Below are 72,089 nucleotides of genomic sequence, written 5' to 3'. Positions count from 1 at the left end.
GGGTGTGGTTATATGAAGAGATGAAGAATTGGGGCTGCTAAAGCAATCTTCCACACTCTGTTGGAATGAATAGGTCTTACTTCTGAGGTCTTAGCATCTTACTTTTATCTCTGTCATAGGGGTCAAATAGATCTGCATTTTATTGTTTCTTTGCTTACATACTGTCCTCCTTTATTTAGACTGTTAACTTCTGGAAGGCAGGGATGTGTTTTACTTATTCTAGTTTTTCCAACAATACTTAGCACTCTCCTTCACACATGGTCAGTGTTTGGTTAATGTTTTTTGAAATGGCATTTTAAAATTTGGAGTAAAGTAGCTAACTTAGACAAGTATGTTATGATTTTGTAAAAAGAAACTTGTGAAATGTTTTTGTTTAAAGAAGAATTTCAGAAATGGCTCCTAAATAGAGGCTAAAGCATTTTTCTCTACAGAGTCATTAAATTATACATGAACCAGTGCTCACAGATATCTACCAATGGATAAAAGAAAAAATTTGCAAAGAAGGAAACTTGGAAGGGTTTATGAATGTATTGGGTCGGCCAAAAAGTTTGTTCGGATTTTTCTGTAAGCTGTTATGGAGAAACCTGAGTGAATTTTTTGGCCAACCCAATATTAGTAAACATGGATGAAGGGGAAGAGATATTTGTAAGATGTGGGAGAATATACATTTTAAAGTTTTAAAAAAGGACTTTAGTTTTACAGGTTAAGAATAAGTACACCATGTAGTTGTGGCTTGCTAAATATCGTCATCAAAAAAGCATTTATTAGTATTCACTGATGATCAGCTGTTACACTGGAAACTGTAAAAATGATGATTCTCTAACTCCATCATTCCTTCAGCGTTTATTAGCTAGACTATTTGTGAAGAAGACCTTTTCTTCCCTCCACCCACCACCATTCTCTTTGGACTAAATGGAGTCTCTTTTTATTCAATGTGTCATAATCAATAATGATCATTTTCTTTTTTTATGCTAAAATAGTCCCAAATTTGGTCAGTTGGACACCCTTTAAGTTGGATTCTGTCCTTTGGACGTGTCCCCATTAGTTTTAGAGCATATCCTGCTTTCAAACCAAACAAGATGCCCTGGGCTCCCCTTTCATTTTCCCTGACTCAGCCTGAAATCAGCCATTTTGCCAAGGATCCCTGGTTACTCTGAGTGGAGAATGGTATTTAGAAGCCAGGATCTGGGTGCCAGGCGTGCTTATTGTTACTGGGGTGTCACTGCTTGCTTTTAGTTCTTTGTAGTGGCTAGAGCCTATATACATATATATAATTTTTTATTTCTAAAAATTACTGCACTAATACCACTACCAACAATAAACACTAGATGTGAAGTTTAAGATTTCTTTTTATTACCCTTTGTCCTTAAGTTATTAGGTTAAGGTTATTAAGTTATTAGGAAACAGGAACATGGGATCATAGTCTCAAATTATCACCCAACATATTACTTAGCAATTACAAAGAGGAAAATATACCTTTATAATTGAGAGATCTGTTAGATACCCCCTAAATCAGTGATTAAATTTGGCATCATCAACAATGGGACACACTGGCATCATGTGTCTCCTAATACCTGCATTGGAGAAGTTCACAATATCACCTTGCCAGAAATGTTTATCCTTAATCTATTCATGGGCACAAAAGTCAGACAATTCCAGATTGTGAAATATTTTGCAAGATAACTGGCCCAGATTCTTCAAAAATGTCCATGTCATGAAAGACAAAATAAGGTGGAGGGACTAGTCCAAATTAAGGGAGACTAAAGGTATAAGATAACCAAACCTGATAAAGGACACTTACAGGACAACTGCAAGTGAATATTGATTTAAGTATAATTATGATATGCATAGATTGGAGAATATGAGGGTAGATAGGAAGTGTGCTTATATGTGGTACATTAGTTTTTGTTTTTGAAAAAGAGGCAAACCTTTATCTTCCATAGCAGGATGCCAATAGATAATGAATAAATTTAAAAAATTAAGAAGTAGCAGTTGTAAGTGTGTCATTTTGAGCTGGGAGGGCTAGTGCCAACAGCTTCAATTAAATGAGCTAAAAGTGGTGGCCTTTAGCGAGTGGGAAATGGTGGTGATGGGAGGTCAGGGGACTGCGGTTGAGCTATTTCAAGCATTTTAAACGCTTTTCTTATATAACTTTGAGAAAACTGAAATCTAAATTTAAAAAGAAAATAAACCTCAATTTTAAAACAAAATGAAAAAAATGACTGGATGTTATGAAGAAATACAGAGGAGAGAGAAGTTGGAGCCATACTGTGAAGGAGCCCACCTGCCAGGGGAGAGTTTGAACTAAATCCCATTAGTGGGGAGCCTGTTGAGAAGTTCAAGCAGGGTCATCATAACGCAGCTCTTACAGCGGCAGAGAAAATCCTTCTTTAAATACTTACTCATCTTTTAGGTCCTCTTAGAAGTCATTCATTTATTTACTTATTCAGGCACTGCCCTGGGTGTTAGGAATGTTGCTGTGAACAAAATGGACCGGGCCCTGCCCTCGTGAAGCTTATGCTCCGTCCCTCTCAGGCTAATCATGCGGATTTGGGACATGTGAGGAATAACCACCCTTTGCCTCAGGTTGCGCCTCAGAATTCTCTCAAGGCGCTGGTGTGTGTGTGTGTGCGTGTGCGCGCGCACACACACACACACCCTAATGAAATCATCTTAATTCACACGATTTCACATTAATTTCACATTTATTTTGTGGGACCATTGACTCCACACGTGATCGTCTCACACCCCTGTGACTTCGTGTTCTCTCAACAGCCTGCCCAGGTCTCCCTGTGGCCTCTTCCTTCCCTCAACTCTGGCAGGAGATTCCTAAGCTGCTTTGTCATTATTTCCTTTAACTGGGCTCCACATAAGGTCTCTTGGTGGCGAATGGGAAGGGTGCAGGGCGATGGGAGCAGAGGGGCCAGGAGAAGTGGGCAGAAGTCACTCTCAGTCAAAGCTCCGCTGCGTGATAGAAGGACTCTCTGAAGGGGCGTGAAAAGGAGGTGGTATCTGCCCGGAGGTTGATGACAGTGATGGTTCCAGGAGTAAAGATCCACGTGGAAGGAGGCAGATGCTAAAGTGGAAAAAGAATACTGGGGGCACTGACACATGGCTCACAAAGAAAAACATTAAGAAGTTTCAGAGAAGAGCGTGAAGTGACAAGAGAGAAGGGAACTAGCGAGAGGAGAATTACAAAATTGATCTCCATTTTGTTTTATCATTCACATCATTATCTGACTGCCTCTGGTAATACGATGTTTCAAAATGCCTTCAGATAGAGACAGTCTCTCATCCACGTTGTCTGTAGTAAAAGAAACTGGGGCACATTTCTCAAGAAGCTTGAACAATCGGGCACTGAAACATCAGAAGAGTGCATCTTCTTTTCACCATAATGGTGAGTCTAGAGATGTTTTTTTCCCCCCACCCCGTGCTTAGATGGAAAAAAGAAAAGAAAAAGAAAAAGAAGACCTTTCCAGGTGGAAGAAAAAGCAAGATTCTAAAGAATTTGTTAAAAAAAAACAAAAACAAAAACAGCTGGGTCAGATACAGTGTTGTCATATCTTTGCTATGTTGGAGGAGGGGAAAAAAACAATAAGGCAGTGCCAACTCTAACTGTGCTTAATAGGGGGTTATTTCCACTCGGGGTGTGTTCTCGCAGGAGTTGAGTGCTGATAGAAATAACACCATGTGGAGTCTTCCCTTTCTCTGTTACAGAGAACTCCTACTATCTCATCACATCTCCTGCTTTCTAGATTCAGTCCTCTTTCTGAAAGTCTTATTTATTCCTCCCTTTTTTCTCTCCTCCCTTCTGCCCCCATTGTATAATTTGGAAGAGAAAAGGGCCCATTTGGGGAAGTATTAAAGAAATGTTCCCTTGAGTACACAATGCAAATGTCTAGAAGTGTATTGTTCACAATGTACACAACAGGCTCAAAAAACTGCAGTGGATAATAAAGACATTTTTCATTGTTGGAGGGCTTCACACAAGGGGATGAAGGTTGTTTATCCCTTTGAAAAAAGATTGTCCGAGTTGAATAATTAATATCATTATGATAAGAACAAAATAGAGATTCTTTTAAAAGAGTAATGATGGTAGGATCTTAGTACACTTGTGAGATGATTCAAATTGAGTGTTCTGCCCGTGTTTCCTGGACACTCCAGGAATAGTAAGCAGAAGAAGATGGACTGGATTCAGCAGAAGGCATTAACATGCATGTTGTCAGCTAAGCCTTTATGAATTGTTTTTTCAGAGGTGATAAACATTCCAGTATTTTATCTGGAAACCAGGAAGCCTGTTTTACTTGAGGTAACGAGCGGGGACAGACCCACTTTGAAGGTAATGCAGCTTCAGACTCCCAGCCATTCACCTGGGGCCCTTTCTAAGACTGTGGGAGAGGCCCTAATTGTCCAAATGTTTTAGTAGAATTTGCAAAAGTAGCATATTTTAATTGCAAATCGCTTAAGATTGCTGTCTCTTTCCACTCCAACTTTCTCTGATTTTCCTTCACGCTGGGTGTCCTTGGACTGGCGGTGAGCATCTTGGAGATGAAGCTAAGAGGAAGTTGAGTAGGGAATAATTTAATTTGGGTTTAGTGAGATATATTTACGCAGCTTGCCGTCAGTTTCCTGTAAAGTTATTGCCAGCTGTCCCAAGGATAACTTCCAGGAAAACTCCACCTGCGCCTTGCACCTACTCACCCAGTATCCTGACATAAAAGTGTCACAGAACATGTGCTCCATGGGTCGTCCCCTTGTTGGAAAAAAAGCTGCCCCCCACCTCACCTGAAGTCGTTGACCACTTTTGTATTTTGTCGCAGCTTTTTTTCCTTTTAGATTTTCTCCCCAATAGAGTATGTGACAACTTAGAATTTTCTTTAAAGAATCAAAGTGTAATGTTTCCCGTTAGAAAGCTGCTCAAGCTTTGTAACATGTGTACATCAACATTAAGGCTCTAAAATTTTTCTTAGGCTGGGAAGGGAAACGCGAACATAGAGATGTAGAAAAGTTTATTCAAAAGAGTTGATAAAGCTTGATTGTGCCACTTAACCTGCACTTTGGAAAGATAATTTGGGACATTTTAACCAAACAAATGAGAAATTACAGACTGCTGTTTGGGACATATTTGAAGAGTTCCTTCTTTTATTATCTACATTTATTTATTTATTAAAGAACCAAGAGAAAACTTAGATAATAATTAATGTAATATGAAACAAGAAGATAAAGATTAGCCCTGACATCAATAGAAATCAGTCTGACACTGGGAAGCAAATTGCAACATTTTTTTTTCAAATTATACCAAAACTATAATTCTCTAAGAAGAAAAGAGAAATTTTTTTTTTGGAGTATAATTGCTTTACAATGGTGTGTTAGTTTCTGTTTTATAACAAAGTGAATCAGTTATACATATACATATATTCCCATATCTCTTCCCTCTTGTGTCTCCCTCCCTCCCACCCTCCCTATCCCACCCCTCCAGGTGGTCACAAAGCACCGAGCTGATCTCCCTGTGTTATGCGGCTGCTTCCCACTAGCTATCTACCTTACGTTTGGTAGTGTATATATGCCCATGCCTCTCTCTCGCTTTGTCACAGCTTACCCTTCCCCCTCCCCATATCCTCAAGTCCATTCTTTAGTAGGTCTGTGTCTTTATTCCTGTCTTACCCCTAGGTTCTTCATGACATTTTTTTTTCTTAAATTCCATTATATATGTGTTAGCATACGGTATTTGCCTTTCTCTTTCTGACTTACTTCACTCTGTATGACAGACTCTAGGTCTATCCACCTCATTACAAATAGCTCAATTTCGTTTCTTTTTATGGCTGAGGAATATTCCATTGTATATATGTGCCACATCTTCTTTATCCACTCATCCGATGATGGGCACTTAGGTTGTTTCCATCTCCGGGCTATTGTAAATAGAGCTGCAATGAACATTTTGGTACATGACTCTTTTTGAATTATGGTTTTCTCAGGGTATATGCCCAGTAGTGGGATTGCTGGGTCATATGGTAGTTCTATTTGTAGTTCTTTAAGGAACCTCCATACTGTTCTCCACAGTGGCTGTATCAATTAGAAAAGAGAAATTTTGAATAGAAGTAATGAATAGGCTCCTGGATTGTTTGATAATCCAGTTAATGAAGAGGAGTGAGTCATATGTACACATTGGGAAATGATTTAAAGTTTTGGTAAGTTTGAGACAAAATACTGACATTGATGAAGATAATGTAAAACTTTATAATACATTGCAAACTGGTTAATGAGTGTCATCAATTCAAGGTATATTTAAGATTAGTCACTGTACAAGAAAACTTGAAACCCTTGAAGCCTTACAATTTATATATAAAAAGAATTTGATAAAGGTTTTCCCTAATTCAACAATTCTGAAAAATGTACTACTACCAATAAGTAAGAAATTTTCCCAAATGATCAACAATAAAAAACAATTTTTGAACAACCATGGTAAAGATCATCCTGGATTCTTTCTATTATTTCTATAGAAAATGATATAATAATCATAATGTGAAGGGGTACTCAAAGAGTATGAAGTAAAAAAATGTAGAAAAGCAAGTATTACAGAAGAGTCAAACAGCAACTAATAAAAAATGGTATTTAATTTTAAAAAGTGTTGCATTTATAAGTATCAGAATTCTTCAATTGTTGTGATGTATTTTCTCATTTTATGTATTTACTTTCGATCAAATTTTCTACACTTTTCCTTAAAGGAGGACTCCAAATTGTAAGCTTCAGGCCCTACCCTTTCGTTTCCATGTTTGATCTGAAAGATGCTGTGAGATGAATATACTTCTGTCTTTTTTCTCCAGACAAGGCATGGGCTTTGCATCTGCTGATGGGGCCGTGGACTGTTTGCATCTCCTGTGATCCTTTGGGTCAAGTGAGCTGGCAGAATACCTCCAACAGTGTCATTAGCAGCCTCAGGTGAGAGCTTTTACCTCAATAAATAATGCTGTGAAATATAACCCAACATCTTGTCGTGTTAGAATATTTCTTTCTTTGCTGACTAGGAGTTAGGAAGTGCATATTTGCAACATTGAGAAATGGTGTTTCAGATTTCATGAATCTGGGTGATCTCTGAAAACAGTTTTATTGAAAGGTTTGTGGTCCTTGGAGGCAAAGGTTGTTCATTAGAAGTGCAAGTGAGTGATAGGAAGTCTGAGAAATAAGGAGAGAGAGGTCTCCCTCATTAAATGGGCACTGGACACCATGGAGAAGAGATACCACCTTCTGCTCACAGGCTGCATGGTCCCTAGAATTAGCTCTTCCAGAGTTGGCAAGACTGCTTGGGAAAGTGGTTTCTAACAGTCATAAAAAGTCCTTAATATTTACAGAGACCCCACATGTGTGAAATTGTACCACTATTGGAGGAGATCATTAAGAGGATGTGACCAGAATTTGACCCACGAGTTGGACCCAGGCAATATGAAGACTCCTTACACCTTCCCCTTGTCCTTGGAATGTCCATTTCACCCACTGTTCCTGCCCTAGGAGCCACTTCAAGGATGCAACCCTGAGAGGATGTATTATTGACACCATCTGGAATGAATATGTGACTGAACCCTGTTAGGGCTGCTGTCTAGGTCCAGCAGGTGTGGAGAGCTACTCGTCTTGCAGCCGCCCAAGACAGCAAGCCTGGTATGTAAGTTCCTTTGCTTATTACAACTGCCACCTACCAATCTGGAGTGGTCTGCCTCTTTCTTTGGTCTCTCCTTGCCTTCTCTGTACCGGGGCCGTTTTGAATTGCCCCAGGGGAACTTCTGAGGTTGCCAACCAACAGCCTAGTGCTGGGAATATATGGATACCTAGATGCTGGTCTGTCTCCCTAAGTAGTTAAACAACTAACTGGGAAGATAAGAGGTATACTGTACATAAGGATACACCTTTAAGTTTAACCTTATGAAATTGCCTTTTTATTATAAGTCAATAATTAATGGTTATTCCATATGATTAAATACCAGTAGCTTCCTACAGTTCAAGATAAATAGCTTGTGGAAGTATAGTTCTCCTTTTGGGCCAGTTCTTCATAGTGCAGGACCAAATGTCCAATTTGGTATGTGTAGTATCTCGTGCCTGGGTCGTACATGCCAGTGGCATCACCCAGTCATTTCGTGCAGATTCCTCTACACATTTCCAAATGCAGAGGGCGGAGTCAGGGGGATGGTGGTGAGGTGCCAGACCTCATTTAAAAATCCTTGAAATTGTTACAGAAATCAGTTCAGGCTTGGTTGACAGAAAAATATCTTCTGTGGACTTGGAACTTGAGCTAGAAACTGAAAGAGAGGGTGGACTTAGTTAGGGAGAGGGGATCTGAGATCTCATCCTTCTCTATACTTGCAAAAGTGAAGAGGCAGGAACGGAACTGCTGGGTCCAGGAAAGGAATAAAATAAGAGAATTGGTCCAATTTTGGTGAAGGGGATCAAGGATAGGAAGGGGAGGGTGGACTCTGAGGTTTAAAAAAAAAAAAAAGTAGATTAAAGGTCAGCCTTGAGTGAGATTGGATACTATTGTGAAGTTAATGGGCATTCCTGGAAAACTCCAGGAGGAGTGTTTCAGGAAAGCCCCACAGGGCCCTTGCTCTCCTTTATCCTACACCCCTCCTGGAATCCACATGCTAACAACTGGAACTCTACACCTGGAGTGGCTGGGTTGGCCGTTGTATGTCAAGGGGCACAGCAATTCAGGGTGCCTCTGCAGTTCTCCAAAGAGGTGGAAGGTCAGCCTTACCCTGACTTAGAAAAATAGCTCTACCATTACTGAGACAGAATAATTCACACGTGAACACACTGTATTTGTGTTTTCTTGTAATGCTTATGTGTTTGTGTGTGTGTTAAAAATCTTACATTCAAAGATTCGGCCTATCAAAATCAGGAAACATGAAAGAATTAGTTCAGATGTATTATGGGTGCTGTCTGGTCTATAGGACCCCATTCTATGTAGATCAGAGCACCTAGCTACTAGGTGTAAACACTTCACACAGGATTGTTACCGGTGTGCTTATATGGCTGCTTCTCAGGAATGTGGGTAAGAAGCTCATGACATAACCAGAATGAAAATGCTCCACCACTGTAATATTCTGTATCTCTGAAGAGACAACGGATCTGAATAAAAATGATGCCTCCACAATGATATTAATATTAAAAGTAAACAATACTACAGGTGGTGATAAGTACTGTTAAAATAGAAAGCAGCTTAAGAGGGAGAGAAATGAATAGATGTTTGCTTTTTACAAGAGGGTGGGTTTTTAAATGCCCTGAAATCTAGTTTTATTTAGGGATTATTCACCTGTCTCGTCATCTTCTTCTCAAGGTCTTTAAATAAAAGGATCTGTTTTAATAAAAAATTCCAAATTCTTCAAACCTTCACTACCAGTCAGCAAAGCACACATGTAATCTGTACTACACAATTTAGCCCTTAATTACATTTACCTTGCTTTGTTTCCCCGTTTTACGCGTCAGCCTCATGGGCTCAGAATAGATCTTAAGCCCCTTGAAGGCAAGAACCCGGCTTTAAACTGCGTACAGCACACGCCACGTACTTAGGAAGCAAAGGCTGATTTATGGAAAATCAAGCAAGGATCGTAAATCTCAAACCGCAGCTCCGCCCTGGAGACGCTTTCCGCAGCGGAGCGGGGCCGCCCGCCGGGGGCACTGTCTCGCTCCCCCGACCCCTTGGCCGCCCTTCCTCGCTGCCGTTCCCCACTTCGGCCGGCAGGAGGCGCCACGGACTCGGCTAAGCGTTCTCCCCCTTACTACCCCACTTCCCCCAGCACGTGACGTGGGAAGCTGGCTCCGCCAGGGACTTAGCATTAGGAGTGAGGGGGTGAAGGGGTCTGGGGGTGGGGTGGGAGATGTGGAGAAAGAGAACACGCGCGCACACACACTCTGGGAGCAGGAACATCTTCCCTAGCTTCGCGGGTTTCTCCTCCCACCAGAGCAGTGTGTGAGAGGTAGGGGTGTGTGCTTGTGTGTGTGTGTGTGGGGGGGGCACGTTTTTGAGTGTGAGACCCAAATCCAGACCAGGCAGCCTGTGATCTCCCGCCCTGCCCCCGTACCCGGTGATTAATCCCCCGTTTTCTTACTCTCCCCTCCTCCCCCTCCTCCTCCTCCTCTCCCGCCGCCGCGCGGTTGACTTGCCCCCGCCCGCTTCCCCTCCCCCGGCTCCCATCATCACCAGCTGGAATCTGGGCGCCTGCCTCTCCACCCCCCACCTTTTTGGAGAAAGGCAGGTCCCCCACCCCCTTTGAAAAACCACTTCCTTCGGCTTCTTCACCTCTAGGAAATCTCGGGGCTTTGCTCTATCGAAAGTGCTCGGCTGGGTGATTTCTGAGCACCACCCTCCAGAAGTGCTGGCGTCCGGATGCATTTTCCTTTGCTTTGCAAAGAAGAGTCGTGAACTTCAGAACCCTCCGAGACGGATTATTAATCCTGCTTTGCAGGAAAGGAAAACCCTCCATCCTCGGCCACCGGCCTCCCCGCTCCGGAGACCCTCCTATCGCCTAGGCTCTCCGAGCCGGTACGTAAATATTCGCCTTGGAGTCTCTTGTCTCAGTTTGCGGGGGGGGGGGAATGGGGGTGTCAGGAAGATAAAGCGTCGAAGCAGTGGAGCCGTTAACCAACCTGGCATTAAGTAAAGCTCTTAAAGCCTGCAGAGCCCGGCACTTGCTCATTTGGACGTGGCTTTTTAAAAAAGGTTTTTCAGGGTGAAGGGATAGGGCACTCTCTGGTGTTTTTTGGGGGGGGTTAGTCCCCTTACCGAGCAGAGAGGCTGGGCATCGGTGCCCCGGGCCGGAGCCACGCGCCGCGACCATCCGTCCAATCGACACGTTTCAGGTGAAGCCCCGTGAGCTGCACAGCAGCGCGGCGGCGGCGGCGGCGTGAGTGTGCGCGGGGGTGAGTGTGAGTGCGCGCGCGGGGGCGCGTGCGTGTGTGCGCGCGTGTCAGTGTGCCCCTTCCAGGGAATGCCCAGTGTGCACCCGGTGCACAATCACAACCCATTCAGCGCGAACCCGGGGTGGGAGGAGGCGCTGCTGTTGGAGACGATGGGGAGAACGAGACAGACATGTCAGCAGCACTGCAGATGGGGCTGGGGGCCGCACTTGCTAGCGAGTTAAGTCGGGGTTGTGTTTCTGCGTGTGAGTGAGTGTGTGTTGCTACGTGGAGCCGCTTCTCCCTCCCTTCCTCCCTGCTTCCCACTTCCCTCCTTTGCTCCCTCCCTCCCTCCCTCCCTCCCTCCCTCCCTCTCTCCTCCTCCATTCAGGTTGGCTTTCCCACCTCGCATCCATGCCTGTCCCAGGAATGGTATAGCCAGACCTTTTCTGAATTATTTATAGACCAGTGCCAGCTGTTTGCAATTCCTCTCGTGTGCACTCTGTGGGAAATGCAGGGTTTCCTCCCCCTTTTCCTTAAAACGAATTGATCTCTTTTTCAGAATGCATTTTTCTCACCCTCTGGGGGACACTCGAATCAAACCTTGACCGCCTCTTTTTCCCCCTTAGGAAGGGGACGCTTTGGGAATGACCATGCTCCACGGAGGGACAGAGCCGGCCCCCAGCTTCTCTACACAGAGCCTCCTCCACTAAAGCTCCAAAAATCAAAAACCGTAATTGCCAGAAGAATCATTAAAAAAAAAAAAAATAGTCCAGCCACTAACCTCACATGCAAACGGAATAATCACTCGGGATTCTGCATTGTGAGCTGCTCTCCATACCCTGAATTACCTTTGAAGTCCATCTTTTTTTTTTTTCATTGAATTTGCATCTCTTCAAGACACAAGATTAAAACAAAATTCACGCTAAATTGGATTTTAAATGATCTTCCTTTTATTTATCCTTCGTCTTTCTTATGTGGATATGCAAGCGAGAAGACACGACTGGATATACCCAACATGCTCACTCCCTTGATCTGTCTGTCTAGAGGTTTGGCTTCTACAAACCAAGGTAGGGCAAATTCTATTTCATTTTCTTCTCACCTGGGGCAGGGATTCCTTGTTTATCTCTCTCTTCAAGTCCCTCAAGTGGATTTTTTGGGGGAAAGAAAAGGTAGCAAGATATTCAAATAATGCTGTTTGGGGAAAAAGGCTTCTTACAAAGGGGGAAATCTCCCACGTTATTTCTTTTCCTTCCTCATCTAACAGGTTTTGGGTTTTTTGGAGGCAGTGGGGGTGGATGTATGTAGGGACAGATGTTGGATGGCATAAGGGTTGGGAGACCTGTGTGATTTTCGAGTTAAATAGCCATTTATTCACCCCAAGCTAAAGCTCTGGTTTTTTTATGGGAATCGAGAAAGCTTTTTCTTTTTTTCAGGCTGGTTTTTCCCCTTTGCCACTTCCATGTCTCTCTAGCTCCTGTCTCTACCTTCCTAGGTATCCTTCTCATGCCTTTTAAAAGACGAAATAATGAATGAGATTACTGTGGCTATTGCCCCGAAGTCCACTTGCTGTCTAAATGCTGACCCTGGGCCCAGAGATCCCGGGAGGCCTACTGCAGAGGGACAGGTCTAGGTGGGGAATCAGGCTGGCCTCGGAACACCTGGAATTGGAGGATGCTGCAGGTTAAGAGTACTTAAATCTTAAGCTTGGAAAGAAGGAATTCTGTCAGTATTCTGCTTTTTAATTTGTATTTTTTGGTGTGCTATTATATTTGAGCTATAAATTTCTCCTTCTGTCTGCACATCTATTTATACCCACACATCCTCCGAGCAAACTGTTACTTCCCCACTCTTGCAAAATGGCTATCTCGCAGAGTTCTAAAATGCTGTGTGTGTGGCAGGGGTGCAGAATTCGACACGTGAGTCTTTGTGTTAAACAAAGAGATGTGCCGTTTGCATGTGTTAGCCTTGGACCCTCCAAAGAGAATTAATACTTACATTTTTCTCCCTCTCAGCAAATTCTACAGCATGTGCAATGTGGCTAGGTGGTATATTCATGCACTTGAAAAGAGAAATAGCAGGAGAAATGGAAAAGACTTAGCTAATGGCTCTTCAGCTAGTCGCTCATGCAATCCAAGACAACTCCGAGGAAATCAGGTCGCCCATGGGCTGCAGGGCTAGGTGGTGAGCTGGTTACTCGTCACCTTGTCCACTGACCGTATGTCCCCAAACTCCGTAGGCACCCAAGGGCAGGAATCAGGTTGAGATCAAGATCTTCCAAACAGTGTGGCAGAATCACTTGCACCAATAATCTTCCTGAAAGTATTCTCCCCCTAAATCATTTCTCCAGTATTTTTTATAATACTTTGAAACAATCCAAAATACTACAGGGATATTGGGGAAGACGCTGAAGGTCCTTGTCACTCAACATCATGGTAGAAGAGAGTTCTTCATCGTCCAGAAAGGATGGATAGCATCCAGTTCACTACTCCCCTCCCCCAGGTTTCATTCTCTTGAGCGTTTCTTGCTTCAGCACTCATCTGTAACCATGGTGTCATCTGAGTGGCGGGTTGGGATCCCACTTTGAGCCGTGCTCGCCATGTCTACAGATAGCTGAGGTGATCCAGTGTGTGCTCACCCGAGACACCTGAGCTCATTCCCCATCTGCTTCTACTCCTTCAAGTGGGAGGATGAACTCTGAATTTTACTTAAAAATAGAACAGAGGTGTGGGTGAAAAAAGCAGCTCCATGCGCCACGATTCCATAGGTAGGATGAGCAAGGTGAGGTGCGTCTCCAAGGGCATTGCCCTGTTTGCATTGCTGGGGCCACGACAGTGCTCTACACCAGTCATCATGTGGATTGGTGACGAGGTTGCCAGAAGGCCTTTCGACGGAGTCTCAGCCCCGTTTGCCTTGAATGCTAATGGGGTGAAGCCAGGTTCCAGGCCATTGTTAGTTGGCTCTAAGACTGGGCAAAGGACAAGACATTGAAAGGGGAGAAAGAGGACTAGGCGGTGGGAAAGCCACAAAGAGGAAAGAATGGACTCCATCCAGAAAGTGCTTGTTGGGATTCAAGGAGGAATCGCCACAGGTGGTCTGTGTCTTTCCACATCCAAAGCCGTTTTGGAGACCTTGGGAGGTGGCGGCTGCCCCTGTCCTCGTGTGTGGACGCCATGAGGCTGTGACTCAGTGGTGCTCTGGGCAGCCTCAGGGCCATTGTTCTCTCCTTGTTTTTTCCCTCACAGCATAAAGAGCTGACCAGGTTCTATTTTGTCTTCTCCCCTCCTGCCGCCCCCCTGATGGTGTGGGCACATGGCAGAGAAATGTGGCTGCTGGTGGGAGGAAGAGTACATTTACTTTCGGTCGAGGTGCCTCCATGATGTGCAATTAAGAAAAAAGAAATTAATAGGAAATAAAGACTTCCCAGGAAAGCACGGTTGAAGATGTTAGGTTGGTGATTTCAAGAGAAGCTGAACGACATGGTGTCTTCTGTGCCTGTGTTTCAGGTGTAGCGAAGCATGATGGATCTGTGAACACAGGACGATATGGCAGCTTAGAGACAGATGCTGAAAGGAAGGAGAGGAGCAGGGTGTGCCCCGGGGTGTCTAGTGCCTTCTCTCCATGGGTTCCATCCCTGGGAAGCCTGTCTATCTGAAGAGCCTTGTTTTGCCACTGTAAATGTATAATATATCAGGGGGTAGATAGAGGTAAAGAGAGTAAGTAAGAAGGCAAAATGACAGAAAAGGAGGAGGAAGAGAAAAAATTCCTCTAGTCACTACTTTGCACACCCAGTGCCTTTCTTTTAGGCTGAGCAGGAAGAGAGACTTCCTCTGGTGAAGGGATGAACAGCAGGTACCTTGATTTTGTATTCCTGCTTCACTTCCAGAAAGATGGCTTCAGAACCTTGACGGTCTCCCTTGACCTTCGTGTCCACACATCCAGCCTTGTGTGGGGAGGGGCAGCGGGTACCTGGGAGGTGGACATGTGCACTCAAATTGGCTGGTGGGATGAATGGAGAAACAGGACTGAGCTGATGCAGCCCTTGGCCACATCATCGTTACCTTGTAAAACCTTCTCCCATTACCTCCACGAATATGAGGAATCCAGGATGCAGGGCTCTTTCTTTTTTGTTTCTGTTTTCCTATTTTCTTGTTCAAGAATATGAAAATGGAGGCAACACAGCCACTAGTACTGACAGGCTAAAGCAGAAATTTAGTTAATATTTACAGACTATGAACTAGAGAAGGAGGTGGGGGAAAGGACAGGTTATGTGTTAAGAAACCAGAGCAAAAAAGCAGCCTCTAGGAGCCAGGTGGAACTCATCATTCTAAAGGTTGGGAAACTATTGTTCTGAACGATGACCTTGACCTTCTGTCCGTAATGATGGAGAGTACAAAACAGCTCATCTCCAGTAACTTGTTGGGGTCAGGAGTGGATAAGCTCCTTTTCTTCACTGCCATTCTGCACCCTCCTTAAGAATTCTAGAAATTTCTTCCTTTCAGTAAACTACTCTGCTACCGTGCATACATGGTATGCACGGTATCCTGGTATTGTCTCCCTGTAAATAAATATGGATCCAAAGAGTTATTGGTCTAATGAATTGTTCACATTTATTAAAGTGCATCTCTTCTTTGCAACCACAAGAAGAGTCTCCAGGGAGAGTAGATTAGTGGTTGAATTGATACTATCTTTCAGAAGGCTGCAGAAAATAGAACAGAATGTGAAGGAGCAGGCCTAACTCAGAGGAGATGGGTTCCTACCATGCACCTGTGGCTGTTAATGGTATGTCTATGGATGAATGAACGGAGAGAAGGGAAATATTGATTAGTGAAAGATGCTATTTGTTGTTTGTTCTGGTGGGTACAGGAATGGTTTGCAGTTACGTTGTTAGATGAGATCAAGGATTTGAGAGCCCTGTGGCACTTTTGAAAGCATCTCCTCCGGACTTCTCATTTAATAGATGAAGAAACTGAGATCCAGGGAGATTAAGTGATTTGGTTAAGGTTGGGGCAGTTGCTTAGTGCCAAGTCTCTGTGCACCACACCATTGAATAGAATGAGACGTTCTTGGAGGTTATTTGTGGATTTCAGACGTCTACATCAGTGCTTCTCAAAATTTATTGTAAATAGGAATCACCTGGGGACCTAGTTAAAAATGTCCATTCTGGGGCTTCCCTGGTGGCTCAGTGGTTGAGAGTCTGCCTGCCGATGCAGGGGACACGGGTTCGTGCCCCGGTCCGGGAAGATCCCACATGCCGCGGAGTGGCTAGTCCCGTGAGCCATGGACGCTGAGCCTGCGCGTCCGGAGCCTGTGCTCCGCAACGGGAGAGGCCACAGCGGTGAGGGGCCCGCGTACCGCAAAAAAAAAACCAACAACAACAACAAAAAAACAATGTCCATTCTGAATCGCCAGGTCTGGGGTGGTATCCGAGATTCCGCATTTCTGACAATCTCCCAGGTGATGCCAAAGTTACTGGACCATGCATCATGGGTCTACGTCATTCCTGAACCTAATTCTATATCATGGTTAACATTGGCAGCTCCACGTATATTTCTGCTTTGGGGACTTCCAGCATTTCTGCTTTGCTCTTAAAAGTAGAAAAGAAAAATTAGAAAGGGACGTGTGTGTTTAAGTTCACCTGTGTCCTCTCTTCCCTCACTCTCCCACCCACATGTGTCGTTTGCCTCTTCCCCTCCCAACCTCCATGCCTTCTTATGCTGGCCCTTCTCATAACTGATTCTTCTCCCTCTTTTTATGAACTCCTGCTTCTGTGTTTCTTTATTATATCTCTTGGTCTCTTTTCTATCACACTATCTCTTCTTTTAACTTTATTTTTATGACTTCTGCTCTCCTCAGTTATTCAACAAACATTTGTTAAGGACCAATATTTGTCAGGCACTGAGTTATGAAAAAGAATTAGCTCTGGTCCTTGCCTTCCAGTAACTCATGATTTAATGGGGGAGACATGTAAAGAGACCACCATAGCCTTAGGTAAGAGCTGTAAGAGAGAGCAGCCTGGGAGAAGGAGGTGGGCTTCGTGGAGGGGTTGACATTCAAACTACATCTTGAAAAATAATTAGGAGCTTTATAGAAGAAGGAGAGAATGGTCATCTTAGGAGGATGGAGAGGCAAGTGGTGTGAAGGGGCGAGCCTCCCGCGCTTCCTCGCCTCCCTTAACTTGGGGAGAAGATCAACACAGGAATGTGCTGCTTCACTGATGAGGAATTTCAGATTCCAAATGCCGAGGCCAGGGGAGGAAGTCAGGGTCTTGTTGAAAGAAGAGGGAAGAGGCTCTCATTGCTGCTTTGGTGGTTCTACAGTTAATGAATGCTAGCCCTGTTTATTAGGCTTGCCTCTGGAAGGAGCAAATGCTACAATTTTCATTTTAGGCCACTGCCTTGCAACTAACTTTGTTGATGGCCATTATAAAGAAAGGGACAGCTGTTAGTCGGTTCGTAGTCAAGGAGAGAGCTGGATCCTAGCCCGGGCCAAGCTACTGGGAATGAGGACCCAGCCTAGCCCCATGTGTTTCTAGAGTAGGGAGGCAGAGAGATGCCATGCCATCTGGACGCTAGCTGCTTTCTTTCATGGCGAAGGGGAGTGTTGGAAGAAAAGGGGCATAGTTACTCCCAGGGCATGCACAAAATGTTTTGGTAGCCTTATGAGATGGCCTCTTGTTTCAGAAGTATTCTTCATGGGGATGCCCAGGTGTAGAGATGCTAGGAAGACACCTTTAGCTACCACTTCATTAAACTGTAGCAGTGGTGCCTAAGGGGAGATGGATTGGAAATGAATGTTCCTCTAAGTTTTATTTGCACCCGTTTCTGTTCCCCATCCTTCTACCCTTTTCCCCCCACTTTCACCATTTCTCTGTATATGGTGGTCTGTATTCATTTCATTAGCAAAAGGAACCTAAGCTTGGCCTGAAGACTTTTTAAAGACCCACCTGCATGTAAAGAGAGTATCCTGAGTCTGAAGGTATGTGGATGAGCAGATGCCATCACTGGGTGGTGGGACGTTAATTTCAAGGTGACTTAAGGGACAGGACGGTGGAGGCATAGTGACAAGGCTGTGCTCAGAGGGGTGGGGAGGGGGTGAGGAGGAGGCCAGACCCAAGGGAGTGGCAGGCCTGGGAGGAAAGAGAGGCCCAGGCTTTGGCCCTGCTGGGGTCCGGCCTTTTAAGGGGGAGGGGAGGCGGTGTTTGTCATCTGCCGTGGAGAGCTTCTTAGATCAGGAGAGTTTAAGGCTTCGAGGTGAACTCACTCGACTCCTAACAGCCAAACTGTGCTTCACACACGCCATCCTCTGTGGCTTTGCTCATTGCCTCATTCAGACTGTAAATTTCCATCTTTAGAAAGAAATGTCAAGTCTGAATTTCTTATGAATCTTTGTATAGACCCTCTCAGGGCTTCAGCTGGTTAGAATTTCTTAGGAAATCAGGTCTTGTTTCTTTTGGAGAGGCGGGACTCCAAAACAATGGCTGGATGAAAGCTGCATTGTTCAGGGAGGGGAGAAGAGAGGCTTGGGAGAAACCTGAAGCTTAGCTGATGTCTTTACTCCTTTTCCCAAAGCCCACTGTACTCTGTGAGAATGTCCAGATGTTCTGGATCAATCCTCCCACCTTCAGGGGGCCTTAGTCTGGTCACTGGTAGCTGGTGTCTTTGGATTAGAGATCAGGGTTTCTTGTGTGCATCCAAATACACGCACGCACACCACCTAGACTTGTGTACATAGGGGCATGTTTGTGCAGGGACTTCCCTACCAAACACTAGTCAAAAATAATCTTAAATACATAAATGTGTCTGTGCGTTTAGGTAAGTAATGCGTGTGTGTGTGTGTGTGTGTGTGTGTGTGTGTGTGTGTGTATGTGTGTGTGAGGGAGACCTGGGATAATAAGAATATTAATGCTGGACTTCCCTGGTGGCGCAGTGGTTAAAAATCTGCCTGCCAATGCAGGGGACACAGGTTTGAGCCCTGGTCCGGGAAGATCCCACACGCCGCGGAGCAACTAAGGCTGTGCGCCACAACTACTGAGCCCGTGAGCCACAGCTACTGAAGCCCACGCGCCTAGAGCCCAAGCTCCGCAACAAGAGAAGCCACCGCAATGAGAAGCCCGCGCACTGCAACGAAGAGTAGCCCCTGCTCGCTGCAACTAGAGAAAGCCCGCGCGCAGCAATGAAGACCCAACGCAGCCAAAAATAAATAAAATTAAAAAAAAAAAGAATATTAATGCTGACAGCACCTTGGAGATTATCTGTCTTCCACAACCACCATTTTGAAGCTGTGAAAATAGGTCTAAGGTTAGCCACGTGGTCTAAAATCGTGTACACGTGGCAGAGCCATGTCCACTGAATCTCTTTTCAGTACTTTCCCCTCCATTTCCCTGCCCCACTTGTCCCTTTGGGATGCCTGACCCCTAAGTCAGCCAGTGGTGAGCGTTTGCTCATCCCCACATCTTCTGAGCCCAGGGTATCGCATACTCCCTGGATGTGCAATGGGTCTTTAAAATGTTAAGTTTCCCCAGGGTATCCGGTAGCTGCCTGCATGATGATGGGGGAGGTGGTGGTCTTGGGAGTTGGAAGCTCCTTTTTGTTTCTGCTTGTGTTATCTTACTTTGGGACCATGGTTTAAGCCATGGCCACTGGCTGTTGATTTCCTCATTTCTGGAACAGCAAGACAGGCTAAAGCAGTGCTTCTTAACCCCAGGTCAATAACACAATCACCTGCAGAGCTTCGGCAAAAATAAATACAAACAACTAAACAGCAACATCCCGTGGACATGGGATATCCATGCCCAGGCCGTACCCCAAACAGTTAAATTAAAATCTTTCAGGGAGGCAGTGGTCATTTAAAAACGTTTCCCAGGGATTCTCATGTGTGGCCATATTTGAAAACCACTGGGCAAGATGATTGACAAGGCCCCTATTAGCTCACAGCATCGTGCAGTCCTAGCATTTGAATGTGTAGACTGAGACCCTGTCGCCGTTAAACTGTCCCATGAGTAGCATGAGGGTCCCTGAGTTAGAGGTCAAAAGAAGTGGCTGGAATAGGAGGGGATTTAGCGTACAGAGTGCACACCAATGGTGGAACTGCTGTGCAGTTAAGAGCAGAGCTGTATTTACCTCGCTCCTGAGCGCTCTCGCCAGTGACACAGGCTGGGGTGGAGAGTTAGGGAAGTCGGGGCTGCTTTCCCAGACACCCTTGAAACAGGTGTGGCTGGGAAGTAGGGCGAGCGGCCATTGGTTCTGCAAACATCCTCTGTTCCACTTAGTCTTTATTGAGGGTGCCCCATTTCTTGTTTTGGAGAGGAAGCCTCATTTCACTCCTTTGTAACACTGTAAATGTAGGAAAACTATTCATAAACGGGGCTGGCTAAGCAGACCCTGATTGACTGGTGAGGGGTGTGAATGGTACAATTATCTTAGTGCCAGTTGGGATCCACCAGCCCTGGTCTTCTCCCTCTCAGTGCCTGAAATCGAGTGTTAAAGGCATGAATAGGAGGAAGAGGGTGGGAGGCATTAAGCTTCGTTCTTCTGTGACTGTTTCGTTAATCACTGACTATCAGGCTGGCTGGGTTAATCGTCTTCTCCCCTCCTTCCTTTTTGACTCCTTCCCTTCCCCATTTAAAAATAAACATGAACCCAAATGTACAGAGACGAGGGGAAAAAAGCAGATTTATGGATCTGTGTTCCTTTGGAAAGACAAACCATAAGAAAGTAAAAATACTAGTTCTGTTGTGGACGTGTGCAAGCTTGTGAGTGTGGTTTGGAGCCACGGTTGGAGTTTGGTGGGATATGCAGGGGTGTGAGCCGCTGAATGTCTAGGAGAAACCTAAGCGGTGTACTCACTGATCTGCATTTCCAAATATCTGTTGGCTGGCCCTATGGAAGCAAAACATCCAACTCACTGAGATACTGCAGCCTCTCCCCTTGCATTTCTCACCACGCAGACCACACATTCCATGGGGCCAGAATTGATGTCTTCAGGGTTTGTGGCTCTCCTTTTGATCACCTTGTTAGAAACTCCAGGATTGTTGCTGGGCTTAATGGGAAGGAGAACACATTTCAGTCCTGTTCTTTTTACGTATCCTGGTTTTTCCTTCAGCTCACAGAGGAAGAGAGACTGTAGAAGAAATCTGACCCTGACCAAATACAGGTGCTCAGATTTGGAAGGTCTTTCTTGGTAGGAACATGCTGACCCCTTGGCTTTTTGGAGAAAAAACTACTGGATGGGTTTTCATAGAGCCTCCACATAGAAGAGAAATCACATTTGTTTGTTGATTAATTTGTCAGTTTTCCATGAGAACATTTTTCCTGCTTTATGTCACCTTATGTCCTCTGTGCTTAGCAGAATGCTCTCTGCACATGGGCACTGCTCAGAAATGTTGGTTGCTGATACAGATGACACTCGGAAATGAACGTGCACTGAGGATAAAGTTGACATTTATACCTTTTATGTTTCCATTTCCTTGCCACGCAAGCACCTCTTGATGCTTCGGGTGAACTTTACTAAAGCTGTGTGTGGATGAGAGTGTCTTTAGTGCTAGCTACAGGCCGACAATGAAAATATACCCATTTCTTAGTGCCTCACTTCTCTGAGCTTCATTTTACGTTGTGTTCAATGAGGGTATTTCTTCCAAAAGTTCTCACTCATCACTTATTATGCTTTTCCCCTTCCCTTCAAATTCCACGTAAATACTGTCCACCCCTCAATGTCCATCTCAAAGACTGTCTCCTCCACCAAGTCTTTCTTGACCTTCCCAGCTAGAAATAAGTCCTCCCAAGTCATTTGTTTATGTCCTGGTTTTATTTTCCCTCTGTTTGTAGCACCTTTCTCATGCTGGATTTTGGGGCAGATCCCTAGGAGGGCTTTTTCATCTCATGTCCCTCAGTTACCTTCACTGTTCTGGGCTTTCCGTAATAAATAGGATAATGGTTACTCACCTTCTCCTTTTTATTCTGTATCTCTTCGCAGAGATGCTTTGATTTCAAGATAAAATTCAGGGTTGGCTCTGAAAATTATGTATGGTCTTTTCACCACCATAGCAGGGCATCTCATTTATCGATAAATCTGTGTGTATGTACCTCAGTTTGCGTAACCTCAGTTAGAGGTTAGGGAAGGGTGTGAGAAGGTCCTGGCATTAGGTAGCCAGAAATTATAGATCATTTTGGAGGTAAATGGTGGAATGAAAATACTAAGAATTATTGCTGTTAGTTTAAATATAATAATTATCTAAAAGGAATTGCCTCATTTTTGCTTAAGACAATTTCAATTTTCTGTTGAAATTGGGCCTTGAATCGGCAATAGATATGCATGGTTCCATTATATATATATATATCATATTCTGGGTTACATTAGCATATGTTATATCATTCAGTCTTTACCAGAAGGCTGACATTATTTTGTTTCTCAGATGAACAGAGTGAGGATTCGAGAGGACAAGAGCACATGGCTGTAAGCAGCAAGCCAGGAGTCCAGCTAAGGTGCTCTGGTTCTAACCCTTGGCTCTTTAAATTCTACAGAGCCGCCTCCATGTTAAAGGAGGTGAGGGTTTATGTGTAGAGGACCCGGGAAGCAGCACGTACTCTGAAAGCTCAGCTAAAGTGACTTCCTTCTAGCTCCCTCCTCTTTAGGCTTTGCTCTTGGCCAAAGGCAAAGTTGTTTTCAAGTGGAAAAACGCATCCTATAAAATAGCCAGTTTCTGGACCGTAATTTAATTTAGTGAGGACAGAAGGTGAGAAAGCCATGGCACTGGCAATCAGCATCTCTTTGATTTCACATGATGGTTAAGGCTTGGGCACCATCTTCTTAGCCTGTTCCTACCATTCTGTAAATATACTTCACCTCCAACTTGAAGACTGTACTTCCTTTAAGAGGAAACAGTCCTCCGCTCACTTAATCTTGGACATTTTGATGATTACCCATTTTCTCTTACCTATTTCTTTCTCAAACCCATTTGTAAACTACCACTTTGAGTGGAGCCTAATGGTTAAAGTAAGAGAATGGTGGTCAAGAGTCCTGCTTCGTAGTTGTGGTTTTATTAGCGACGGAACCCACTGTTATTGTTCTATGAGATACACTTGCTTCATTCCCAAAAGGGAACTCGTTTTGTTTCAAATAACTGCATTAACTGTTGACTCAGAGGGCAGGTTTGTTTTTTTTTAATAAAATAAACATACAAGACAAAGGATCAATTTCCTATATCTTTTTCTATTTAAGAAAAGAGGTTGTGGGGGCTTCCCTGGTGGCGCAGTGGTTGAGAGTCCGCCTGCCGATGCAGGGGACGCGGGTTTGTGCCCCGGTCCGGGAAGATCCCACATGCCGCGGAGCGGCTGGGCCCGTGAGCCATGGCCGCTGAGCCTGCGCGTCCGGAGCCTGTGCTCTGCAACGGGAGAGGCCACGGCAGTGAGAGGCCCGCGTACCGCAAAAAAAAAAAAAAGCAAAGAGGTTGTGTCTTGGTGCCACAGGGAGTTCTGGTACCTTACCATTATCACATGCATATGGTAAAACTACTTTTCAGTAATTTGAAGCAAAGTGGTATTGAGGGAGGAACACTGGCCGAGGGGCCGGGAAGCCAGGTCCCATCTCAGCGCCAGGTCAGCGCTGTGGGCGCTGAGGAACTTGGGCAAGTTACCCAACCTCCCTGAACTTGCGTCCTCACCTGTAAAATGAGGTCTTTAGGGGGAGACAGTGACTGTGTTGTGGGTCAAATGAGGAAACGTAAAGAATCCCCTCAAACCGTGAGTTTCATATGCACACGTGCAGTATCGTTGTTAGTAACTCCATCCTGCTCAACATAACAGCTTTGCGACGGCCTCCAGTGCCGTCCACGCACTCCCCGTGGGCAGAAGAAGAGGGGATCTGATTGGGGTGGGAGCAGGCAGCCGAGGCCCCGGCGTTCGGAATGCAGGGCAGCACCAGGCACTGAGACCTGTGGTTTTTTTGAAGTCTTTGGTCTCTGTCTCCTCCTCAGGTTCTCTTTCACAGTATTTATCTAGAGAACTAGACAATGGCTTGTCAGAAAGGAGAGCAAACTAATCTTTCTAGCTTTATGTGTAGAACCATTTTTTCCAGGCTTATCTTTTCTTGTTACACGGTCCGAGAAGAGGGCAGATGGAGATGGCGACGCAATCGGAGGAGAAGGCTAACGTGAAAGGCGGTCTCACGCTCCTGGCCTTTGCTCACGCCTCTTGATCTGGGTGCGGCGCCCTCCCCGCCGTCGCCCGCCCGCCGCTCTCCTGTTCCGCCTTCAAGATTGTGCTCCAGGTCTTCCTGGCACCCCCAGGCTGGAGTCACTGCCCTCTTCCCGCTCCCACGGTGCCCTGGTTTGAAATGACTCTTGCTGTGTCTCCATCCCATCCATCGCATGATGCGAATTTCTCAAGGGCAGAAAGCACCTCTGCCCGCTACCCCGTGTGCGCCCAGCAGAGTGCCGGCAGGGGGTGGGCGCGTACCAAATACCTGGTGGCGTGGTGTGAGCACCTGCAAGCTCTGTGTTCAGTGCTTCCATGCGTGAATGAATCTGACGGTCCCAACCTCCTCAGAGGCATGAATAGTTATTACCTACATTTTATGGGCGAGGATACTGAGGCCACGAAGTTAAAACTCGCGTAGCTCAAGTGGCAGAGCCAGGATTTGAACCCAGCCGTCTGGCTGGAGCTCACTCATGCTCTTAAGCTTTATGCTCCACAGCTTTGTAGTAAATTTTTATGGTCGACTTGAGCGGTCAGACACTTAGAAGAAACATATTGTGTGTCCGGTTCTCGGATGGTGGAGCAAAGAGAAGAGCATGCACAGCAGAATTTGCAGGGTAGTTAGGACCGCGCTTCCGAAGGGCTCCTTAGATATAGGACCCACCCAGGACCAGCTTCCAGAAAAGCCTGGGAATGTGTTAGTGTCCTCATTGTTGAGTTTTGCCGTGGATGGAGTGGGGTGTACTTCTCTACTCCTTGCTGTCGTCCCCTTTTGGTTCCTTAAGGTTTCCTGGCCACCATCGGTGCCAGTGGCACTTCAGGGGTCCCTGGCGGCCTACTGGACCGCACCCCCCCTCATGCTTTCTTACTGCAGTCTAACATGGTGGCAGGTCCAGAAAACAGCGGTTGAAAACAAGCACTCCGGAGTCAGACAGCCAGCGTTTCTGTTCAGCTCCTTTAGTTTACTGGGCAGATGCTTCACTTCTCTGTACCCCAGATTCCCTACGTAGAAGGTGACGTAGTCATGATTCTGGCCTTTCAGTCGTTGTGAGAATTAAGTGAGTTATTTCACTTTGAACAGTATGTGTCACAGAGTGAGCATTCGATAAGTAGTAACTACTGTGACAGCCCCTGGGCCCAGCTGAGTCAGAGCCAGTTTGGGGGTGAGGGTGTAATGCATAGTTGTCCCATGTATGGGGCAGTTGTTTCTGGCTTAGGGCCCTCCAGATCAAGACTGGCTTTGACTTCTTTGAATATCTCATCATATTATAGATGGCAAGAGAAGAAAGTATGGACAAGAGCTGACATGTTCCTAGAATATTGAGAGAAGGTGAATTCTAAGTACAAAAAAAAAAAAAAATGCAGAAGATACCCACAGATAAGCACCAGTTAACCAAGGATTTAAACGTTAACGTGAGCTTTGGGCAGAATGACCGCGAACTGATCAAAGCGAGGAAAAAATGAAAAGCTGTAAGGAAACCTGCACACAAACGAACAAAATTTGAGCAAGAAAGGGAAGTTTTCAGTGAAAGGACGGAACAGAGGCCAAGACAAACCAAGTTGTTTCTAATAGTAACAATCACTTTCATTTCTGGAATGCTTTATAGTTTACCGAGGGCTTTCTCATATTTTTTTTTTTTATAAATTTATTTATTTTTGGCTGCGTTGGGTCTTCATTGCTGTGCATGGGCTTTCTCTGGTTGCGGCGCGTGGGGTCTACTCTTCATTGTGGTGTGTGGGCTTCTCATTGCGGTGGCTTCTGTTGTTGCGGAGCACGGGCTCTAGGCACGCGGGCTTTAGTAGTTGTGGAGCATGGGCTTCCGTAGTTGTGGCCCGCGGGCTCTAGAGCACAGGCTCAGTAGTTGTGGCGCACGGGCTTAGTTGCTCCGTGGCATGTGGGATCTTCCCGGACCAGGGATCAAACCCGTGTCCCCTGCATTGGCAGGCGGATTCTTAACCACTGTGCCACCAGGGAAGTCCCTCTCATATGTTTTTTCCCCCAACACATTTTTTGATAGTCCCAGTGTAGGAGGAATTCTGGGCAGGAACTCTTATCCCCATTTTACAGATGAAGAAATTGAGGTACAAAGTGCTCTAGTGATTATACAAAAGTGTATAGTCGAGAAGAAAATAAAGAGATGGAGCTCCATCTCAGCTTTTATGAATCCCAAATCCAGAGCTCTTTCTTCTTTGCCTCTACCTTGAGAGAGCCGAGGAGAGATGCTTGTTACCTTGGTTGAGGACGCCTGGAGGAAACCTGATAGGATAAATTTTCTTCTTAGAATTTACTCTAAGAAGAAAAATGACTTTGGTGGGCAGGTGAGCCTATTTAGAAAAAGTGAAGGTTGTGAAACCTGGAAAGGTCAGGTCAACATATTGTGCAAAAGATAGAAGAATTTGGGACAAGGGAATTATCGTTTTACTCCTTTATATTTTTCTTTTTATAAAATTTCCACAATAAAATGAATTATTGTCATATTCAGAAAAGACGAGGTAGGAAATTAAAAATGAGAATTTTAATTATATCAGGAATCAGATAAAGGTAAAGGGGTAAAAGTCATCACCATAAGGGCTAGAGGTATATCCTTACTTTCCTAGGATGTAGCTGGGAACTGGTTACTCACATACGGTCACACGTGTGGGTGTTTGTGGGTACGTGTGTGTATGGGTGCGTATAATCTGGATTCTAGCATGGGTTAGGGAACACAAAACCGAGTTAAAATTGGGGGGGATTTTGAAACACTGCAGGGCAAAGCCTGCCATTTGAGAAAATCACAGAGGACTGGAAAAACATCTGAGGGCCAGCTCCTAACCTTTTTAAAAAAGAGATGATGGCTGGAAATTACAAACTCATAAGCATAAATGTTACATTGGAAAAAATATTGAACTTAACAGTCAGTTCCCAACACCTTGAAGTAACCATCAAAGTGGCTTTTTAAAGAGCAAACCCTATCAGAGCTGTGGTTTTCTGAGAAGGATGGGCCTGGCAGGCTGTGGGAGACTGATCTGTGTAATTAAGAAAAAGTAATGAAAGCTTTAGATTTGACTTCCCCAGAGATCCTACCTTTTAAACAGAAGAATGGGGTGAGTTGCATAGACGGTGCTCAAAAGGGAGTGATGGACAGTGGCTGCCGGCTCTGGCGATGCCCTGGAAGTGTGATGGCCTCTCACCTGGGGGGACTTGAACTCAGCCTGTGTTCCGTCCTCGACAAGGCGGGGACTGAAGTGCTCTGCCTGCCTCTCGGGGGCTGTGCTTGTGGCTGAGGGCTGGGGAGGCGTTCCTCCAGGGTTGGCTCTGCAGCTGTGGTGCCCGGAACAGCCCCCTTTACAGCCTCCGCAGGCCCTGCTGCCACCCCGCTTCATCTTTGTCACCACCCTTCCCACTCCCGGTCCACACATGCACGTGATCAGCGATTCCTAAAACGTGTGCTCTGGACCCTCTTCCTAGAAAAACCCACTGTCATGCAAACTCCCCAAATTCCACTCAGAGGATTAGGGTGGATGCCGTGGACGCCAGGTTCAGAACCCCCGTCTAGACCCCGTGTCCAGGGCACACCCTGGCAAGTATTGCTCCACTTACCTGTCTCTGGAAGCGGTTGAGGTGTGGGGAAGAACTCCTTGATACCCCAACTCCCGTGTTCTTCCAGGATCAACCAGCCTCATGGGTTCATTTACAGAATGTTTATGAAGGCTTGAGGTCACGTGCAGGGCGCCGGGCTCTCTTTGCTGTGGAATCAGGCATCATGCCTGTGTCTCCAAGAGCCGACAAGCCAGGAGCTGAGACTTGAGCTGAGCCAGCCAGCACGGCCGCTTGGGAGTGGGGGGATTCAAGTGCTTTGGAAGCGGTGGATGCAATTCAGATGAAATGGGCATAAAGGAACACTGGCTTTAATACTCAGGCTACTACCTCAGCCCTCTCCCAGTCTACCTCAGCTGACTCCTTGACTCTTGTCTGAGGCCCTGAGGACAATTTCTAGCCAGAGATGAATTCTCCTTTGGGACCCCAGAGTGAGGATTTCTTAAGGTTTCTGAGAGGATCCCCCTCCCCTCCCAACAGAAGGGACAGTCAGTGGAGATAACCTTTTCGGATTCCCTCCTTATCCTTCCCTCCTGATGGGAGCTTTGTATTTTCTACTGGGTGTCAGGCAGTGCCTTTCCAAGATGCCTTGGGGCCAGCATCTTTAGGATTTCTAGGCTGGAACTGCTGTGGTTTTTAAACCAAAGCCAACCCGGATTTTGAATAGTGCCTCTGGAGGGAGGGACCGAAGCCCCATTAGCTCTGCCCACATCAGAAGACCCTGAGAATGAAGCGCCAGGTCCTTGGCATCGAAGGGACTTGGGTTCAGAATCCTGACTGCTGCTTTGCCATCGAGTGACGTTGGATAAGGCCCTTTACTTTTTGGCTCTGGGCTTCAGGAACTCTTGTGTGAAGTGCAGGTTACGTGAAGGTTAGATGAGGCAAAGTATATAAAGTGCCTGGAACTTAGCTTCCTCACCTCTGCCGTCCACAGCCTAGGAGCAGTGCCCGGGGGTTCTCGGTAGGGCAGCAAAGAGAAGAAGTGATGCTCCTTGCTGGCCTTCCCCATTGTCTGTTTCTCCCACACAGATGCCTACCCCCACCTATTCCTCAGCAATGCTCCACCCTGGCTGTAGCACACACAGGAGGGACGGTGTAGAAGCTTGGGTGTGTTTGTGTCTGCGTAACGAGGGAGACAGAGTGAACTGTGTGACACCCAGGGGCCCAGGATGCCCTCGGGGAGTGGGGAGCGCTTCTAAATCGGTCCTGAAGGGGCTCCTGAAGGGGCAATCCGGAGAGACCTGGGGCCGGGATCCTTGCGTTATTAGAGACAATGGCAGCAGCCAGGAGAGAGGGAGAGAGACACCAAAGAGAGTGATGGAAGGAAAAAGAGGAAAGAGTCATATCCAGGAGCCCAACTTCAGTCAAGTTCTTTGGCTTCTCTTCTCCTTTGTGTGTCGAGGAGGAAAAATACAGGGAGGGGGAGAAAGTGGGAGAGGGAGGGAGGAAAGGAAAGGGCCCTAAGGAGTTTCCCCTTCCCAGACCCTGGGGATGGGACTTGTGCAAACAGAATGCCAGTCTGACTGTAGTCCCTGGAGAGGGGGGCGCCCACCGCCCGCCCCGCTTCCCAGCCCGGCTGATGACAAGGATGGAGTCATCCACGGTTTTGGCAGACTTCCGGGGAGAACCGGAGAGCGACAACTGCTCTCCACCCTGGGAAGTTCTGTCTGGACTCCGGGGAGTTTTTGAGACTTCTTGGTGTGGAGGACAGCCAGCCTGCCCGCGGGCCGGCCCCTCCCGGGCTTCCTTGGGTGTCACAGTCGTGGCGATGGGCCAACCTGCTGTCCAGCAGACAAGTGCCGGCTGCAACCTGCTCCGTGTACATCTCTGTCTTAGTCCTGCCTCTAAATGGTGGCAAACAGACATTTTGGGAAGGAATTCAGCATTATGAGTTCACAGAATGTCAAGCCTTCGGATGGCAAATAGAAATCAATTTGGCCTTTTTCTTGGTTTTCGGTCATTTGCACCATGTTGCCTGCCAGTAACATAGGCAATTCAGGGTTAATCTTCTACAAAATGAATGCCGTGTGTGAAAATCTGAGTTTAGCGCCTGCAGGCTGGTGGGTTATTGGTCTTTGTGAAAGCCTCCCGTTTCCATGGGAGAAGGGATGGATATGTTTAAGGCCCTGGGTCCTATTCTCCTTTGGTACTGGAGTCAGGGGTGGGGATGACGTGGGTGTGGAGGCAAGGACCCCCTCCCTGTGCTCCCGCCGGGTTCCTCGGTGCCGCTGGGCTCCAGCCCAGATACAGCTGGAGGACAAAGCTGCTGCCAGGGAAAGCCGTGCTCCCTGCTGCTCTGTGTGTGCAAGAGCCAGCCCAGTGCACGTGCGTGTGTGCGCGCGTGTGTAAGACAGACACAGACAGAGACAGAAAGACGGAGAGAAGATGAGAATATGAATGAAAAATCATTCCTTCACAGGGTACAAGGAGCCTTAGAGAATGTTCCCTGGGGCACCGATTCTGATTTCCTACTCAGGCACCAGGTGGTTCTAACGTACAGCCGGGCTTCCGGACCCGCCTCCCTGGTTCCTCTCGCACACCTGCTCCTTTGTCTCCCGTGTGCAGGGTGCCGCTTCCCCTCCTGCAGTGCCGCTTGCAGCATCTACTGTAGGAGATCCAGTGCCCGGTTTCTGGAAACTCCTGGCCATTCTTGTCTGCCAGTCCAGTGGACCCATGTTTCTAGAAGACGTGGTGGCTTGATTAAATAAATGCTCTTAACCCTGTAATTTTATGCACACAGCTCTTCATGCTGTGGAAATAACTGTTCTTAGATTTGTTATTGTAAGTGGATTGTTCAGATTGCCCAGAGGGAAAGAACTTTCTCTAATTTTAATAGAACAAGTGTTTATTTAGCTCTTCACTTAAAATAGTCAATGTTTTTGCTTTTTGTTCCTCTTTCTACTATATTTCAAAATATACACTAAAGAAACTTTGAAATATGTTGGATTCATGGGTTCTTACACGTTTCCATGGCGCGTCAACCCCTTACCAGCTGAGATGCATCCTCCACTTAGTCTACATTGCACCTCCATCCAGATCTCCATCAACGTTCCGTCCCTAAATTATCGTATCTTTCTCACCCACTCCCCCAAAGACCTCGATTCACCTTCTTTGTGACCTTCAAGCATTGCTTCCTCCATTTCACTTCGATCTGACTTGCCATTGTGGAACCCTTGTTGCTCCCCTCCCCTCCCTACTCTGCCACCGAGGTTTCATCTCTCTCTATTTTAATTTCTCCATCAGTGACCCATCAGCTTGCAGTCGTATCTGCTTTATCTGTTCTGTCACTCATACTACTGAGGGCGGATGAAAAAGTCCCAGAAGTGATCTCACCCATCATGCTCAGGGTCCTTCCTTCCAAAACACCATCATCACTGAAAGATGGGGTGACCAGCCTCTGTCTTCGAGCCCCAGAATCACATGCTTGCCTTGTCCTGAAAACATCACCTCCCTGAGCATTCGCTCCAAGCCCCTGCTCACAGCTGATGGTCTCCTGACACTTGGCTGAAAAAGTCAACACTCTCTGATGTACCTGTCCACAGTCCTTCTCTTTTCAACACAGACAGGCATGTCTGTGTTTTGTTTGCTGGAAACTGCAGAGGGGCCTCTGTTCCATCTTTCACAACTTCAACAGGCTTCGTTTCTGGCCCAGTCCATCTTTTCATTAGGAGTTTTGCTGTCACGCTGAAGGCTCCTACTCTCCTGAAATCACGAAAGTCTGTCTTCACACTTTTTCTTCACTGCTGCTTTCAATGTGGTTGCCCTAAATCTTTATCCAAAGCAAAATTCATTTTTCCCCCAACCCAACTCCTCTTTCTGAGGTCCCCATTTCTTTCTCCCGGAGCCTCAGGCCTGGCACTTCAGGGAGCTTGTGCATCTCCCTTATACCCTCTCTTCAGCCCTGATGGACTCTATGGAATCTGTCTTCAAAGTGCTTTCGTGTATGATTCCTCCTTTCCGCAGAAAAAGCAGTCAAGCCTTGTGGTACACATCAGGGACCTTGGAGCCAAACTGCCTGACAGGGACTTCCCTGGCGGTCTAGTGGTTAAGACTCCGCGCTTCCACTGCGGGGGGCACCGGTTTGATCCCTGGTTGGGGAACTAGGATCCCACATGCCACGCGGCCAGAAAAACAGACAAACTGCCTGACATTGCCAGTTCCTAGTGGTGGAACCTTTGAAAAATTGCGTAACCTCTCTGAGTCTCTGTTTCCTTACTTATATAATGGGGGTAATAATAGTATAGCTGCTTCAAAATGTTTTGGCCTTAAATCAATAAATACCTATGAAGTACTTAAAACAGTGCCTGGCACACTGCGTGCGTTCAACAAATAGATGTTACCATGACGTCACATCAGTGGTTCTCGATCAGGGACCATGCAGCCTCTTGGGGGACACTGGACCACGTCCGGAGCCAGTTTTGAATTTCACAACTGGGAGAGAGGGAGACTACTGTCACTTAGTGGGTGGAGGCCCCGGATGCTGCTAAACGTCCTGTAATGCACAGGACACACCAATCCAGAAACAACAATCCAGCCCTGATGTCAGTAGTGTCGCGGGTGAGAAACACCGCTCTACATCTTGGCTCCAGGCTCTGCCACCATTTTCTCAAGGTGTAATCTAGTGTCCGTTTCTGTTTTATTTCTCAAGCCTCAAGTCTTTGGAAGACTCATTTTATCACCTGGCTTCAGTGGCAAACTGATTCTGATGGTTCTGCAGTCTCCATGTCCAGCACCCTAATTCTGTCTCCAGTGGTTTCTCAGAAAAATCTCCCCTGGCCCACCCTCCCAATATCAGAAAATGTTCAAGGAAAAACATTTCTTTAAACAAGACCCAGTGTTCCTGTCCCTTCTCCATTCAAATGGCCACCCTCTCCCAACATCCCCCGTTGCCAGTGGCACACCATCCTGGCACTGGTTCCCACTGGCTGTGTCTCCCAAAGACCCCCTCTCCAGCCCACGCCACCTTCTGCCACTTCTTCCTCTGAACTGTTTCCTTTGATCCTCATTTCCATTTCCATGGCTACTGTCTAGCACAGGACTCTGGCTGGCTTCCCCACCTCCCTCCTTGCCTCCATCCTCCACGCAGCTGCTGGAATTGTCTTCATTAAACACTGTTTTCCCCTGCTCAAGGGTCCACAGTGGCTCTCCATCACCACTTACTAGCAAGAGGAAATTCCCCACGAAGCCCATTACAGCCTGACTTCCCTGTCGCTTGGGGCCCCCATTCCAGCAGCCACCAGCCTTTGTACTACTCCCCTGCAAGGTCGCTGGGCGCTCACCTGTCTGAGCCCCTCCTGTCCTGTCTCTGCACCTTGGTGTGTTATAATTTCCCTCCATGGAAAGCCTTCTTCTCTCCTTTTTGCCCAGTCAGGTCCAACCAACACCTCTTTCAAAAGCTGGCTCAATTTTGAACTCCCCTAGGAACCTTCCCGAATAACCCACCAGATTCTCCTTGTCCTATTACTGCAGATCTCATTTGGGTCTTAAGTACTTACTAGATTTGGCCTATGTTAATGTACACCTGCTGGTGTGTATAAAGAATCCCTAAGTGTTTTGGAAGCTTTTCCAAATGTGCATGTTTCATTCCCCCCACCTTTTTTGGGTCGTACCTCTTTTTTTTTTTTAGCATCTTTATTGGAGTGTAATTGCTTTACAACGGTGTGTGTTGTACCTCTTTTTTTAAAGCTAATTCCCACAGCCCAAATAAAGTGCACTAGATATAGCCGGACTTCAATAAATGATGTCTCTGTAACTGCCTTTTTTTCCCCTCAAAGCCCAGGAGGAGCTCCAAGAGCATATTTTATGGGTGACTTTAAAATACCTGCTCTTCTCTTTGTGGTTTTATTGGTTTTGGGAGGAAGAGGAGGAGGAAGAAGGAGAGGGAGATCTGGGTTTGCCAGACACAGGCAACAAAATGGCTCAGCTAGAGAGGCGGCCAGCGGGAGCAAGGATGTGGCTGTGGGAAAAACACACCAGTGCCACGGCCTGGGCACTTGTAACGGAGATGCTCCATGGGGATAAGGGGGAGAGGCAGGAATCCTAAAACACTGTGCACTGCAGATCTTTTAACTTATGAGGGTAACATCTAGCTCTTGTTTAGCATTTTGCAGCAAACAGCAATTTTTTTTCCAGTTTTTTTTTTTTTTTTTTGCTGTACGCGGGCCTCTCACCGCTGTGGCCTCTCCCGCTGCGGAGCACAGGCTCCGGACGCGCAGGCTCAGCGGCCATGGCTCACGGGCCCAGCAGCTCCGTGGCATGTGGGATCTTCCCAGACCGGGGCACGAACCCGCGTCCCCTGCATCGGCAGGCGGACTCTCAACCACTGCGCCACCAGGGAAGCCCTTTTTTCCAGTTTTGTTGAGAGATAATTGACATACATCAGTGTGTCAGTTTTAGGTGGGTGATGGTTTGATCTGCATATGTTGTGAAATGATTACCACAGTAGGTTCAGCTAACATCCATCTTCTCATATAGATCTAATGAAAAGGAAGTAGAAAGGAATAAAGAAAAAAAAAATTCTCTTTGGGATGAGAAGTGTCAGGACTTACTGTCTTAACTTTCTTATGTATCATGAAGCGATGTTAGTTTGATGTAGGAGGTAGATGAAAACATTCCATTCATCAGCCAAGGGACTTGCCAACCTGGGTCTCCTGCCTGTTGTAAACTCAGGGTTCTCCCCACTGGGCCTGGTGCTTCATCTTACTCTGTAAGGTAAGGCTTTAAGGGTTAACCTATCCAGTTCAGTGCCCTTATTTTAAAGGTCGAGCTGCTGAGTTATTTCCTCATGGCACTGAAGTCCATGATAAGTAAAGCTGGGCCCTGAATTAACTCCCAATTAGTGCTCTTGTCACTGTATCACCAACACTACATTTTAGTCCTAATTAAGGTGCCAGTAGACCTCTTCATGACAACCTTAATACCAGCTGTCCAGTAGGACTTTCTGCTGTGATGGAAATGTCCTGTATCTTTTCTGTCCAATGCAGTAGCCACTGTGCACACATGGCAAGTGTGACTGGAGAATTTAAATTTAAATGGTCACAGGGGGCCAGTGGTTCCACATTGGACATCACAGCTCTAGATTCAGTATTTCCTTATGCTTGTCAGAGTTAGTAATTTGCCTAACCTGGGTCTTTACCTCACCTGCCTTCCCTTTTTACCTGCTGGGAGGTCCCAGGCAACCATGAGGAACCCAAAGGTGGGAGCTTGCTGGGGACCAGCATCATCAGAGCCTGTAGAAGAGAGAAGAGCGCCCAGAGCTTCCTGCTGTCGGGTGGGAAGTATTTTCAGAGAAGGAACCACCAGTTCCCAGGTCCCCTCCCTCCCAGCAGCCCCAGGCCAGCTCAGCACTCACACCTGGGGGGCCTTGGCCTCTTCCTGAGGGGGTCAGGGCGAGCGGGGCTGGACCGTGTGTCAGCGCTGGCGTGAAGGGGGCTCTGACGTGGCGATGTGGCAGTTCACCAGCCTCCTCCACGTGGTCCACTGTTACTAAGGAGATGCAGATGTGAGTTCACTAGGTGCTTCTGTCTCTAATTTCTACCGAGACACACCTCAGAAGTCCCTTTGGTTGCAGCCTTTCTTTACATCTCTCCGCCTCTCTCGTGTATCTGTGTGTGTCAGCGTGTGAATACACATACTTTCTTCCCATATCTTGCATTGCTTTAAAAGCCCTAGTATTTACTGAGGCTGGACCCCCAGAAGAGGCTCCCAGAGGCAGACTTGTTGCTGCCAAGTCCAGTGGAAGAATCAGAAAATGACCCCCCCCCCCGCCCCATTAGAATAGCTAATGAAAGTGATAGGTTGATGGTCTGGCCTGGTATGACGTGACCCTCTCTTTGCCTCTTTCTTTCCCCTTTCTTGTTCACATATTCTACTTAACTTGAATTTTATCTAATTCATTATTTATGCCTACAAGGAAAAAAAATACTGAACTCTCTTTACCCGATGGGACAGAACGCATTAGGAGCTCTCACCCACCATAAATGGAAGCTGTTTACATGTGGAAATGGAGGGGAGAGGGAGAAAGAACTTTCCTCAGAAACTCAGTCTTTAATTACAGGACCAGAGGGAGGATTCTGAGCTCTGATTTTCTGAGTCCAGGGAAATTGTAGAACAAGATAACCTTGACATTAACTGTTTAAGGGACATGGATGCTACTCATCCAGGTAGAAATGTTTCCTTTTGCTCCTTATTGCCATGGATGTTTATAGGAAAGTAGAAGTTGGTACTTCTGCGGCTCGTGGGCTTTCTGGTGGACCCTCAGGAGACACTCCGGGTTTTGCCCATTTTGTCACAGCTGGTTGCTGGGCAGACAGATGTGACACCACCCAGGGCATCCAGGGTCCATACGGAATGAACAGTTGGAGGCAGTGACTTGGAGAACAAGGCGCTGGGTTTCAGACTGAGGTGTTTCAAACAGAACCAGGGAGGGAGCATTCAGGGCAGCTGTGACCAAGAGTTATTGCCTTGATAAGAGATTTTTGCAAACTTTTCTCCCAGGAATGTGGATTTTAAGAACGGAACTAAGAACGGAACTCAAATTGCCATGAGTTGTCTTTTAAGTCAGAGATCTAATTGCATCTGCCTTCTCCAAAACCTTTCCTGGATCATTTTTGCCTGCAGACTGAAGTCCTTGCTGTCCCCCGCTGGCCCTCTAGGCACCAGGCTTAGGCTCTCACGGGCCGGGCAGCCTCCTGCCCACTGCACCGCCTCCTCTCTCCTCTGCTCGCATCATTGACAGGCCCTCGACAGACTTCCTTGCCTTTGCTCCAAGGGTTCATCCTCCCAACCCCCCTACCCCTGGCTTTGTCAGAACTCTAGCCATTCTTCGAGGTCCCATTGGAATTCCACCTCCCCTAAGAAGCCATCCCGTATCCTGAAGGCGACACTTTCTCCCGTCTGCAGTCTTATGTATCCCTCTCCATCCCCTCCATGGTGCTCGTCACTGCCAAGTCTGCTTTCAGATTATTAATGTATGTGTCTGACGCCACCACTGGATGGTGGGCCCCTGGACGGCCCGGCTGCCTCTGTTCGTCTTCATATTCTGCACGGAATCCAGGAAGGTTCATTGCATAAAGTAGGCACATTAAATGGAGGTGTTCTTTGTTTCCTAGCTGAATCTGCTGGCCGCTTACTTTTAGTTCTTCATTTGCCTTTTATACCTGATTCATTGTTTCTAAGTATTGTGTAATCTATCCAGGCCCATTGTGGATTCAGGAAAGGGAAGAAAGTGGCCCCTGTGTCTATAATGAATTCTGCCCAGTTCATCTCAAAATCATTCAGATGCAGAACTAATTTTAGCTAAGGAGAATAAATACATTTTGCGCCAGTTGGAACTTGTTTCCTGCTCTTTAAAATCATCAAAGTAAAGTTTCACATTTGAATACAATCGGCCCTTTGTATCTTAGGGTTCCGCATCCATGGATGCAACCAACTGTGAATGGAAAATTCCAGAAAGCTCCAAAAGGCAGAATTTGAATTTGCCGCTCACTGACAACTACTTACATGGCATTTACATTGTATTTACAACTATTAACATAGCATTTCCTTTGTATTAGGTATTAAAAGTAATCTAGAGATGATTTAAAGTAGACAGGAAAATATGCATAGGTTTTATACAAATACCATGTCATTTTATACAAAGGACTTGAGCATCCAGGAACTTTGGTATCTGCAGCGGCAGGGGGTTGGGGGAGTCCTGGAACCAACCCCCCTTGGATACCCAGGGATACTCTGTTCAGATAGAACCAGGTTAGTGATTTAGGCAAGATTCTAAGTCTGCTGCAGATGTGTGGTAAGGCTTCAGTTCTCGTTGTTAGCCTTTAAGAATCTTTTTTTTTTTTTAACTAAAAAAAATTTTTTTTCTTATAATTTTATTGGAGTATAGCTGATATACAATGTTGTGTTAGTTTCAGGTGTACCGCAAAGTGAGTCAGTTATACATATACATCTATTCATTCTTTTTTAGATTCTTTTCCCATGTAGGTTATCACAGAACATTGAATAGAGTTCCCTGTGCTATACAGCAGGTCCTTGTTGGTTATCTGTCTTATACATAGTGGTGTGTGTGTGTTCATCCCAAGCTCCTAATTTAGCCCTCCCCGCCACGTTTCCCCTTTGGTAACCCTAAGTTTGTTCTCGATATCTGTAAGTCTGTTTCTGTTTTGTAAATAAGGTCACTTGTATCTTTATTTTTTTAAATTGTATTTTACATATGAGTGATATCATATGGATATTTGTCTTTCTGTGTCTGACTTACTTCACTGAGTATGAGAATCTCTAGGTCCATCCATGTTGCTGCAGATGGTACTATTTCATTCTTTTTCCATGGCTGAGTAGTATTCCATTTATATACATATAAATATATACATATATATACATATATATGCGTATATATATATATACATATATATGCGTATATATATACATACCACATCTTCTTTATCCATTCCTCTGACGATGGACATTTAAGTTGCTTCCCTGTCTTGGCTATTGTAAATAGTGCTGCAGTGAACATAGGGGTGCATATATCTTTTCGGATTATGGTTTTCTCTAGATATATGCCCAGGAGTGAGAGTGCTGGGTCATATGGTAGTTCTATTTTTACTTTTTAAGGAACCTCCGTACTGTTCTCCATAGTGGCTGTATCCATTCACATTCCCACCAACAGTGCAAGAGGCTTCCCTTTTCTCCACACCCCCTGCAGCATTTACTGTTTGTAGACTTTTTGATGATGGCCGTTCTGACTGGTGTGAGGTGATACCTCATTGTACTTTTGATTTGCATTTCTCCGATAATTAGTGATGTTGAGCATATTTTCATGTGCTTTTTGGCCATCTGTATGTCTTCTTTAGAGAAATGTCTGTTTAGATCTTCTGCCCGTTTTTGATGGGATTAGCCCTTAAGCATCTTTAATGTTATTTCAGGGTATTGGTTTTGGAGGTGCATTTTCCTAAACTATGCTTCTGAATGGTATTTAGATTGATTTACAGGTCAAATCCTGTTACAAGAAGTAGCTTGAACATGAAAACCTCTCTACTACCAAAGAATGCTAGGTCTAAAGATGTTAACTCATTTGACTCAAATAATATTCGATTGAATAGAATTTTTGGATTTAAAATTTATGATCAAATTGTAGTTTACTGCAGTATTTCATTTCCTTTAAATATCTTAAAGACGCTGTGTTATATCTGCAATCAATTTTGTTAATCTCTTGAGATGGGAAGGAGACAAGGGGATGGGTGAATTGGTGGAGGAATCATCTTACAGGCAGACCTCGGAGATATTGCAAGTTTAGCTCCAGACCACTGCTATCAAGTGAGTATCGCAATAAAGCGAGTCAAATGATATTTTTGGTTTCCCAGTGCATATAAAGTTACATTTACACTGTACTGTAGTCTATTAAGTGTGCAATAGCATTGTGTCTAAAAAAATGTACAAACCTTAATTACAGAATACTTTATTGCTAGAAAATGGGCACCGTCATCTGACAATGCAGGGTTGTCACAAACCTTCAATTTGTGAAAAACACAATATCTGTGACTCACAATTAAATAAGGGTGTCTTTGTATGCACCTGAAAGGAGAGAGCACCAGCCTGCCTCTCCCTCTCTCTATCAGCTCCATCATGAAGGCATTTCTCTAAAGTGGAAGCTTTCCTCTTGATGGGATACTTGGCAGGCTCATTGCACAAGGTTTTTTTTTTTTTCAGTTTTGGAACAAACTATGCTCCTTTTATGTCATAAGATTTTTCCCCCCCTTTAAAGAAGAAAAAGTTTATTTTCCTCTGGTTTTGAATGGCCCCAATAGTTCCTCTGATCGTGATGGCACTCAGTCTGCAGATGGCCTGGCTTCCTTGTACAGGTCCAGTGACAAACACCGTCATGCTTTTATGTAGAGCTGAGAAGCCAGAGCTGACCCGAGTGTGGTAACGGGGCTCTTACACTCCCCTGGTGCCTGAATCCATCCTCCGTCTCACCCTCAGCAGAACGTCAGGGGCGAGCATTGCCGCGGACAGGCTCCTACTGTTTAGCCTGGCTAGTTCCCTTTGTTGAATCATGTAGCAAAATTATGTTTGATTGTGATGGTCATTTTTTTTTCTAAGTGCTGAGGTGAGACTCATAATCAAGGTCAATGTGGGTTAGGTCTGAACCTAGTAGGCAGATTATATCTGAAAGATAAAATCATAGAAGGCTAGTGCTAAAAGGGACCACTCATTGTGTGGTTGAGGACACCAAGACCCATGCACTAAGCAAATGTCAAAGAATAAAGCTAGTGTCTGATCCAGGGCCAGAGCTCAGGCACCCTGGCTCCCATATTCCACATCTCTGTAAAGACTACATCAATGATTGACATGTGTTTTTGATCCCACGTTTTGCTGAGTAAAACATTTTGGAATATTTATCCCCAATACGTGTATATTTATTACATAGGAAAACAGAGTCCGCATCAGGTGGTTAGAACAGGAGAATTTAATATGGGGAATTAGTTACAAAGGATTGGAAGAGCTGACGTGATAAATGGGGCATGGCCGCACATCATCCCCAGATCAGCAAAACAGGAAGTCAGTATCGACCTTTGAGTCACAGGGAACATGATGGAAGCTGTCCATTGGGAGCTGGAAGGCATGGTGGCTGCTTAGCCAAGAACAGAAGCCAAGGAGGAGATACAGCCCCTGAGATGTGCTGACCAGAATGGAATATCCTAGCTTCTCCTCTCTTCGGCACCCCCTCCATCTCTGGGCAGTACCTTCATTGTTTAAACCTAGCCGGAGTTGGGACTTCCCTGGTGGTCCAATGGTTAAGACTCCGTGCTTCCACTGCAGGGGACATGGGTTTGGTCCCTGATCAGGGAACTAAGATCCTGCAAGCTAGCAGGAGTCTATGGCCGCAGAACCTGGGAAAGATGGTCTGCAGGGTGTGGCCCCTGCCATCCAGGGCAGTGGAGAAGAAGGGCTGGGGGACAGATCTCAGAGCCAACAGGAAAACGGAGGTAGATTACTTTCCAAACCGGCCCATGCTCTTCTGCGGTGTGACCTGGCCACTCCCCATTATGGGTGGAGCCCAGTCCCCTCCCCCGTATCTGGGCAGCGTTATGACAGCTTCCGCCAGTAGGGTCTGGAGAGAGACCCTAGGGGACATCTGAGACGAGGTTGGAAAAGGCCACGTGGCTCCCACTTCGTTTCTAGGTTTGCTTGTTCTCTGGACCTCCCAGCTGCAGGGTGGTGAGAAGCCGCCTGCAGAGGCCACTTCAGTGCTCCAGGCCACGGTCCCTGCTGAGCCCAGTGCCAGCCACGTGGTCGAGAAGTTCCAGATGATTCCAGGACCCAGCCCTTGGAATCACCTCCCAGCTGCTTGAGTCTTTCCTACTAGGCCCCCAACGTTGTGGGTCTGAGACAAGCAATCCCTCTGTACCCTATCCAAACTCGTAACCCTCAGAATTTGTGAGCATAATAAAAGGACTGTTTTAAGTTTTGGAGTGGTTTCTTATTCAGCCATCTATAACTGGAACACAAGTGACCAAGATGTTTATTTAGTACGTAATTATATGTGTATACTGTCTAATATGTGGCGTCCATTATAAAGCACACACAAAACCAGAAATTAAAAACGGGTGAGGTAAACTTAAATGTAAATAGAAGTTCTCACATTTTCTTCCCATGCCTAGTGAATGGTCTTGCCTAGATCCTGGGATTTGGGAGAGCACACATTATTCTATACATTGGATACACGGCCAGGGGAGGACAGAATCTGATTATATCTGGTCTTCTAAGTAGCCAATGACTACTCGAGCAACCTGTGAGGAAGAAAGATTGGGGGGAGGGCAGTGTTAGGGGAAGGACGTGATGCAGAGGTGCCCAGGGAAGGTAGACAGTAAGGAGAGGGTCAGGTAAATGTTGGTGAAGGAGAGATTCTATGAGATGGAAGGCAAGGCTGCCAGACAGGAGATTTAGAGATTTGTCCTGAAGCAGCATGAGGCTCCGAGAGTGTTGAGTTTCATTTCTACAAAGCCGTTCTCGACCATCACCATCTCCCAATGTGGATTCCTGTGGATACTGTATAATGGTTAGCGTATAGAGATGTGTTACCGTCTCACTAATGCAAAGGGAACTATTACTGAGAACTGATTCTAGAGTTGAGTGCCTCAGACATCTGAATATTTCTAGGAAGAGATTTGGGTGGAAACTTTTTTCTAGTACCTCTCATTCCCTTTAAGGGACCTCTAGTGTATTCCGTATGTGCACACAATATGCACGTATAGACACATACTTAAAGCACTTACGTACATTTTAATCCTTACATCATTGTATACATGTCACCCTCCCCCCACCAAAGGAAAAAATCAACAAAGGTCTTTGGAGTTTTCCTTTCATGCTGCTATACATACATGGACCTACTGATAACATAAAATGTACTTATATAGAAAACCTGTACAAATAAACGTATCTAATCTGTTGAGGGGAATTAATAAAGAAAATGGATTTTTTTCTCCCTTTTCTGACTTAGTCTGCATAGAGGCTAATTATCACCTTCTTCCTATGAATTCCCTTTTAGGAACCATGCAAGTCACCCAGATGTACTGTGTGGCCAGCACTGTTAAGGGTGTGGTTTCAAAGATAAATGAGACTCTGTCCCTGCCCTAGAGGAGCTTGCAGTCTAGAGGGAGAGACGGACAGATGATGGATAAGAATGTTCTGTGCGGTGGGTGCTGTGATGGGAATGGGTGTAGTGTGCTCGGGAGCGTGGGATGGTCACTTAGTTTCCATGAAATCTCCCTAGAGTTTTGACCAAGGGGGGCAGTTATGCAGCTCTGTCAACCATGAATTGCATATGCTTGGCTTTTGGATGCAATGAGCTTTCTACAAACAGACTGGATTATTTGACTTGAATATCTGTTAATGAGACAAGCTGATTTGCCCAAGGGGACCTCTTCACCCCTTACATTGAGGCCAAATGCTTTTCACATTGGATTTTCTTACTCTGCCTATAGGGTTCCCATCTCTCCCACTCCCCCGGCATGAATTCTCTCTGGCCAGTCTACCAAGCAGAGAGACTGTTTGGGACTCAGTCTGGTTTTTCAGTATTTCCAGTTCATTCCTGGCCTTGGCCGGTTTGCATACAGAAGGTTTCTTGTCCCGTGTCTAGGGTTGACAGATTTAGGGAATTAAAACACATTAACAGTTCAGTTTGAATTTCAGATACACAATAATTTTTTTTTCGTGTAAATCTTTTCCAGGTATTTCAGTATTTGCATACTTATACTAAAAATGTTTGTTGTTTATCGTTGAAATTCAAATTTAATTGGGTGTCCTGTATTTTGCCTGGAAAGCCGTATCACCACTCTCCCTTGGCTTTACTCTTGAAGTGTTCACAAGGGAGTGGGAAATGTCTGCAACTTTTCTCTCTAGAAGCACCCCTTCTGGAGTGGAGATTTCATCCTTTGTTTTCCTCTTTCCTGGTCCAGTTTAGCTTTTTTCTATGCTGTGGGTGGGTCGGCCTGTCAGTCAGAGCAGCTGTGCTGAGCTTGGTTCTGCTTGGGACCCTGGTGATATTAACCATCTGGCCCTTGGCTGAACTGCTTCTGCCCAAGTGATATTGTACCTAAAGCTTACTTTGTCCCACAGACTTCAGGTAGAAACTCTTTATAAAGAATTGTGTCTGAAGCCTGAGTCAGAGCCAGGGGTGTAGGTATAGGGAGCAAAGGGCATTCACGGTCAGGCAGGGACCTGAGACACTTAATCTGACACATCAGAAACCCGTTTTGTTTATTTCTTCATCGGGCAAGTAGCTTCTGGATTGGCAAGGAGCCAAGTCCACGCAGCACCAGTATTGAGCTTGCCGTTCATGCCAGACACCGTGCTACATGCTTTCGTGCATGTTCTCATTTGATCCTCACACTAATTTAATGAGGTAAGTACTCTTATTACCTTCATTTTCCAAGTGAGGCAACAGGCTCAAAGCAGTGGAATCACTTGCCCAAGGTTCCAAGTAAGTGGGCAAGCTGGGATCTGAACCCCAGTTAGTCCTGGGTTCCCACTTTGAACTCTGATGCTTAGGCCTGGGCTGGGGGTCTCAGTAGACCTTTGTGGGTTGATTTGTCTGCCCTGTTTTAATGATCTCTAACAAGGAGGGACCCATTACACCCTCTTCAGTGACTTCTGGTGTGGGAGGCCCCATTTTTTCAGGCATCTCTTTCATATATAAATATGAGGTTTTCTATCCACAGTAGAAAACCATTCCTGGGGCTTCCCTGGTGGTCCAGTGGTTAAGACTCCACACTTCCAATGCAGGGGGTGTGGGTTCGATCCCTGGCTGGGGAACTAAGGTCCCATATGCTGCACAGCGCGGCCAAACCACCCCCCCCCAAAAAACAAAACAAAACAAAACATAAAACCATTCTTCAGCATCAGTGGAAGAAGCAGACTGATCAACATTTCTGTATAAAGTGGAAGCTCTTCTGTTTCCTCCAGCCACCTCTGGTCTTTCCTCTTAGGTTCTGTAATCAGCATCACGATCAAAGGTAATTCAAGTGCCTATTTCCTAACGTTTAGTACGCTTTTTTGCTCTCTCTTTTTTTTGTTTTTGTTTTTTTGTTTTGCGGTACGTGGGCCTCTCACTGTCGTGGCCTCTCCCGTTGCGGAGCACAGGCTCCGGACGCACAGGCTCAGCGGCCATGGGTCACGGGCTCAGCCGCTCCGCGGCATGTGGGATCTTCCTGGACCGGGGCACGAACCCGTGTCCCCTGCATCGGCAGGCGGACTCTCAACCACTGTGCCACCAGGGAAGCCCTATTGCTCTCTTTTGAATTCCTCGTCAATTACATGTATTAAGTGCATAGTAAATATGAATTTGATTGGCTTGGATCTTGCATATTCTGTACTGCAAGCACAGCATAGCCTGGTACATATCAAAAGTTGGGTGGTGTTTTGCTGGTTCCCTTTGAGTTGTGTCCATCTCTTGTTTGCTTTGCTGCCTACCGATGTGCACAACATTGAATATACCTTCTTCTTGATGTTGTGGTTTGTGATCTTACTCAACAATACCTGAACATGTACACGAATTAAAGGGTTTGTTAATAATCCTGTGTCCATCATGGGATGCCTGACCCCTGGTATAGAGGCCAGTGACAGTGTAGATGTCGTATGTGGCGTGATCATAAAAGCACAGCGCTCTGCACAGCTGAAGCCCCCTGCCCCCCACCCCCCATGCCAGCGGCTCTGAGCTGCTTGCAGACACCCCTGCAGCTTTCATACTTTAAGTCCTGTAAAGACCTCAGGAGGCCCTGTGGTCCCTCTGGTTGAGTAGTTCAGATTGAAGGTCTTGGAAATCTGAGGCAGCCCTGGGAAAGGAGGAACAGAGAGGAAAATTTCTGCCCTTCGTCTCAGAGAGCCTGGATGTGGGAGAACTCTGGAATTGCAACAGTCGGGAACTCTTTTGAGATTCCTCTGTAGCGGCGGTGAGCTTCTGAAATGGCTTTCACTTAGCTGAGGATTGCTTGCTGTCCAGGCCGAAATGAGGGTCAGCACCTACCTTCTCCCCTGATTTCTCTCCAGGAGCTCTGGGTTTTTTAGCTTGTGCACTCAGCCCTGACCTGGATTTCTGAGCACTCTTGGGGCTGAAGCAAGGATCCCCTGATGTCCAGCAAGCACACAGATATTTCTGCTGTCACCTGTTACAGGGAGAATTGGCCTGCTCTGCTGGGTACCTGAGATATAGGGAAAGTAGTAGGATCTCTGGGAGCACCCTCTAAAGGGTCAGTCAGCTAAACTCTCCTTTCCCAGGCACTTAGTTGTTTCAAAGAAAAAGTGGTCTGCGGCAGTACGGCAAGTCTGTGGTCCCTGGGTTGCCTGAGTAGCTGCTCATCAAAGTGCCAATGACTCCAAGTGGCCCCTGTGTCCACAGAATTCCCATTATTCTCATTATTCACTGACTGGCTTCCTTACATTGAGGGCTGCCTAGGGACCACACCTCCTGAGTCTTTCCTGTGAATCAAGACGCACCATCTTTGGTTACGCTGATGGCATTGATGTAACCTGCTTTCAGAGGAATTTCATATTTTCTAACCAGAGGTAGAGTTGCTCCTTGCAGAATCCGAGTCTCTTAAGTCTGAGCTCCTTCAGGAACATGGCTTTTGAATGAACAGACTTTGTTAAGTCACCAGCGTTGGCTGTGCCACCACCAACTGTGCTACAATCTTTGGCATCAGAGCAGAACCGGATGACTCTGGCAAAAATGAATTTGAGAGGATATAAAAAAAGAAATCTAAGACCCAAATCTGTAGGACTGTGCTTTATCTGTGAACAAAGAAAAATAGGACTTCCTTGCTATTTACAGTGCTGTCTCAGCAAGGCACACACTTCAGTGTCTTTAGTCCCCCCAGAGGGCTTACAAAGGTTTGCTGTTCTTTCATCACAGTGCAATTTTGAATTTAGCATTTAAACATATGGGGCAGGGTTGGATTGATCCTTGTGAAAAGAAAGCATTTACCCGAAGGATACCCCCTGGCAGGGACTTTCTTTAGGCTTTTGCTATGAGGCACTGTGGCTATATTTGCCCCAGAACCTTCTTTTTTGTTTCCATTCAACAACAGTTTGGCATTTTGTATTGTATTTACCCGTGTGCTAGTTTTAGGTACCATCTTTCCCTCCCCCAATAGCATTTTTTTCTATATTTAATTGAAAGATAGTTGGCTTTTGAATGAACAAGTGCCATACTTTCGGGGTGTAGGTGCAGCTATGGCAACTTCTGTCATAGTTTTCTTGTAGAGATGTCCTGAGGAGAGTGAAAAGGACAATTTCGATTTAAAATGTGCTGCTTCAAGGACCACAATGCCAAGGCTAGATATTTTAGTACAGTGGGATTATCGGTAACGCTTTCCCTCTCTCTTTCCTATGTTTAAAGTGTGTATATTACTTTTTAATGAAAATAACTGTTATTAAAAAGCATCACTGAATTTTAAAAATGTGCTGCTTCCTTGGTCCTGGGACAGGCCAGCAAGCCTAGAGGGTGATAGATGACATCAGATGAACGTTGTAGAAGCGATTTGGAGAAGAAGTCATGCTTCGTCCTCAGCTTCGCCCTGTATGGCGGTAATGGTTGCCATGGTGATGTTTCGGCCTCATCAGCAGAGGATTTGGGCAGGGACTGGGAAAGGAGCCACAGCCGCAGGTGGGGTCCTACGGGATCCATGACCACTTTTTATGTTAGGGTTTCAAGTTGGAAAGGAGAGGACGGAATGGATTATTGAAAATATGAGATACAGGATGGAGAATGTCCATGCAGATGTTGAAATACCACACTGCAGGGTGTGGGGTAGGGTTGCTACTGGACATGCGGGCAGGGGGGATGTGTGTGGAGTCGTGGCTCTCTTTGCTTCCATCACTGACCACAGTCCTCCAGTGAGGGGAAGCATGATTTCTGCGCTGTGTTCCAACTTCCCTGGCAAAGGATGGTTCATTCACGGGCTCTGCTGCTTGCTGGGCCAAGCTGTTGACTCTCCCCTATTGGGAGATAACGAGGAGAAGAAAGCAGCACACAGCCTAGGTTGGTGTAATCCCAGGATCATTAAGGGACCTGGCGAGCCTTAGCCTTTTCCTACCCTGAGGGGATGTGTACACTCAACTTCAGGATTTATTAGCTACACTGGCCGCACCTTAGTCAGCGGGAAAAGCAACAAATCTGCAGTGTTCTGGAAGTTCTCAAACACAGAATCCCTCAAGCCGGAGAAGAGATGCTTTTGTGAGCACATGAAGACTTTCCAAGGAGCATGAAGACAGAGATAATGTTAAGGGACTTCATTTCTAGTTTGCTAGTGTATTCTTTCCTCAAATTGCTGGAGAAAGTACTACCCCTCCCTTTCATGGTTGCCCTTGTCTACTTCGCAAAAGACAGGCATCTCTCGTTTTCCTAGAATTTTACTATATACATTGCCCTAAGCTGAAAAAACTTCTTTGGGAGCGGGGAGTACACATAAAGGAATAATTAGAAATATTGGTGTTAGGGGACACTTCCTTTATTCAAAACACCATACATAAACTACCCCTGTATCCAGCTTACTAAGAGATATATTTCTAATAAGATTTTTTTTATATTTGTGTTTTTTCAATTGTGGTAAAATACACATAAAAACGAATAAGATTTTACTATTCAGGTTGAATACTCATCTGTCAAAATTTATAATGTATTTATGTTATTTTCCCTGAACGTTTACAAATAATAATTGTAATATTATCTCAATCCAGAAAAGAACAGTTAAACATTTAGAGCCCATGATTACAGGTAACAGGTAACAGGAAGAAAATAATCATAAACTTCAATGTATATACATACTTTGGTGGCAAAGAAGCATGATAGAGAGTGATAAATAAAATAATTTCGAGCATGATATATATCACACTAGCACACAATCCTGTGGGGGAAATGAGACAGAAATACAATGTCAGGGAACCAAGGAAATGATATAAGATTTATAACACTTAAAGAAGAGCTCTTTCTTATATTTTGAAAGGGGATGGTGGTAGATATCAAGTTACTCTAGTATACATATTCCATTGAATTCATTTAAAAGAGTGATGGAACAGTTTATTTGAAAATGTTTATGTTTACTCTATGGCAGAAGTTGTATCCTTTGGAACCGTTTAGATTATGGTGAAAAGAACTTAAAAGTCAGTTTAAAAACAGACACCAGGGTCTTCCCTGGTGGTGCAGTGGTTGAGAGTCCACCTGCCGATGCAGGGGACGCGGGTTCGTGCCCCGGTCCGGGAAGATCCCACATGTCGCGGAGCGGCTGGGCCCGTGAGCCATGGCCGCTGAGCCTGCGCGTCCGGAGCCTGTGCTCCGCAACGGGAGGGGCCCCAACAGTGAGAGGTCCGCGTACCGCAAAAAAAAAAAAAAAGGAAAGAAAAAAAATACGGACACCAGGGTACATCATTTTTAAGAATCCCTCTTGTGGGTAACTGAGCAAAACATTCGAAAGCACTATTCACATCCTGCTCTGCCTACTGCCGTTTTTAGATATCGATACTGACTTCAAAACCTGACTTTCCCTGTTTGCACCTTTGACCCACCAATCTTTTTACTCTGTATCTCCATGGAGTGGTCTGCATCATCTCTGGAATGCCGCACGGGGCTGCTCACCTCCACTCCCAAATCGGGCTTGTTCATTTACCTCCCGGTATCACCGAGTTGTGTAATACGGGCAGCGGTTTGGCATCTGAGGCTTCCTTTTCGGTGTCTGCACAGGAATTGAGTCTGGTAATAGATGGTTTACGTCCAAGTCCGAATGCATCGTAGTTTGCTCCTGAAATCAGTCAGGTGAAGAAGCAGTTGCTTAAGTTACCTCATTGCAGACTTCAGCTGGGCTTGGACTGACCTGTTTTGCCACTGTCCTCATAGTCCTGAGTTGACAAAATAGAATACTGTATTCATGGGAGTCCGAGCCATCCCCTCATTGGCTCAGGCAGCTGATCTCGTTGTAGGATTGCCACACTTATAGGTGCTGGTGTACCTACTGTGCTTGGTGGAAAGGCTTCTGGAGAGAGAAAGGTGGAAGGGGGTTAGAGAGAAAATCCACTGCTATTGTGTTCACAGGGACTTAGCGCTGTTCTAACAGGTTAGACAAAGGTTCAGGTGTTAGCCCCTGCAGTTAGTTCCAAAAGCAGCTTTCCCCAGGATCCCACGGGCAGAGCCAGCTTCAGCAGGAACACCCAGGAATGCAACAAGAATCTGTAGTGATACAGAAAACATAGTTTCCGGAAAGGAAGTGTAGGTTAGTTACAAAATTGTAACACCTCATAAAAATGCTTACCTTGCCACTTCTCACTTTCTAATGTCATAACAGTGATACATCCAATGGATTAAGCAGTGGAACAAGGGGAGTAGCAGTTACTTAGTTGCATTTTTTGGGGGGCGGGGCACGGTGGTGCTGTAGCTTTCTTTCCTTTTTTCTTTTTTGTGAGACCTCAAGCCTTTAAGCCCCTACATACTCTTAGTGTAAACTTAAGAATTTGTGCTGAATCACTCTATTCTTGAAAAGCACATAGTACTAGTAAAGCCTTTTATTTTTCTAACCATAGTCATCTGAGAGGTGAAGCGGTGTGTGATAAACAACTCACAGTTTACAGGAACCATACAAATGAATGTACCCAATTGTCCAGCTGTTGGAAGAATTAAAGCTATGAGCATGTTATAAACAAGTAACTGAACTGATGGCCCCAGCTCTCCCTCTCAGCTGGGAACCTATACATTTCTTTTGTGTTCTAGATTACCTATCCTGGTCCGAGACACATAGTAAATGCATGAAAAATACTTGAAAGATTAGGCAAAAGCCTTATTATTTATCTGTTAAAACTGAAAGAGATGTTTCTTCCTTGGACTCAAGTCAGCTCTGGGTTCATTCATTGCCCTAACTAACTTCATGACCTTGGGCCAGTTGTTTTACTTTCCCGATACTATTCACTTTTATCATTTGTAAAATGAAGAGCACAGAGTCTGCCTTTGTAGTTTTGAGAGTACTAGAGAATGTGAGTGTGAAATGCAAAGTAGGTGCTGAGCGATTAGGACCTCAAAGGCATCTGAATGAGGGTACCGCTGTGCACGGGGCTCAGCTGGAACCTGGTGTACAGAACTGGACAGTAGGTCCCCCAGTTCTGAGACTTACACAGCTCTACTGCTGTTGGGAAGCAGTATAACTGGGGCAGGTGAAGGGTTCCGCCTGTAACAGCGCATGGTAGTCATTTGGTTATTTAGGCTATGAAATGTTGGGTTATGTGACTGAGATAGTGGCTTTGAAATTGTCACTCCTCCACTGCACTGTGTGGTTAGAGAAAGGTTTTAGCAGATCATTGAAGGCACTTCTGGGAAGGGGTGTGTGGCAGTTCAGAGCATAATATCTTTTTTTTTTTAATTTTTATTGGAGTATAGTTGATTTACAATGTTATGTTAGCTTCAGGTATACAGCAAAGTGAATCAGTTACACATATACATATATCCACTCTTTTTTAAGATTCTTTTCCCATATAGGCCATTACAGAGTACTGAGTAGAGTTCCCTGTGCTGTACAGTAGGTCCTTATTAGTTATCTATTTGATATATAGTAGTGTATATATGTACATCCCAATCTCCCAGTTTATCCCTCCCCCCTTACCCCCTGGTAACCATAAGTTTGTTTTCTACCTCTGTGACTCTACTTCCGTTTTGTAAATAAGTTCAGTTGTACCCTTTTTAAGAGTCCACATGTAAGTGATATCATGTGGTATTTGTCTTTCTCTTTCTGACTTAACTTCACTCAGTATGACAATCTCTAGGTCCATCCATGTTGCTGCAAATGGCATTATTTTGTTCTTTTTTATGGCTGAGTAATATTCCACTGTACATATGTACAACATCTTCTTTATCCATTCCTCTGCTGATGGAAATTTAGGTTGCTTCCATGTCCTCGCTATTGTAAATAGTGCTGCAGTGAACATTGGGGTGCATGTATCTTTTCGAATTATATTGGTTTTCTCCCGGTATATGCTTAGGAGTGGGATTGCTGGGTCATATAGTAGTTCTATTTTTAGTTTTTTAAGGAACCTCCATACTGTTCTCCATAGTGGTTGTACCAGTTTACATTCCCACCAATAGTGTAGGAGGCTTCCCTTTTCTCCACACCCTCTCCAGCATTTATTGTTTGTAGATTTTTTGATGATGGCCATTCTGACAGGTGTGAGGTGATAGTTCATTGTAGTTTTGATTTGCATTTCTCTAATAATCAGTGATGTTGAGCATCTTTTCATGTGCTTTTTGGCCATCTGTATGTCTTCTTTGGAGAAATGTCTATTTAGATCTTCTACCCATACTTTTTTTTTTTTTTTTTTTTTTTTGCCGTACGTGGGCCTCTCACTGTTGTGGCCTCTCCCGTTGCGGAGCGCAGGCTCAGCGGCCATGGCTCACGGGCCCAGGCGCTCCACAGCATGTGGGATCTTCCCGGACCAGGGCATGAACCCGTGTCCCCTGCATCGGCAGGCGGACTCTCAACCACTGCACCACCAGGGAAGCCCTACCCATTTTTTGATTGGGTTGTTTATTTATTTATTTTTTTGATATTGAGCTGTACAGAGCATAGTATTTTGGATTTGAGGAATGAAATAAGAGAAGATCTAGATGGGAATGGAAAAAAATTAGATTAAATGGGTAATGAATAGGCCCATTTGCATAAAATTGAGGTTGTCCTTCCTAGACTTTTTTACAAAGGAAAATTAAAGAAAATTAGGCAAATCTGGATATATTGATAAAGGAATTTAAGTTCATTTATTCACTGATCCAGTAAATATTCAATAAATATTTACCATGTGCCATGAACTGTCATAGTGCCAGCGATACGGCAGTGATCAGGCAAGACCAACTTCCTGCCCTCATGAAGCTTTTACTGTAATGGGAGAGACAATAAACAAACAGATGTGAATATACTGATATCAGAGGGTGATAAGGACAGTCAATAAAACTGAAGACAGATGAGGGGATGGGAAGTGATGGACATTTCTATTTTAGGGAGATTGGGCAGGAGAGGCCTTTTGGAGAAGGTGACATTGAGCAGAGGCATGAACCAAATGAGGAGGTGGATCATGTAGGTAGATAACTGGGCTGAGAGTGTCTCAGACAGAGGCAAGAGATGCACAAAGACCCTGAAGCGGAAATCTGCATTTTTGTTTAAGAAAAAGCAAGTTGGCCGTGCCCAAGGGGGCAGCGAATGGGCAGAAATAGGGGAGGTGGGCCGGGGAGGTAGTCAAGGGCCAGTTCATGTGGGGCTTTGTGGGTCACAGCGAGAACTTGGGATTTTATTCTAAATTCATTGGGAAACCAGTGGGGAATTTTGAGCACGGGCGTGACTTAATGATCCTTTATGTAAGCAAATGATCGTCCAGAAAGTGCCGTCTTTAAATTATCATTCAACTTGCATTGCAAGCCTGATCAGAGGGTTCCATTCCCCACGCAAAGGGTGTAGTAGAGGCCAGCAGTTACTGGCCTGGACTTTAACCTCAGACAGACTTTCACATGAATTTTGAATCTACTTCCTAAGCTTTTGTAACTTTGGGCAAAATGCTTAAATTTGGTTCCCTTCTCTTTTCTCATCCATAAAATGGTGGAATAAAATAAGATCCACTCGCAGGACTGTTTTAGGGATTAAATGAAATATCCTTGAAGTGCCGGCACGTTGCTCCACAGATGGTGGCCGTTTCTCTTCTCATCCGAGAGAATGAGTAGCACCGAGACTGGGAGTCGGGCCCCCTCATCCCTGGGGTGTCCCTTGCTTCACCCACACCCCGTACTGCCTGCCACTGAAAAGATGCTTTTCCTACGACTGTGATGGGGCGACCCTCTTCAGGGAACCGAGGGATAGGGGGATGTGATCAAAGTGCCCGGCAAGCCAGGTGACTCCAGCGGCAGCTCTCAGGATCCTCTGTTATCCATCCTCACGGGGAGGTGCGGTAATGAAATTGGGCTCAATCTCCGGGTGCAGTGCTGTGTGCGCAGCAGACCCTGGGTGAATGTTTGTGGAGGATGAGAATCCTTTAATGTGATTATCATCTTTATGGAAAGATATTGTACTGTAAACTCCCATTAATTTGGATCCTTTTAACTTGTATGATGTCAGACCTGATTTTTCTACTTCATGCAAAATGAAGAGTTGGAAATAAGTGACTTACCTCAGGACTTTATAAAAAATAGATTCTTACCTTTAGGCCGATCAGGGCATTGTTAATGAATGTGTCTCACTTTCTTTTATTTAGTATTCCTGTGTCTCTTCCTGTAAACTGTTATTTGTGCAGCCATTCAAAGTCATAAGATAATTAATTCCAGAAGATTTGAGTTTTCATTAATTCTGATAAGATATTCTAGCCCTTGAAAATTGCAAATGAATTCGATTTAATTACGTTATTCAGTTGTAAAAGTTAGGTTCCAGCAGAGTAAGTGCTTGGGTGTATAGAAGAGTTGAGAGGGTACGTGGCAGGGTGAGGATTGGAAGAATTTTTCCCAGGCCCAGGTGAACATTTCCAGGGCAAGAAACCGGGAAGGGGGTTGCTGCTTAAAAAGTGGATCAGTAGGATGTTCTGAAGTCCTGGGCTGTTTTCCCACCTCCATCATACGAGCTGTTCCGGTGGACAATTCCAGTCCCTTCCCCACAACCACCCACTAATGAAGCCTGTGGTCTCAGGAGGCTTTGCTTCCAGTGGGAAAGGGAAAAGGGTGGTAGTCGGGGGAGAGGTTTGTCTGCGGAAGATGGTGGAAGGCAGCCCTTTTTCACAGGTTTGTAAAAGAGTGGATTAAAGATTGACTGCCTTGGGGCACACAAACGTCAACCAGGTGTGACTCACACATCTGCACCATCTTTGACCTTTTGCCCAGGAGAGGGCAGTAACATGCTAACATTTAAGCTTTTCCAAGTGGTCCTTAATAGACACTGCAAGAGCCCGGTCAGAGTCACAGGTGAGCCTCATTTGCATTCTCAACGGGTCAACGTTCAGTCTTAGGTTTGTTTTCAGCCTTTGGTTCCCGTGGTCCGCACGCACATAGATCTGGAAGTGACACTTTCTCCCGTTCATAGGATACTAACATACTGGAAATCTGCAGCGAGGCTCTGCTGTGTTTAATACCGTGAGTGCTGTAGGCCTTGGCTACCACTTCCCAGTGGGTCAAGTTTAAGGGCAGATTATGCCGCTGTATGTCAGCCGTGGAGGTGGCTGTCCTACTCCCGACTTTACTAGACTAGCAAGTCACTCTGTCCAGGGTTATATTCTCCATTCTACCACGTAGCTGGGAACCTTAGACTTAAAAACAAGAGGCCCAACCCAATCCTGTGCCTTACACAGGGTTTGAAATGCGAGCAGCATCTTTTTTCTCTTGTCCCTTAGTCCATCTTCACTGCAGGAAGATTTGGTGGCCTGCCACAGTCTTATCATGCATATGACTAAGGTTGTCAGCTTTTCTTTGGGAGAACTTTTTGGCCCTGTGGGGAGTTGTGTGCTAGTTGCAGGCACTTTTATCTTTTGACCAGGCTCAATATGGGAACATAATGTAGTCTCAAAGTACTAAAAATAGGAGGAGGCATTGGAATATAAAATAATCCTCATTACCTAGCAACACTGTTTTGATCGTTCTTGGTAACTGGCTTAGCTTTATCCAAGAGCCACAAAGAGTGTGAATCTCCTACCTCCTCCCCTCCCCTCCCCCACCTGCTTGTGGGTATGCTGTCCGCCTCTGGGGCCAGTGGTACCCTCTGGGGGGCACCAGCTTAAATACAGTGGTTAATGAAAGAAAACATGAGAAATGAAGGGAAACTGTGGACAGGATGAGTGGTGGGAGATGAGGCGGTGGAAGGTTAGGGTCAGCGTGAACTGGAGCCTGGAGGACCCTGTGAGCGCTTGGTGAGTCACCTACTTCCGGTCATCATGGGGGTAGGCGTGCGGACAGTATGGATGCTTGTGGGCTGGGCGTGCGCGTGCGTGTCTGTGTGTGTGTGTCTGTGTGTGTGTGTGTGAGAGAGAGAGAGACAGAGAGACGGAGAGAGAGAGAATGGGAGAGGGAGAGATGAGGATGAATATAGAAACATTCACCTATCACAGACCGACTTATTTAGCAGAGCAGTTCTGGGATATTAGTGCAATGTAAATGTCACCTCTGCTCCCTTATGGCCATCCAGCCAGGCTCCTATTTCCCACTGTTGAGTGTTCAATGATTTTCCAGCCACAGGGCTTCCCTGGCTTCTGCTAGCTTGCTTCACACTCTGTGGAGGTTCAAATATTTCTGGATATTCAGCCTACCGTTGCCTTGGCTCAATTTCGCCGCACTGTCAGCTGGTTATACGCCCTGTACCACCCTCATAAATCAGTCTCTTCTCCCGTTTCATCTTTTTGTAGTTTGGAGCCTTGTCTGTTTCTGTGTATGTGTGACGGGTTGAGGGCAAATGGGAAGGTGAGAAAAAAACCTGAAACATTGGGGAAAAATGCCTTCTGGCTGTGCTCCACGGAGTTCTTTAAAGGTGAGGAGGTTTCCTTACTCTGCTCTTCCATAAATCATAAAGCAGGCTGAGGTAAAGCGCATCACAGTGCATCTGAGGGACTGTATCACTCTCCCAGCAGATGCAGGGGGTGCTAGTGGTATAGGAGGGCGAGGGGAACAGGGTGGCAGCTCGGAAAGGCAGGCCCCCCTGCAAAAGAAGTCTTGGTTTCATTTATAATGATGAAACTGTAACTATCTCAGGGGACTGCGAAATTTGGCAATACCATCTGTGGGTTTCTGACTCTTTCACATATTCATAAACTTGTGATTAATGTTCCACTGGATCAAGAACCTGCGTCCATGGGTTTTCAGGTCACTGTAGTAGCTTCCCAGCTCCTACCTCGAGGCTGGAGCTAACACAAAGGGGCCCTTGTATTCTGTGCACTCATGTGGGGTGACAGTGTTTCTTGGATTAAAAACACTTTGTGTTTTTAAACTGCTCTGGTTCCACAAGAGAATTTTTAAAACGACTAGATTTTAGTCAACTAAGCTCTACTACAGATCAATAAAGTTGATCAGTACTACTGTTAATAACAATATTAGGTGGTAATTCCAAGACTGCATTCAGAATAGACAGGGGGTGGGGAAGAGTCCAATCGTTTTGATGTGAGGTTTTATTTTATTGTAATCCTCTACTTCTCTTTCCTGGAGGGATGTGAGTTGGTTAAGTTGGTGATGGTGATGACAAAAAGAGGAGAGAAATGTTTAATTACCTTTATTAAACATTTAAATCAGTTTTATTGAAGTAGAATTGACATAAAATAAAATTTAGATATTTTAGGCATATAGATCAATGACCTTTGACAAATATATGCAACCACATGATCACCACTCTAATTAAGAAATAGAACACTTCTATCATCTCAGAAAGTTCCCCTGTGCCCCAATGCAGTCCTTTTTACTCCCCAACTCCCCGACCCAAGGATTATTAGTCTGACTTGTAATCTCTACAAATTAGTTTTGTCTATTCTAGAATTTCATATAAATGGAATTACACATTACGTAATCTTTTGAATCTAGCCTTTTTGCTCAGCAAAATGTCTGTGAGATTTATCCATGTTGTTGCACAAATCAGTAGTTCGTTCCTTTTTATTGAGTAGTGTTTTATTTATGAATACACCATGATTTGTTTATCTATTCACCCGTTTATGGACATACGGATTATTTCCAGTTTTTGGCTATTGTGAATAAATCTGCAAAGAACATTCATGTCAAAATCTTTTTATGGACATATGTCTAGAAGTCATAGAAATGCTGGGTCATATTGTTGCACGATTTAGTTTATTTTGCCCTTTTACTTTTCAACCTGAACATGCCTTTATATTTAAAATGTATTCCTTTTAAGTATCATATAGTTGAGTTTGCTTTTTATCCAGTGTGACAATCTCTTCCCTTTAACTAGAGAGTTAGTATATTTATATTTAATGTAATTATTGATGTGGTTGTGTTTATGTCCACTATCACACTATTTGGATGTCATTTGTCCCTTCTGCTTATCTTCGTTTGTCTGCTGCTTCTTTCCCATCTTCTTTTAGGTTAACAGACTATTGCTTAGTGTTTTCCATTTTATTTCCTATGTTTACTTCTTACTTGTACCTCTGCTTATTATTTATTTTAGTTGTTGCTCTAGGGCTAAAACTATGCATTCTTAGTTATGGTAGTCTACTTAGAGTCAATATTATACCTCTTCACACATCACATATGACATTGCATACTTCCTAGTTTCCCCTCTCCACTTCTCACTTCATACCTGTCACTTTGCAATTCCCACTTTCTGTTTCCTGATTCCCACTTCACAAATGTAATAGCCTCACAACAGCAAAATTTCATTTAACTGCATACTTTGTCCTTTGCATGATTGTTATCTTATCTCTTACTTTCACCTATTCTGTAAAACTTTACCTTGTACTATAATCATTGTTGCTTTAATAAACAGTATTATTTCATGTAACTTATGAGAAGAATGACAACGTAGTCTTTTATATTTGCTCATTTATTTTTTACTTCAAGTGGTTCTCATTCCTGTAGATCGGAGTTTTTTCATCTGGTATTATTACCCTTCAGCCTGAAGACCGTCCTTTCACCCAGCTTTTCTTTATCTAAAAATGTCTTTATTTTACCCTTATCCTTAAAGAATATCTTTGCTAGTAATAGAATTCTGGTTTGACAGGTTTTCTTTTTCCTTTTCCTTTTAACACTTTAGAGATACTGTTCCACTGTCTTCTGGTCATCAGTCATTTCCCCCCTTGTTTCTGTGTTCATCTTTTGTTTGCTAGCTGCTTTCAAGATCTTCTGTTTCTTTAGCTTGGTCTTCAGAAGTGTGGTTATGATGTACCTTTTGTGATTCCATTTATATTAATCTTGCTTGGAGTTCGCTGAGCTTCTTGGAATTGTAAGTCAGTGTTTTTCATTGTATTGGGGAAGTTTTTGGCTGTTATTTCTTCAGATATCTTTTCTGCTTCAATTTCGTTCTGTTTCTCATTTGAGACTTCAATTATATGTGCGTTAGATCATTTGATATTGTGCCAAATATCAATATGCAGCTCTTTCATTTTTTATTGTCTTTTTCCTTGCTTTTCCTTATTTTTGTGCTATGCTTGGACTCCAGCTCTCTTTATTGTGGTCAGAAAATTGTCTCTAGGCAGAGAGCCAGGGTGAAAAAAAGAAAAGACTAAATCAATGATATTATTAATCTGTCTTCAAGTTCACTAACTCTCTGTCATCTGCAATCTTCTGTTAAGCCCAAAGAGTGATTTTTGTTTTTGTTTCAGCCATTATACTTTTTAGTTCTAGAACTTGCATTTGCATCTTTTTGTAATTTCTGTTTTGCTACTGCGATTCCCTATCTGTTCATTCATTAAGACTGTATTTTCCTTTAATTAGTTGACCATATTTTTCTTCACTTCTTATAACATTTATAATAACTACTAATAGCTACTTAAAGTGTTTGCTTGCCAAGTCCACAATCTGGATCACATTTCCCATTTTCTTTGTATGTGTAAGTGACTTTTTATTTTTAAGAAAATTTATTTGTTTATTTTTTAACATCTTTATTGGAGTATAATTGCTTTACAATGGTGTGTTAGCTTCTGCTGTATAGCAAAGTGAATCAGCTATACATCTACATACATCTGCATATTTCCTCCCTCTTGAATCTTCCTCCCACCCTCCCTATCCCACCCCTCCAGGTGGACACAAAGCACCGAGCTGATCTCCCTGTGCTTTGTGGCTGCTTCCCACTAGCTATCTGTTTTACATTTGATAGCGTATATATGTCCATGCCACTTGTAATTGATTTTTTAAATTGAATGCTGGACATTGTGGATAATATGTTATAGAGACTCTCGATTCTGTTATTTTCTTTGGAAAAGTATTAATTCTTATTTTATCTTACAGCTTAAATACTGGCTGATCGCTGTGAGTTTTTGCAGGCTCGGTTTTATGCTTTGTTGCTGCATATCTATGCAAAGCCCATGGCATTTCCCAAGCCCCTCTAATTTATTGGAACTCGCTCTCTAAATTCTGTCTCCTTGTGGATCTTGTCGGGGTTTGGAATTAGTCTTTATTAGGGTGAGACTAGAGTAAGTCTTATTTTAAGGGTATGGTTCTTGTTCCTAAGGAGTGATGTTTCTGGAAATCTCCACTCTGGAAGAGCTGGAACTCCAGAAAACTCCGCAACTTCCCTTTCCACACTGGTGCTCAACCTCTGGTATCTATCTTTTACTTACACCTTTGTAGTAACTGCTGTCAAGAAAATCCTGGGTATCTTGCCCTGAGCTATATACCCAGCCCTCAGCCATGAGCTTGTGGGGTCCCTGTCTGCAAGCTTCTCTCTGATACTCTACCCTGCAGATTCCAGCCTTTTTAGCTGCCAGGAACTCTGACCTCTGCCCCCTCAGCGTAGTGTGACCACTGTGCTGTGCTTGGACTTCAGCTCTCTCTACTCCAGTCGGGAAACTGTGTCTAGGCAGAGAGCCAGGGCAATCACAGGCTGATCTCATGAGTTTTCCTTTTCTCAGGAATTGAAATCTTATGCTGCTTTTTGTCCACTGCCAGAAACAGTTGCCTCATATATTTTGTCCAGTTTTATATACTCTTTTCCAGTAGGAAGGCTAGTCCGATAACCAGGTATTTCATCATTGCAAAAATCAGAAGCCCTCAACTTACTCTTATCTTTAATAATAACTAGCACTTATTCAATATGTACCTTATGCAGGGTACTCTTCTATTTGTTTTATATGTACTATCTCTTTTAATTCTCACAATAGTGCTATGAAATAGGTACTGTTGTTATTACAGTTTTATAAGTAAGGAGACTGATGTGCAGAGGGTTAAGTAACTTGTGGCAAGAAACCCGACTAGCAAGTGACGCAGTCTCGATTCAAACCAGACAGTTTGACTTAAGAGTTCATACTTTTAAACCAGTGCTTGACGATAGCCAGTGCTCTGGGAATATCACTCAGTGTCATGGTTATCACACAGAAAATGCTTTCCTCCCTAAGGATGAGATGAAGTGCTTCATAAGTGCAAGTATGATTATTTGTATAGCAACCCCCAAGTGAAGGTGCAGCCATGCTATATTCTGAAGTTGGTGTGTAGTCAGGTAATTTAGTGAGTTAACTATTGCTTGTTTTCAAAATTTGTGTGATACAGAGGTCTTATATTTCTTACTGGTCACACATGCTGGTCTTTTGAATAGCCGAGGCAGAGGCAAACTCACTCAGCCATGGTTCTTGAAAACCTCAAACCTTATCTTATGTTTTCTTAACTATGGACTACCTGTTCCTTATGTCATCTCTGCCTTAAAGTCCCAGGAGTTTCTGGTTGGTCATCCTTAGACACCTTGGGTTTTCTTTTAGAGCACAAATGGGAATAAGCATTTCATCCATTTAGGTGAGGCAAGAACAGAAGGAACAAGACATCAGGCTGCTGCTTGCAGTTGGGTGTTATTAGCTGGAAACATAGGAGAGTCCCAGAGCAGACTTTATTTTCCGGCTGCCATTCACAGCAGCCTTGACACATGACCAGGAGATGGGGCTGTGTGAGCCCACCGGGCTTTGTTTATATCAGAACTGAGAGCCTTGCCTTTCATCTAGAGTGCTGGTAGGTATCACTCCCAAGTGGTGCAGCAGCAAGTGGCAGCCAGGATTTAGGACTCGGTCCTGTGTATTGGGGTCTTGGCTCTGCACCAATGAGGCAGCCATGAATTATGACCAGATGCCCTGTTGTATCGCCCCATTATTTTATATTTGTTTGCTAGCCTATGGAGGAAGGGGCGTTAACCTGGGGTTGGGGGACAGGTGAGCTAATAGAGAAGCAGTGTGGGGTAGCAGACAGAGACCTGGGTTCTAATTGGAGTTAAACTCACTTACAGGCCCTGTAGTGTTGGGTAAATTACTTAATCTTTCTGAGCCTTGGTTTTAGTAGTTCTAAAATGGGAGTCATAATGCCTGTTGAATCCAGTATTAAAGATAATTGTGAGAAAATGAAAGCACGTATATGAAAACTATTTCATCTAACCCAGTTTCCAAATGGTTTTCTCTTAACCCAGAGAAAGAGAGTCAATGACATGCACCTTCTGGCAATTTCGTTATTATTGTTCACTTCTTGATTTTTAGATAAATACGTAAGTGGAACCAGTTGGCTGGGGAGATTTAGGAGTTCACAGAGGAAAGGAGTATTAGCGTCTGGGTCTGTGAGAGTAACTGAAGTAGGCTGCTGAGATGAGGCAGTGAATTAACAGGCATTTTCTGAAGTCCTTCTCGTGCTCAGCACCGTGCTAGGGGCTGTGGAGAATATAGCAGAAGAAAAGGCAGAGCTCGTGCCTTCTTTGGGCTGTCGTATCCCCGAGAAGTAAGACTGGATGCTGGGAACAGATGTTTCAGGAGAAGGAGCAGTTTGAATAGGTTGGTGACTGGGAGATGTTGAGAGGTAAGAGAAAGGTCTGAGGAGGAGACAAATACCCACTGTTGCCTTTCCCAGCCCAGTTCACCTTCAGGCAGGGTGAACCTCATTCTGTCAGCTTAGACCAGTTCCTCTCCCAAGCTGGACTTTACCAAGGCAGGTAGTTCTATACCCTCCAGCTGGTAGGATCTTGATGCAAATTAGGCTACTCCAAGCTCGGGGTCTGGCAAACCGAGTAGACTCGGGCAACATGCCTGCAGTCTTCCCTTCAGCACTTACTGTGCAGTCCCACCACGGGGCTTCTACTTTGCTTTCTTGATTTATTTTCCAATGCCTTGGCAGGGCAGGAGCCCATCTCTGAGCTGTAGCTGATTGGCTAGGCTGGACCCTCTCTGCAGAGTACCAGCAACACCTAAGCCACGACAGGGAATGGATATGGTTGCATTTGGGGAGCCACTGGTAGGTGGAGGGTGAAATTAGGATAGAATTATAAATGTAAGACTCTTTTGGTGGGGCTGTATCAGGTAGATGCCTGGGGAAATGGTGACGCAGTGGGTAATTAGCTGGAAACAAAAACAGATTGTTGTTAAATTAATCTGCTGGTCTTGGAGTTCAAGTAGTGATCAACAAAAGAGGGGAATGGCTGTCACATTAAGTTGACTGGCCAGAAGGTGCTGCCCAGGGAAGGGAGGCATCTTTCAGGCCGGGCTTAGTGCTTCAGTCAGGGTCCCGGTGAAACCAAGTGAGGCCCTGTGGGGCTTCCAGGCACAGAGGTCCTCTTGTCCCTCATTTCTTGTGGGCAAGACTCCTGCATCCATGACCTTCCCTGAATTCCAAAGGGCAGATTCCAACAGTTGCTAATCTAGGGAGGAGCAGCCACTGAAACCACCTGAGGCGAGATTAAAGGGACCAGAGAAGCTCATCAAGATTAGGAGACCTGAGATGAGATTAAGGGAGAGGAGCCCTGCTCACACCCTAATCTTGTCAGAGACCCCAGCTTTGAACCACTGCTGTAAAACCCTTCATCAAATCCTCCCGGGTTAGGACACACAGTTCTTCGAGGCAGAAGTCTGGTGTGTCCCCCTTTGCCTGGCAAAGTAATAAAGCTATCCTTTTCTACTTCACCCAAAACTCTGTCTCTGAGATTTGATTTGGCCCCGGTGTACAGAGAGGCTGAGCTTTCAGTAACGCCAGCAGGAAGGTGAGGGAATACTCAAAGGGTTTAACTGAAGAGAGCTTGATACAGGGACTGTTTACAGAGGTATGGGAAGAAATGAGGGACTCGCCATGAGCTGATGAGCAAGTTCAGAGGCTAGCAACAGCTGGAAGCTGTTATCACGTCTTGCTGGGGGACAGGGGGAAGGAACCATGTTTAAGAAACCTGGTGAGAACTGTAGCTATGGGAGGGGGGCTGCCCAGCAGGAGCTGTGGCTACACACACAGACACAGACACACAAAGTCCCTTGGAGTGCAAACACCACTTTAACTATCATCTTGGAGTACCAACAAACAAACGTCAATAGTTTTAAATGCAGCCTTTCTGTTACAGAGCTCAGGTGTGACTGCTTGCTGCTCAGAAGCCAATTCTCCAGAGACAAGTGTTGGCTGGAAAGGTTGCTTTGCTCAGGAGGCGTGCAACCTGGGGAGAAGGTGGACTCATGTCCAAAAACCAACTCCAAAGATTCTGCTCAACCATGAAAGTTTTTAAAGGGAGAATCATTTGGGGAGGGGGTTGGAGTCTTCATTATCTTCCACTGTGTGCAGGCTTTCTTCTGATTGGCTGGTGATGAGGTAACAGGAATCTTGTGCTCAGCCTGAAGTTACCATCCTCTACCTGAGTGGGGGCCTTAGTTCCTGCAAAAGAACTCAAAGTACTGTTATGTATATTCCTTGAGAAGGAACCAGGACCCTGCCCCATCACTGCACTATTGTTTCTTGACTGCCTCTCCCTTGTTTCTGTATTCTCTCCCTTCCCTGATTAGCAACTGTTTGCATCTGCCCTTTGGAACTCAGGGAAGGTCAGGGGTGCTGAAGGAAGCCAGGCTACTGCAGTGTTACTGAGGCCAGAATGCAAGTGTTTCACAAATCAGGGGGTAGTCAACACTGTTGAATGCACATGAGGGATGAGATGAGACGGTAAACTGACTATCGGATTTGGTGATATGGGGGTCATTGGTGACCTCTATATGAGCAGTTTTAGTGGAGGGTTAAAAGGAGGATGGGGGCTCCCCTGGTGGCGCAGTGGTTGAGAGTCCGCCTGCCGATGCAGGGGACACGGGTTCGTGCCCCGGTCCAGGAAGATCCCACATGCCGCAGAGCGGCTAGGCCCGTGAGCCATGGCCGCTGAGCCTGTGCGTCCGGAGCCTGTGTTCCACAACGGGAGAGGCCACAACAGTGAGAGGCCCGCGTACCGCAAAAAAAAAAAAAAAGGAGGATGGAACGTGAATAGTGTTCTGCAGCTATTAGGAGGTGAATGCCACAGTCCTCCTCTTGTTTTGTACACACTGTATATACTGGTTCTTTCAACTGTTCCTAACATGATATATAATTTTTTTAGATTTTTAGATTTTTCTTAATTGTTTTCCTGGTCAAACCACCTCTAAATGAGCTCAGGGGTTTCTGGGTTATGCCCAGAACTGAATATAGTACTCCACATGAGATCTGTCCCATGTAGAATATATTGGGAAAATGATTTCCTTCAATTTCAGTATTCTACGTCCATGGTTGCAGCCTAAGATAGATGGCTTTTTTTTTTCTTTTTTTTGACAACCAGATTGAACTTTTGATTGATACTTAGTTATCATGTAAGAGCTCTAAATCTTTAACACAGTATTTCAAAGCTATTTCTCCATCCTGTTATTAAATAGCTGGTGGGGTTTTTTTGGATCCAAGTACAGAACTTGAAGGTTGTCACTGGTGCACTTCATCTTGTTTGTTTGATTTGCCTTGTCAAGGTCTATTTTGGGTCCAATTTCTGTCACTCAGGGACGTCCTTTTATAAACAGGTTCCTATGCCTTCATCCTAGTGATTAATAAACGTGTTAATTGCTTCACGTGTTTTGTGAAAGGGGGTGGATATAAATTATAAATTACTGACAGATACATTTACATGTAGACAGGCCAAAGGCTGTTTTTAAACACAACTAAAGAGTGAGGAGGGCCCCACAAAGTCAGAGGGTCTGGCTCTTACCTGCTCAAGATCACAGCCAGGCAGATGCTTCTGTCACCTGGATGTGTCTGGACCAGTTCCCCAAAGCTCTTTCCAAGCTGCATTGGCCTCTTCTCATCCAGCTGTGAACCTCCCTGGCTGTACCATTATTCTGCCCACCTTTCTCCGTCATATTCTCAAAGATCTCATGGGAAACTTGGCTAAATGCCCCACTGAAATCAAGATTCTTTATACTTACATTTCTCTGAATCACCAGTCTAGCAATCTGATCAACAAAAGTTACAATAAGGTTCTACTTAAAAAATAAGGTTCGGGCTTCCCTGGTGGCGCAGTGGTTGAGAGTCCGCCTGCCGATGCAGGGGACACGGGTTCGTGCCCCGGTCCGGGAGGATCCCACGTGCCGCGGAGCGGCTGGACCCGTGAGCCATGGCCGCTGAGCCTGCGCGTCCGGAGCCTGTGCTCCGCAACGGGAGAGGCCACAACAGTGAGGGGCCCGCGTACCACAAAATAAATAAATAATAAGGTTAATAATAACTTGTAATTATTAATATTTGTTTAGCACATTGTAGTGTGCTACAGAGCACTTTAATCTATGTTTTCTCACTTACCCGTCACACTAAACCATCACAATAACCTAGTGTGGCCCAAGATGCTTCATTTTGCAGATGAAGAAATTGATCATCAAAGATTAAGTAAGGACTTCCCTGGTGGTCCAGTGGTTAAGAATCTGCCTTACAATGCAGGGGATGCGGGCTTGATCCCTGGTCAGGGAGCTGAGATCCCACGTGCCGCCGGGTAACTAAGCCCCAGCACCACAGCTACTAAGCTTGCACACCTCAACTAGAGAGCCCGCGTGCCTCAAACTACAGAGCCCACGCGCCCTGGAGCCTGTGCGCCACAAGTAGAGAAGAGGAAACCCGCACGCCACAACTAAAGAGAAGCTTGCACACTGCAACGAAGATCCTGCGTGCTGCAGCTAAGACCTGATGCAGCCCAAAAATAAATAAAACAAATAAATAAATAATAAATCTTTAAAAAAAAAAAGAAGAAGATAAGTAGCTTGGCCTAGGTCTCATGACTGCTTATGAATGGCCAAACTAGGATGCAAACCGCTGACGCGGGAGCCTGGGAATTGGAACCTGCACAGGCCATGGAGGCCACTGTTGTTCACAGGTGATGAGAGGAGAGGAAAGCTGAAGCTTGGTGCTCCCATGGATACTCAGAACCTAGCACAGTAGCACCAGTTATGTGGCAGAAGCTCGGGTATCCGTCACTCGTTGGGAGGCTCTTCTTTGACACATCCTGGGGCCTGGCTTCCCCAGACTCGGGGTGGAGTTGGGCAGAGACTATGTTGTTAGGATGCTGTTATCCTGGTGGATGGATGGGGCCAGGGCAGAAATGGGTTCAAGGTGAACCAGTGCTCTCTCCTGATGATCACGTCTTTCTTTGTTTTGAAGCAACCACACTGCTTGTTTATCAGTCTGTTTTGGAGCTTTTCTGTGAATCTGTGCATGTTAGAGCTGGTCGTGTGCAAGTTAGAGCTGGTCGTATGCCAGTCTCCAGTGTAGAGGTCCAGTCCTCTAAAGGATTAATGATAGTGATTCTTGAACAAGTCTTCACATTATTGAAGTGTCGTTAAAAGCAGGACTTTGGTACTAGTCAGACTTGAGTTCAAGACCTAGGTCTGTACTTACTAACAGGGAACTTGGACACGTTTCTTTTTTTTTTTTTTGCGGTATGTGGGCCTCTCACTGCTGCGGCCTCTCCCGCCGTGGAGCACAGGCTACGGACACGCAGGCCCAGCGGCCATGGCTCACGGGCCCAGCCGCTCCGCGGCATGTGGGATCCTCCCGGACCGGGGCACGAACCCACATCCCCCGCACTGGCAGGCGGACCCCCAACCACTGCGCCACCAGGGAAGCAGCGGGACACGTTTCTTAAACTCTGTCTTACTGATCCGTAAAATGGGGGAAAATGATAGTACATATAGGCATACCTTGTTGTACTGTGCCTCACTTTATTGTGTTTCCCAGATATTCCATTTTTTTTTTTTTTTTTTTTTTTACAAATTGAGGATTTATGGCAACCCTGCATTGAGCAGGTGTCTGTTAGTGCCATTTTATTCCAACAGCATTGCTCACTTCATGTCTCTGTGTCATGTTTTGGTAATTCTCACAACATTTCAAACTTTTCATTGTTATATTTGTTATGGTGATTTGTGATCAGTGATCTTTGATGTTACTACCATGTTACTGAAGTCTCAGATGATTGTTAGCATTTTTTAGTAATAAAGTATTTTTTAATTAAGTCATGTACAGTTTTTTAAGGTATAATAATATTGCACACTTAATAGATTACAGTATATAGTAAACATAACTCTTTTTTTTTTTTTTTGTCCACGCCAAGTGGCTTGCCGGATCTTAGTTCCCTGACCAGGGATTGAACCCAGGCCACGGCAGTGAAAGCTCAGAATCCTAACCACTAGGCCACCAGGGAACTCCCTAAACATAACTCTTATATGCACTGGAAAACAAACAAACAAAAAAAAATTGTGTGACTCACTCTATTGCAATATTTGCTTTATTGTAGTGGTCTGGAACCGACCCTGCGATATCTTTGAGGGCCACCTGTACAATATATATAGTTAGTGGGGACTAACTTAGTTAATGCAGATCAAGTGTTTAGCACAGTGCCTCGCATATCCTCAGAACTCAGTGAACACTGGCCATTGTTGTTGAGTTGCCGGTGTTCTGGGTCAGTACTCGCTGTATTGGTTTAAGGGATTGGCCTCTACTTTACTGTTTCTTTTCCCCTATAAGGTTTCAGTTTCATTTTAGCCCCCTTTGCCTTACCGTTTTCAGTTTGAAGATCATTCTCCTTGGTGGAAGAGATAAAAAAGCAAGATTAAAGTTGAGTACCTCTGCTTTCTCTCTGTCATCTTTTAACTTTCCGTCATCATACGAAGCTGTTTCTATCACTTCCTGGACCATTTTCTTTTGAACACAGCTTTAACAAGTCTTTTAACTATTATTTTTTCTTAAGCTTTAGCCACTTTTCTTATAAGTTTGCCCTTCTGTTTTTATAACTGCCCTGTTTTTATATATTAGGAGTACATTTCTATACATTTTCTTATATAATCTGATTTAATCACAAACTTTTTGGGTATCCATATTGTCTCTTAAATGTCTTCTGCGTCGGGATTATTAGCTAGTGTACAGCCAGAATGAAATCATCTAAAGCAGTGCGTTACATCTCTCTTGAATCACATTGCCTTTTCATTAGAAATGTCCATAGACTCAAATTCATTATTTCCAACTTTTAATTTTCCCTCAGAAATCATCTTACTAAATGGCACATCTCACTGCTCACAGCATTCCCGTTTCTCAGCTAGTATAAATTCCGGGAGGATGTGGTCATATTCTCACAGGGATATCATTAATTCTGCGTAACCATCTAGGACAAGGATCCTTAAACTACAGCCTGCAGGCCAAATCGGGTCTGCTATTTGTTTTTGTAAATAAAGTTTTATTGAAACACAGCCATGTTCACTTGTTTACGTATTGCCCGTGGCTGCTATTGCACTACACAGGCCAAGTTGAATAGCTGTGACAGAGCCCACATGGCCCACAAAGTGTAAAATATTTACTGTCTGTCACTTTACAGGGGAAAAAATTGGCTGGCCCACAGCTAGGGCTAGGAACAATAACCTCCTCCCCCACAGCGGTTTTTCTCAAAGATTTCCTAACCTCCTGGGAAATACTGCTGTCAGAAGGAAAAATCAGATGCCCTGTTTTAACAGAATTAAACTTCTAGCATGTCTAAATAATTGAAATCTTGTATGGCTAAAGTATCTTGCCTTTCTGCCAGTTTTCTGATCTCTTTCAGGAAATATTTTCAATATCCTCTGCCAGGCTGAGATGCTTGGTGGTCTCCTCTTACTGTGATGTTATTTTCTGTCTCGTTTGCCTTTTGATCCAAATGCTCTCAGCCGTGGGTCCTGGTTTGTGAATTTCCATACAAGTCTACAACACCTTAAATGCCTTCTCTACCTGTTCATCTTTTTTTAAAATGCCGGCAGAGCCCGGTGGGAGCAGTCTCTGACTTTGTTCATTTGCCACAGACTTACTCTGTTCCTTATGCTTCCATTGTTGGACAGACTCCCCTGCTCTCACCCAGGTTCCAACCACCAAGCAGGATGGTATTGGGGAGAAGCTGGAGCCGCAGGGTCATTGTACGAGGTAGTCGTCTCTGCGTGGTGCTGTCAGCTGGAGAGGGACAAAGCTAGCCAGGACAGTAGCTGCTTCTGCTGCCTGGCGAGAAACGACTGGGTACCTTGTTTAGGGGTGGATGGTGGCTTCAGAGTATATTAACAGGCAAGGGGCGGTAGCCCAGGCATTAAGCCAGGTCCAGAACATGAGAGATGAACCTGTTAGTTACACGTACACACCAGGGTGAGGTGGTGCTCTTTGCAGTTGAGTGTGTGCAGCTGAAGCAGGTGCAGCTCTTTGAAGATGCTGGACCCTAGTGGGTCCCTGCCCCTGCCATTCCATCTCTATCTCCATCACCTTCTCATTTCTGCCTTCAGAGTTTGTACTCCTCCTCTGCCCCCCTCCTCCGTCTGACTGTGCCCCTGCTGGCTTTATTTCCTCTCTAAACCACTGCTTCATACAAACAGGAGCTCAGAACCTTGCTTATTCTTGCCTCTTTTCCTTTGCTTCCTCTGATCCCCAGTCACTAAAATGTATTCTTTGTGTGTACCTCAGTTTTCTTTATCCACGAACCCTTCAAATTGAAAGGAAGAAAATATTTTAGTTGGGATAGAATTATGAGAAAAGAAGAGTTAATGGATTCATGGAAAAGCCAGTCATTCTGTATTTTAACAGTAGGTCATTCACAGTGCTTAGTGCAAGAACCATTAAAATCATTAACAGGTCATTAATGCTGACTTTGAACTAGCTCATCGAAATCTCACTCTTAATAGCTTTAAAATCTTTAAAAACTGTTTCCAAATGCTTGAATTTTAACCGTCAGGAGTTAAAAGTGGAGCAGATGACTCTGGGGCTCCCTTGGTTTTAAGGTCCCAAGGGAAGATCAGGGTGTTTGGGGTCCTTTGCAAAAGCCTGAGACTAATGTCGTGGAGGGCAGTGAACGAGTTCCCTCATAAACCATGTCACGATGCCACTGTCAGAGCAGAGATGAAGTGGACGAAGCATCAGTAAGCTCTGACCTACCGAGCTACGCGCACGCCCCTTTCCAACATGGCGGGAATCAGAAAAGGAAGCCATGCTTTGAAGATTCTGTCAGCAAACAGATCAAAAAGGACAGCTGCCCCACTTTCCTTTGCAGGCTGTCATGATGTAACACCGCTCATCTTGTGAGAGCCTCTTCTAACACGGTGCTCCTAAATTACCCCGTAATTTCTTCCTGTTATCCCTGCCCTGTCACGTGCTGTGTAAGAGGATTTTGTAGAAGCTGGAGTCCTGGTTGGGTCAAGTCACAGAGGAGGCTGGGACTTAGTCTATAGTTAGAGGCCAGGAGGTGCCGAGAGCTACTTCTAAGGTAGAGCTGGACGGACAACGTGGGCAAGGCTGGTGGAGGGCACTGCTGCCATTTCAGCCACTAAAACAAAAAACATAGGGGCTGGTTTTTGCTCCGGGTGTACATTAGAGGATACCTGGATTCTGCCCTTCATATGTTGGTAAAGCCAAGATTTCCTTTTCCTTTGAGGTATTAGGGAGGATGTTAGCATTTCTATCATCATCTTCATTTTTCCTTTATGATTAGAGTCTTCATCTCTTTTTTTTTCTTAATTTATTTTTTGGCTGCACCTCACGGCATGTGGGATCTTAGTTCCCTGACCAGGGATCGAACCCACGCCTCCTGCCTTGGAAGCACAGAGTCTTAACCACGGGACGCCCAGGGAATTCTCTGATAAGAGCCTTAAGGAAGCTTTTTTCCCTGTCTATGCCAGGGGAAAGATGGTGGAGAAGGAGGAAATATTGGATTGGCCAAAAAGTTCGTTCGGGTTTTTCTGTAACGTCCTACCAAAACCCCGAACGAACTTTTTGGCCAACTCAATACCACTTTTGCACCCTATCCCCTAATTTTATAACCGAGAAAATTAAGGAAAATGTAGATTGGCATTTAGGGAGGGTTAGAAGAGCTCACAAAGAGAGTACAAGGGTTGAAATGAGCATCATGTACTTTGGAGGAAGATGTGAGAAGTTGTCAAGATGTGAGATTAGAAACAGATAACCGATATAGATACAGAGACGGCTATTCCTCTGTTGGCCCCTCCAGATCCACTTCCCATCCTTCCATTCTGCTCTGACCACGACGAGGCTGAACCTGATTTACCAGATCAGCAGGCTCCCCACCAGTCTGCTTGGGATTGGCCAATGGGATGCAAGAAAGAGCACCAGGAGGGTGAGGTTGGATGACCAGCCCCCAGTTTCTTTCGTCCCTCCTGCACTGTGGGTTGAGAATGGCTGCCTTCTTCTGCCAGAGATCACAGCTCCCTTGGGGTGGCCCCTCTCACAGGTCCAGCTTCCACTGGGATCCATTATTAGCTCCCTCCTCTTGCCACCTCAGGGATCCAGAGCTAGTGACAGCTCCCACCGTGGCCAGACCCAGGGTGTTTCAGGACCCCTTGTTGGCTTCCCTTGACTCTGCCCACCCCATTTTAAATAGTCTTTGTTAAACTCTCCTTAGTCTCCCCATTTGGGGTTAACATCTGTTTCCTGTTGGAAACTGATACAATACTAGATATCTTACACCCATATACAATTTACCTACTACTGTGTACCCCTTTATATGATGTATGCAGTGTATACCTCAGGTCTTCCTAAAGCACCACCCAGGGTGTGGCACTGGCGAGTCCCCTCAGAGGCATTGCTCAGAGATTGTGGGAAGAATGAACAGTAGGGGTAGGATTCCCTGTTCTCTGTAGGCTGGGAAATGGGTCTTGACTCTCTCCATTACTGAGAAGAAAATTTCTCCCTTTCTTGCAAATTCTCCCTGCAAGAGTGGCCTTTTTCGTCGTTGTCAGGCCAGCTTCTTCTGGCCCCAAAGCAGTGTAGGCGAGTTGTCATGGAGGCAGAGTAGGGTTTGTTGGTGACAGAGAACACCCGGTTGGGCAGCTGGGCTGCTAGGCTGGCCTCACCATTAGTCTTCACTTTCTCTTTTGAGCCTGGGTGGCTGAGGTTTTTATAATCAGCAAGTATGGATGGCACTTAAGCCTGGAGTGGCTCTTAGCCTCAAACAAAGATGGTGGCCTCCTTACACGCTCTCCACCCAGGAGAGCCGGACTGTTGGAAAACAAAGCTGGTG

The sequence above is a fragment of the Delphinapterus leucas genome, chromosome 11, assembly GCF_059928025.1.
Source record: "Delphinapterus leucas isolate spDelLeu-1000000601 "Yukka" chromosome 11, BTC_Dleu_Yukka2, whole genome shotgun sequence".
Taxonomy (NCBI): domain Eukaryota; kingdom Metazoa; phylum Chordata; class Mammalia; order Artiodactyla; family Monodontidae; genus Delphinapterus; species Delphinapterus leucas.
The sequence above is the reverse complement of the archived record's forward strand: the minus strand, read 5'-3'. Positions refer to the sequence as shown.